Raw genomic sequence first — 72,089 nt, 5'->3', positions numbered from 1 at the left:
CACACACAGACATATACATATATACACATGCACATAATTCATACTGTCTGCCCAAATTCATTCCCGTCGCCACCCCGTCACACATGAAATAACAACCCCCTCCCCCCGCATGTATGCGAGGTAGCGCTAGGAAAAGACAACAAAGGCCACATTCGTTCACACTCACTCTCTAGCTGTCATATATAATGCACCGAAACCAAAGCTCCCTTTCCACATCCAGGCCCCACAAAATTTTCCATGGTTCACCCGAGACGCTTCACATGCCCTGGTTCAATCCATTGACAGCACGTCGACCCCGGTATACAACATCGTTCCAATTCACTCTATTCTTTGCACGCCTTTCACCCTACTACATGTTCAGGCCCCGATCACTCAAAATCTTTTTCACTCCATCTTTCCACCTTCATTTTGGTCTCCCACTTCTCCTCGTTCCCTCTACCTCTGACACATATATCCTCTTGGTAAATCTTTCCTCACTCATTCTGTCCATGTGACCAAACCATTTCAAAACACCCTCTTCTGCTCTCTCAACCACACCCTTTTTATTACCACACATCTCTCTTACCCTTTCATTACTTACTCGATCAAACCACCTCACACCACATATTGTCCTCAAACATCTCATTTCCAGCACATCCACCCTCCTGCGCACAACTCTATCTATAGCCCACGCTTCGCAACCATATATCATTGTTGGAACCACTATTCCTTCAAACATACACATTTTTGATTTTCAAGATAACGTTCTCGACTTCCGCACATTCTTCAACGCTCCCAGATCTTTCGCCCCCTCCCCCACCCTATGATTCACTTCCGCTTCCATAGTTCCATCCGCTGCCAAATCCACCCTCAGATATCTAAAACACTTCACCTTCTCCAGTTTTTCTCCATTCAAACTTACCTCCGAATTGACTTGTCCTTCAACCCTACTGCACCTAATAACCTTGCTCTTATTCACATTTACTCTCAGCTTCCTTCTTTCACACACTTTAACAAACTCATTCACCAGGTTCTGCAGTTTCTCACCCGAATCAGCCACCAGCGCTGTAACATCAGAGAACAACAACTGACTCACTTCTCAAGCTCTCTCATCCACAACAGACTGCATACTTGCCCGTCTTTCCAAAACTCTTGCATTCACCTCCCAAACAACCCATCCATAAACAAATTAAACAACCATGGAGACATCACGCACCCCTGCCGCAAACCAACATTTACTGAGAACCAATCACTTTCCTCTCTTCCTACATGTATACATGCTTTACAACCTCGATAAAAGCTTTTCACTGCTTCTAACAACTTGCCTCCCACACCATATACTCTTAATACCTTTCACAGAGCATCTCTATCAACTCTATCACATGCCTTCTCCAGATCCATAAATGCTTCATACAAATCCATTTGCTTTTCTAAGTATTTCTCCCATACATTCTCCAAAGCATACACCTGATCCACACATTCTCTAACACTTCTGAAACCACACTGCTCTTCCCCAATCTGATGCTCTGTACATGCCTTCAGCCTCTCAATCAATACCCTCCCATATAATTTCCCAGAAAAACTCAACAAACTTATACTGTAATTTGACCACTCACTTTTATCCCGTTTGCCTCTGTACAATGGCACTATACAAGCATTCCGCCAATCCTCAGGCACCTCACCATGAATCATACATACATTAAATAATCTTACCAACCAGTCAATAGTACAGTCACCCACTTCTTTAATAAATTCCACTGCAATACCATCCAAACCTGCTGCCTTGCCGGCTTTCATCTTCCGCAAAGCTTTTACTACCACTTCTCTGTTTACCAAAGCATTCTCCCTAACTCTCTCACTTTGCACACCACCTCGACCAAAACACCCTATATCTGCCACTCTATCATCAAATACATTCAACAAACCTTCAAAACACTCACTCCATTTCCTTCTCACATCACCGCTACTCGTTATCACCTCCCCATTTGCCCCCTTCACTAATGTTCCAATTTGTTCCCTTGTCTTACGCATTTTATTTACCTCCTTCCAAAACATCTCTTTATTCTCCCTAAAATTTAATGATACTCTCTCACCCCAACTCTCATATTCCCTCTTTTTCACCTCTTGCATCTTTCTCTTGACCTCCTGCCTCTTTCTTTTATACATCTCCCAGTCATTTGCATTATTTCCCTGCAAAAATCGTCCAAATGCCTCTCTCTTCTCTTTCACTAATAATTTTACTTCTTCATCCCACCACTCGCTACCCTTTCTAATCTGCTCACCTCCCACGCTTCCCATGCCACAAGCATCTTTTGCACAAGCCATCATTGCTTACCTAAATACATCCCATTCCTCCCCCATTCCCCTTACGTCCTTTGTTCTCACCTTTTTCCATTCTGCATTCAGTCTCTCCTGGTACTTCCTCACACAAGTCCCCTTCCCAAGCTCACTTACTCTCACCACTCTCTTCACCCCAGTATTCTCTCTTCTTTTCTGGAAACCTCTACAAATCTTCACTTTCGTCTCCACAAGATAATGATCAGACATCCCTCCAGTTGCACCTCTTAGGGCATTAACATCCAAAAGTCTCTCTTTCGCGCGCCTATCAATTGACACGTAATCCAATAACGCTCTCTGGCTATCTCTCCTACTTACATACGTATACTTGTATATATCTCTCTTTTCAAACCAGTTATTCCCTACCACCAGTCCTTTTTCAGCACATAAATCTATAAGCTCTTCACCATTTCCATTTACAACACTGAACAGCCCATGTACACCAATTATTCCCTCAACTGCCACATTACTCACCTTTGCATTCAAATCACCCATCACTATAACCCGGTCTCGTGCATCAAAACTACTAACACACTCACTCAACTGCTCCCAAAACACTTGCCTCGCATGATCTTTTTTCTCATGCCCGGGTGCAAATGCACCAATAATCACTCATCCCTCTCCATCCACTTTCAGTTTTACCCATATCAATCTAGAATTTACTTTTTTACACTCTATCACATACTCCCACCACTCCTGTTTCAGGAGTAGTGCTACTCCTTCCCTTGCTCTTGTCCTCTCACTGACCGCTGACTTTACTCCCAAGACATTCCCAAACCACTCTTCCCCTTTACCCTTGGGCTTAGATTCACTCAAAGCTACAATATCCAGGCTCTTTTCCTCAAACGTACTACCTATCTCTCCTTCTTTCTCATCTTGGTTACATCCACACACATTTAGACACCGTAATCTGAGCCTTCGAGGAGGATGAGCACTCGTCGCATGACTCCTTCTGTTTCCCCTTTTAGAAAGTTAGAATACAAGGAGGGGAGGATTTTTAGCCCCCCACGCTCCCGTCCCTTTTACACACACATATATATATATATATATATATATATATATATATATATATATATATATATATATATATATATATATATATATATATATGTATATATATATATATATATATATATATATATATATATATATATATATATATATATATATATATATATATATATATATATATATTTTTTTTGTCGCTGTCTCCCGCGTTTACGAGGTAGCGCAAGGAAACAGACGAAAGAAATGGCCCAACCCACCCCCATACACACGTATATACATACACGTATATATATATATATATATATATATATATATATATATATATATATATATATATATATATATATATATATATATATATTTTTTTTTACCCAAAAGATAGAACAGACAAGGGGGCCAGGTGAGGATATTCCCTCAAAGGCCCAGTCCTCTGTTCTTAACGCCACCTCGCTAATGCGGGAAATGGCGAATAGTATGAAAAAAAAAATAAATGTATCTGGAGAAAGTATATGATAGAGTTGATAGAGATGCTTTGTGGAGGGTATTAAGAATATATGGTGTGGGAGGCAAGTTGTTAGAAGCAGTGAAAAGTATTTATCGAGGATGCAAGGCATGTGTACGTGTAGGAAAAGAGGAAAGTGATTTGTTCTTAGTGAATGTTGGTTTGCGGCAGTGGTGTGTGATGTCTCCATGGAAGTTTAATTTGTTTGTGGATGGGACTGTTAGGGAGGTGAATGCAAGAGTTTTGGAAAAAGGGGCAAGTATGCAGCCTGTTGTCGATGATAGGGCTTGGGAAGTGAGTCAGTTGTTGTTCGCTGATGATACAGCGCTGGTGGCTGATTCGTGTGAGAAACTGCAGAACCTGGTGACTGAGTTTGGTAAAGTGTGTGAAAGAAGAAAGTTGAGAGTAAAGGTGAATAAGAGCAAGGTAACAGTAGGTTTGAGGGACAAGTCAATTGGGAGGCAAGTTTGAATGGAGAAAAACTGGAGGAAGTGAAGTGCTTTAGATATCTGGGAGTGGATTTGGCAGCGAATGGAACCATGGAAGCGGAAGTGATTCATAGGGTGCGGGAGGGGGCGAAAGTTCTGGGAGCGTTGTAGAATGTGTGGAAGGCGAGACCATTATCTCGAAAGCAAAAATGGGTACGTTTGAAGGAATAATGGTTCCAACAATGTTATATGGTTGCGAGGCATGGGTTATAGATAGAGTTGTGCGGAGGAGGGTGGATGTGCTGGAAATAGATGTTTGAGGACAATATGTGGTGTGAGGTGGTTTGATCGAGTAAGTGATAATAGGTAAGAGAGATGCGTGGTAATAGAAAGAGTGTGGTTGAGAGAGCAGAACAGGGTGTGTTGAAATGGTTTGGTCACATGGAGAGAATGAGTGAGGAAACATTGACCAAGAGGATATATGTATCAGAGGTGGAGGGAACGACGAGGAGTGGGAGACCAAATTGGAGGTGGAAAGATGGATGAAAAAGATTTTGAGTGATCGGGGCTTGAACATGCAGAAGGGTGAAAGGCGTGCAAGGAATAGAGTGCATTGGAACGATGTGGTATACTGGGGTCGACGTGATGTTAATGGATTGAACCAGGAAATGTGAAGCGTCTAGGGTAAACCATGGAAAGTTCTGTGGGGCCTGGATGTGGAAAGGGAGCTGTGGTTTCGGTGCATTATACGTGACAGCTAGAGACTGAGTGTGAACGAATGTGGCCTTTGTTGTCTTTTCCTAGGGCTACCTCGCGCACATGCCGAGGGAGGGGGTTGTTAATTTAATGGCCATGAGTAGTGCATTCAGTCGACCAAGTCGTCTCAGCTAAAAAAGAGAAAAACTCAAGCGACAGGGATTTCCTCACAGCTCCGACGAATAACTGAATTCTATTTCCACTCGTCATTTCATTTAATTTCTGTCCGTAAGGATCTGAAAATTCATTTATGTATTTCTGTCTCACTGGCTTGAACAGAGTTGAGCCTCGTTGTGTTGAAGCTTCTCAATCTCTGAAGTTGGCAATACAGGGACTGGTTGGTACTACGTAAATTCTAGTGAACTTAATCATCAACAGACGGACAAGATTGGTCACCCTGGCCAGATATTTAAGTAATATGAAAAAAAGAAATGAAAGAGGGAAAATGATATGAGAATTTCAGAGTGTATGGAAAATCTGTCTGATCTGTTGGGTAAGACAGATGAGGATAAACAGTTCCAAAGCTTAACGGTGTAAGGAAAGACGCAAACGTTACACCATCTCCAAAAGGAATAGTGTATGAATGATCATACTGATTGTATACGAACGTTTACTTCTCACTGATCCACAACATGGTGACTTACAGCACAAAACACGAGCCACTATCGTACAATATCATCAACACAGATAGGTGGCGGTGAGGTAAGTTCAGTTGACCTGAGCACCACTGACCAATCCTGCATCATCTCTCCCCGAAATACACCTCAGCCGTTGTATTGTGCGAACTCAGCCCATCTTGGAGAGGACGAAGTCGTTTATAACCCCCCCTGCTATAACTAAGGCAGCAGTTATGGCCGTTGCTAGTTCTTATATTTAGAAAAATCATTGCTTGACCTAACCGGCCAAAGACCAGGATTGATCATGTTCCCCGTCGACGCCACATCCGGCAACACCATGAATAAAGACTCTGACGTGTATATAGCCACTGGCTCTACGTCACCCTGACGTTAATGAAGCAGTTACTATATCTGGCTGCCTTACGGGGGGTGAATCCTTTGAGCAACATGGTACGAACGACCCCTGACCACGACACGATAGTACGACGTTGGGTCTGGCTGATGTGACTTTTAACTTCATCCTTTAAAGGGTGAAGTCAGAAATCAGTTCAAAGGTCAGGTCGTCATACGCAAAGGTCGTGCCGTCATACTCAAGTGTTATACCATTATGTTCAAGGGTCGTACTGCTGTGTTCAAGGGTCGTACTGCTGTGCTCAAGGAATGTGCCGTTGGCTCAAGGGTTGTACCATTGTGCTCAAATGTCCTACTGCCGTATTCAAGGGTCGCACCGTCGATATAAAGGGTCGTACCGTCGTGTTCAAGGGTTGTACCATCGTGCCTAACGGTCACACCGTCGTGCTCAGGAAGATAAACCAAATCAAGATTATCTTCACCAGATCTTCAGACGTTCCATTTGAAGCAACGTCCAATCTTAACTCGAACAAGGTTAACCACAACGACTGTAAATGAAAATGAATTCGCAGCTTAGTAAGATTAAGTCAACTTGGGAGATGAGGCATCTGGGTGTTATGGTTCGATCCTTGGCGCGGGTAGACTCGCTCACAGATCACCCGGCTGTTCATCCTTCCTCTGGTTGGTGGAGAAACAGTAAACCACTTCGGCCTAGCTCAGCCCACAGCTCGTGTTAACCCAAGCGGTGTCCATGAATGGGAAGATGGCCCTGACTGTCTGTCTGTTGATGACAGCGGGAGTTAACAAAATATCGTCCCTCCACCTCTCCATTTTCTCTTCAAGAGCCAATATTCACTGGTGGGCTAGTTTGTCTCACAGTGAAGGGCTTCCTCGCCTTTAAGTCTCGTTTACACTTGTACCTTGACCATTTCTCTCAACTCACGGAGTAAACATGGCCGATGGCAACACTATTGTAGCTTACGTAATTCAAGGTTGTGTTATGTGATGGCTACGCTGTTCACGTCCTCTCCCGTTATGGTAATGTTACTAACTGGACGGAATCATGCTGATAAAAACATTCACGGTTGAAAAAAATATATTAATGCATAACTTAACATATTTTACAAAGTGTAAATGGTACACTTATATGAATAACTGATCCGTAAATAAATGCTCCATTTTCTTTAGGAGGGTTCGGTGTTAGGGGAAGGAGGGTGTTGGCGACGTACGTCGAGAGGAGAGCGAGGAGTTGCTTCCTATTTCCTTACCTGAGGCTGCTCCACCCGCACGGTGTAGCGGTTACAGTGTTTGACAGGGGTCGAGACCTCATAAGCTCGAATTCTGATCGCAACGTTCGACACGCAGTCACCACAGCTAATCATCCACTCTTAGGGTTTGGTTGACAAAGTAATTACCTGGCTTAGGCTAGGATATATATATATATATATATATATATATATATATATATATATATATATATATATATATATATATATATCCCTGGGGATAGGGGAGAAAGAATACTTCCCACGTATTCCCTGCGTGTCGTAGAAGGCGACTAAAAGGGAAGGGAGCGGGGGGCTGGAAATCCTCCCCTCTCGTTTTTTTTTTTTTTTTTTTTTTTTTTTTTTTTTTTTTTTTTTTTTTTAATTTTCCAAAAGATGGAACAGAGAAGGGGGCCAGGTGAGGGTATTCCCTCAAAGGCCCAGTCCTCTGTTCTTAACGCTACCTCGCTATCGCGGGAAATGGCGAATAGTATGAAAAAAAAAAAAAAAAAAAAAAAAAATATATATATATATATATATACATATATATATATATATATATATATATATATATATATATATATATATATATATATATATATATATATATTATATTTATTTATTATACTTTGTCGCTGTCTCCCGCGTTTGCGAGGTAGCGCAAGGAAACAGACGAAAGAAATGGCCCAACCCCCCCCCATACACATGTATATACATACGTCCACACACGCAAATATACATACCTACACAGCTTTCCATGGTTTACCCCAGACGCTTCACATGCCTTGCTTCAATCCACTGACAGCACGTCAACCCCGGTATACCACATCGCTCCAATTCACTCTATCCCTTGCCCTCCTTTCACCCTCCTGCATGTTCAGGCCCCGATCACACAAAATCTTTTTCACTCCATCTTTCCACCTCCAATTTGGTCTCCCTCTTCTCCTTGTTCCCTCCACCTCCGACACATATATCCTCTTGGTCAATCTTTCCTCACTCATCCTCTCCATGTGCCCAAACCACTTCAAAACACCCTCTTCTGCTCTCTCAACCACGCTCTTTTTATTTCCACACATCTCTCTTACCCTTACGTTACTCACTCGATCAAACCACCTCACACAACACATTGTCCTCAAACATCTCATTTCCAGCACATCCATCCTCCTGCGCACAACTCTATCCATAGCCCACGCCTCGCAACCATACAACATTGTTGGAACCACTATTCCTTCAAACATACCCATTTTTGCTTTCCGAGATAATGTTCTCGACTTCCACACATTCTTCAAGGCCCCCAGGATTTTCGCCCCCTCCCCCACCCAATGATCCACTTCCGCTTCCATGGTTCCATCCGCTACCAGATCCACTCCCAGATATCTAAAACACTTCACTTCCTCCAGTTTTTCTCCATTCAAACTCACCTCCCAATTGACTTGACCCTCAACCCTACTGTACCTAATAACCTTGCTCTTATTCACATTTACTCTTAACTTTCTTCTTCCACACACTTTTCCAAACTCAGTCACCAGCTTCTGCAGTTTCTCACATGAATCAGCCACCAGCGCTGTATCATCAGCGAACAACAACTGACTCACTTCCCAAGCTCTCTCATCCCCAACAGACTTCATACTTGCCCCTCTTTCCAAAACTCTTGCATTTACCTCCCTAACAACCCCCTCCATAAACAAATTAAACAACCATGGAGACATCACACACCCCTGCCGCAAACCTACATTCACTGAGAACCAATCACTTTCCTCTCTTCCTACACGTACACATGCCTTACATCCTCGATAAAAACTTTTCACTGCTTCTAACAACTTGCCTCCCACACCATATATTCTTAATACCTTCCACAGAGCATCTCTATCAACTCTATCATATGCCTTCTCCAGATCCATAAATGCTACATACAAATCCATTTGCTTTTCTAAGTATATCTCACATACATTCTTCAAAGCAAACACCTGATCCACACATCCTCTACCATTTCTGAAACCACACTGCTCTTCCCCAATCTGATGCTCTGTACATGCCTTCACCCTCTCAATCAATACCCTCCCATATAATTTACCAGGAATACTCAACAAACTTATACCTCTGTAATTTGAGCACTCACTCTTATCCCCCTTGCCTTTGTACAATGGCACTATGCACGCATTCCGCCAATCCTCAGGCACCTCACCATGAGTCATACATACATTAAATAACCTTACCAACCAGTCAACAATACAGTCACCCCCTTTTTTAATAAATTCCACTGCAATACCATCCAAACCTGCTGCCTTGCCGGCAGTGGTGATGTGATGTGAGAAGGAGATGGAGTGAGTATTTTGAAGGTTTGTTGAATGTGTTTGATGATAGAGTGGCAGAGATAGGGTGTTTTGGTCGAGGTGGTGTGCAAAGTGAGAGGGTTAGGGAAAATGATTTGGTAAACAGAGAAGAGGTAGTGAAAGCTTTGCGGAAGATATATATATATATATATATATATATATATATATATATATATATATATATATATATATATATATATATATATATATATATAATATATCTATGAGTAAATGTGAATAAGAGCAAGGTTATTAGGTACAGTAGGGTTGAGGGTCAAGTCAATTGGGAGGTAAGTTTGAATGGAGAAAAACTGGAGGAAGTAAAGTGTTTTAGATATCTGGGAGTGGATCTGGCAGCGGATGGAACCATGGAAGCGGAAGTGGATCATAGGGTGGGGGAGGGGGCGAAAATTCTGGGAGCCTTGAAGAATGTGTGGAAGTCGAGAACATTATCTCGGAAAGCAAAAATGGGTATGTTTGAAGGAATAGTGGTTCCAACAATGTTGTATGGTTGCGAGGCGTGGGCTATGGATAGAGTTGTGCGCAGGAGGATGGATGTGCTGGAAATGAGATGTTTGAGGACAATGTGTGGTGTGAGGTGGTTTGATCGAGTAAGTAACGTAAGGGTAAGAGAGATGTGTGGAAATAAAAAGAGCGTGGTTGAGAGAGCAGAAGAGGGTGTTTTGAAATGGATTGGGCACATGGAGAGAATGAGTGAGGAAAGATTGACCAAGAGGATATATGTGTCGGAGGTGGAGGGAACGAGGAGAAGTGGGAGACCAAATTAGAGGTGGAAAGATGGAGTGAAAAAGATTTTGTGTGATCGGGGCCTGAACATGCAGGAGGGTGAAAGGAGGGCAAGGAATAGAGTGAATTGGATCGATGTACCAGGTATACCGGGGTTGACGTGCTGTCAGTGGATTGAATCAGGGCATGTGAAGCGTCTGGGGTAAACCATGGAAAGCTGTGTAGGTATGTATATTTGCGTGCGTGGACATATGTATATACATGTGTATGGGGGTGGGTTGGGCCATTTCTTTCGTCTGTTTCCTTGCGCTACCTCGCAAACGCGGGAGACAGCGACAAAGCAAAAAAAAAAAAAAAAAAAAAAAAATATATATATATATATATATATATATATATATATATATATATATATATATTCTATTTTGTTGCTATCATTATACTTGATCGCCGTTTCCTGCGTCAGCGAGGTAGCACCAGGAAACAAACGAAGAAAGATCCCATCCTCTCATATACACACGTGTATACACACACGCACATACATGTACATACACATACAAATACATATATATTCATGCGTATACATACACATACATATATATACACATGTACATATTCATACTTGCGTGTCTTCATCCATTTCCGACGCTACCCCGCCATACTGGAAATAGCATCGCTACCCCCAACTTCAGCGAGGTAGTGCCAGGAAAACAGACAAAAAGGCAACATTCGTTCACACACAGTCTCTAGCTGTCATGAGTAATGCACCGAAACCACAACTCGCTATCCACATCCAGGCCCCACAAACCTTTCCACGGCTCACCCCAGACGTTTCACGTGCCCTGGTTCAGTCCATTGACAGCACGTCAACCTCGGTATACCACATCATTCCAATTTACTCTATTCCTTGCACGCCTTTCATCCTCCTGCTTGTTCAGGCCCCGATTGCTCAAAATCTTTTTCACTTCATCCTTCCACCTGCAATTTGGTCTTTTGCTTCTCTTTGTTCAATCTACTTCTGACACCTATACCCTCTTTGTCAACCTTTTCTCACTCATTCGTTCCATATGTCCAAACCACTTCAATACACCCTCTTTTGCTCTCTCAACCAAACTCTTTTTCTTTTTTTACCACACATCTCTCTTACCCTTACATTACTTACTCGATCAAACCACCTCACACCACATACTATCCTCAAACATTTTATCTCCATCACATCCACCCTCCTCCTTACAACTATGTATAGCCCATAACTTGCAACCATATGATATTTTTGGATCTGCTATTCCTTCAAGCATACCCATTTCTGATGTCCACGATAAGGTTCTTTCTTTCCACATATTCTTCATCGCTCCCCCACCCTATGAATCACTTTCACTTCCAGTGTTCTATTCGCTGCCAAATCCTCCTCCAGATATCTAAAACACATCACTTCTTCCAATTCTCTCCATTTAGATTTGCATCTCAGCTTGTTCCTCAACCCTGCTAAACCTAATAGCCTTGCGCTTATTCAAATTTACTCTCAACTTTCTCCTTTCACACACTTCTATAAACTCAGACACCAACTTCAGCAGTTTCTAACTCGAATCAGCCACCAGTGCTGTATCACCTGCAAACAAGAAATAACTCACTTCCCAAGCCCTCTCATCCACAACAGACTCCATACTTGCCCCTTTGTCCAAAACTCTTGCATTCACCTCCCTGATAACCCCATCCATAAACAAATTAAACAACCATGGAGACATATCACACCCCTGCCGCAAACCGACTTTCATTGGGAACCAATCACTCTCCTTTCCTGCTCGTACACATGCGTTACACCCTTGATAAAAACTCACTGCTTTTAGCAGCTTACCTCCCACACCATATATATATATGGAGTCAGAAGTTAAACGAGAAAGTATTGTGAAGTTCCAAGAGCAGATGCAGCAGTTGATTGTGAAGCAGATGGGGAAATGAGTAAGATAGTATTCCTCACAAAAATTTGGAAAAAAATCTCGGCTTTCCCTGGATAGGCTGCTTGCACCAAGTCAGAGATACTTTCATAAATATAAGATGAATATCGTGTGTGAGAATTTATCTCGTGTGCATGTTTGCATAATGAGAATATTTAGTTATGGTATACAATGAAAATTTTGTTCCATAATTTTGGGAGCGGTGGGCTGGAAATCCTCCTCTCTCGTCTTGTTTTCTTTTTTTTTCCAAAAGGAACAGAGAGGGGGGCCGGGTGAGGATATTCCCTTAAAGGCCTAGCCCTCTGTTCTCAACGCTACCTCGCTAATGCGGGAAATGGCGAATAGTATGAAAGAAAAAGAAAAGATATATATACATAATATATATATATATATATATATATATATATATATATATATATATATATATATATATATATATATAAATATATATATATATATATATATATATATATATATATATATATATATATATATATATATATATATATATATATGTATATATATATATATATGTCGAATGTTTACCAAATGGCGTCCTAGCTTCGTCTCTTCAATGCATATCAACTGACTGTAATATTTCTCTCTTGTGTCTCCCCTGATGATGTAATTTTTACACGAAAGTGCACTTGGGAAATTATCGTGTTTCATATATATATATATATATATATATATATATATATATATATATATATATATATATATTTTTTTTTTTTTTTTTGCTTTGTCGCTGTCTCCCGCGTTTGCGAGGTAGCGCAAGGAAACAGACGAAAGAAATGGCCCAACCCACCCCCATACACATGTATATACATACGTCCACACACGCAAATATACATACCCACACAGCTTTCCATGGTTTACCCCAGACGCTTCACATGCCCTGATTCAATCCACTGACAGCACGACGACCCCGGTATACCACATCGATCCAATTCACTCTATTCCTTGCACGCCCTTCACCCTCATGCATGTTCAGGCCCCGATCTCTCAAAATCTTTTTCACTCCATCTTTCCACCTCCAATTTGGTCTCCCACTTCTCCTCGTTCCCTCCACCTCCGACACATATATCCTCTTGGTCAATCTTTCCTCACTCATTCTCTCCATGTGCCCAAACCATTTCAAAACACCCTCTTCTGCTCTCTCAATCACGCTCTTTTTATTTCCACACATCTCTCTTACCCTTACATTACTTGCTCGATCAAACCACCTCACACCACATATTGTCCTCAAACATCTCATTTCCAGCACATCCATCCTCCTAGGCACAACTCTATCCATAGACCACGCCTCACAACCATACAACATTGTTGGAACCACTATTCCTTCAAACATACCCATTTTTGCTTTCGGAGATAATGTTCTCGACTTCCACACATTCTTCAAGGCTCCCAGGATTTTCGCCCCCGCCCCCACCCTATGATTCACTTCCGCTTCCATGTATCCATCCACTGCCAGATCCACTCCCAATTGACCGGGGTTGACGTGCTGTCAGTGGATTGAATCAGGGCATGTGAAGCGTCTGGGGTAAACCATGGAAAGCTGTGTAGCTATGTATATTTGCGTGTGTGGACGTATGTATATACATGTGTATGGAGGTGGGTTGGCCATTTCTTTCGTCTGTTTCCTTGCGCTACCTCGCAAACGCGGGAGACAGCGACAAAGCAAAAAAAAAAAAAAAAGATATATATATATATATATATATATATATATATATATATATATATATATATATGCGGCAGGGGTGCGTGATGTCTCCATGGTTGTTTAATTTGTTTATGGATGGGGTTGTTAGGGAGCTGAATGCAAGAGTTTTGGAGAGAGGGGCAAGTATGCAGTTTGTTGTGGATGAGAGTGCTTGGGAAGTGAGTCAGTTGTTGTTCGCTGATGATACAGCGTTGGTGGCTGATTCGGGTGAGAAACTGCAGAAGCTGGTGACTGAGTTTGGTAAAGTGTGTGAAAGAAGAAAGTTGAGGGTAAATGCGAATAAGAGCAAGTTTATAAGGTACAGTAGGGTTGAGGGACAAGTCAATTGGGAGGCAAGTTTTAATGGAGAAAAGCTGGAGGAAGTGAAGTGTTTTAGATATTTGGGAGTGGATTAGGCAGCGGACAGAACCATGGAAGCTGAAGTGACTCATAGGTTGGGGCAGGGGGCGAAAGTTCTGGGAGCGTTGAAAAATGTGAGGATGGCGAGAACATTATCTCGGAAAGCAAATATGGGTAGCTTTGAAGGAATAGTGGTTCCGACAATGTTACATGGTTGCGAGGCATTTGCTATAGATAGAGTTGTGAGGAGGAGGGTGGATATGCTGGAAATGAGATGTTTGAGGACAATTTGTGGTGTGAGGTGGTTTGACCGAGTAAGTAATGAAAGGGTAAGGGAGATGTGTCGTAATAAAGAGATTGTGGTTGAGAGAGCAGAAGAGGGTGTTTTGAAATGGTTTGGTCACATGGAGGTAATGAGCGGGGAAAGATTGACAAAGAGGGTATATGTGTCAGGGGTGGAGGGAACGAGAAGTGGGAGACCAAAGTGGAGGTGGAAGGATGGAATGAAAAAGATTTTGAGTGGTCGGGGCCTGAACATGCAGGAGGATGAAAGGTGTACAAGGAATAGAGTGAATTCGAACGATGTGGTATACCGGGGTCGACCTGCTATCAATGGATTAAGCCAGGGCATATGAAGCGCCTGGGGTAAACCATGGAAAGTTTTGTGGGGCCTGGATGTGGAAAGGGAGCTGTGGTTTCGGTGCATTATACATGACAGGTAGATACTGAGTGTGAACGAATGTGGCCTTTGTTGTCTTTTCCTAGCACTATCTCGTGCACATGCGGGGGGAGGAGGCTGTCATTTCATGTGTGGCGGGGTGGCAACAGGAATGAATAAGGGCAGGCTGTATGAGTTATGTACATGTGTATACGTATATGTATATGTCTGTGTGTGTATATATATATACGTATACGTTGAGATGTATAGGTATATATATGTGCGTGTGTGGACGCGTATGTATATACATGTGTATGTGGGTGGGTTGGGCCATTCTTTCGTCTGTTTCCTTGCGTTACCTCGCTAACGCGGGAGACAGTATATGAGATGACCTTGAAATAGGAGATTCTGTTGGCCATGCCGTCTCAACTGGGATAAAATCTTTTCATAACTCGTCTGGTGGGACACAAAACCAACTAGCATCACGTATGACAACATCGCCATAGCCCTGCCCTACCCAGCTCAACATGCGAGGTTATTGTTCACTAAGAGTCAAATGTGAACAGTGATGTGAACGCCCACATCTGCGGGTCTGGGTGTTTCAACATTCATTCAAAACATTAATTCACTTATCATGACGTGCAGGTCCTTGAACATGACGTTCTGACCAATGAACATGACGTTACGATGTTTGAACATGACGTCCTTACCAATGAACATGACGTTACGATGCTTGAACATGACGTTCTTACCAATGAACGTGACGTTCTGACCAATGAACATGGCGTTACGACCCTTGATCATGACGTTATGACCCTCAAGCATGACATTAAGACCCCTGATCATGATGTTACGACTCTTGAACATGACGTTACGACACTTTGACCACGACCTTACGATTCTTTGAACATGACGTTACGACCCTCAACATAACTTTACAACCCTTGGGCATGACCTTACAACCTTTACACGTGATGTTATGACCCTTCTGCGCGACGGTACGACCTTCAGATATAACGGCCCGATAACACAACGTGTCATACCTGCGCGTCCAATGGTCGTGCGCAGATGTGGTCAAACACCGGCGGTGAACAGCTCCGGTCAAGTACAATGTTTGACCTCCAAGACACTTGCCTGTTCCGCTGTGTCGTCTAGGCTTGGCTGGCGTTCCTCAGAGCCTGACCAGACGATGTCAAAGTGGACTTTTCCCTGGCCACTCCGTTTCCCACATCTCTAGGAGGGTAGGGAGTTAGCTAGGACGAGGCCGACTCGCCCTATATAGCATCAAGAACTCACTGACATTATCTCTAGAAAACGAATGAGAAGAGACATGAAAAAGGCTCGCCAGAAGACTCGCTCCCTCAAATATTTTTCTATATTAGCTTTTGGTTAGGCTAGGTTAGGTTAGGTTAGGTTAGTTTAGGCTAAGCTAGGCTAGGCTAGGTTATGTTATGTTCGGTTAGGTTAGGTTGTTAGATTAGGTTAGGTTAGGTTAGGTTAGGTAAGATTAGGGTTGGTGAGGTTAGGTTAGGTTAGGTTAGATTAGGTTAGGTTAGATTAGGTTAGATTAGGTTAGATTAGGTTAGGTTAATTTAGATTAGATTAGATTAGGTTAGGTAGGTTAAGTTAGGTTAGATTAGGCTAGGTTAGATTAGGTAAGAGGGTAGGTTAGGTTAGGTTAGGTTAGGTTAGGTTAGGTTAGGTTAGGGTTGGTAAAGTTAGACAGGGGTGCAATCCCATCCCAACCTAACGAAGACTATCATAGCTTAGAAAAACACTGAAGCGTGGTTAAGTTTTCGGGTTATCTTAAGAAAACGGCAGAGAAAACGACGTGAAAAGACTGGAAGAAAGTTAGTGTGTGAGAAGCCACCAAGTGAGGATTATTCTTCAGGACCAGCAGACCTTAATGACCTGTCTTCCACGATGTCAACAGTTATTGATGGCCACATCAGTCGGCCACTTCCGACACAAATGCGTTGTTTTTGTCTTTCTTCTGCAGCGTAAAAACGTGGTTCGCTGTCATAGGTGACTTAGCGAGAGGAAATGTATTGAGGGAAAATATCTACACTGGCGGAGGCGGAGATCTCTCACTTTATCTGGCACTTGTGGTGTCCGGTGAGGTGACGCTGGCAACACTGGTGGTCGGGTTGTGTGCCTCACTCACTCACATCCCTGACCCCCCCCACCTCTCACACTTCACCGCTTCCCCTAACTGAGCCCCTTCAAAGCCTCCCCTCACTCAGCCTCTTCAAAGCCTCCCCTCATTCAACCTACCACCCCTTCACCGCCCTCCCCTCATTCAACCCCCCTCCCCACCACCTTCCCTCACCATCCCCATCACCACCTCGCCTTACCCACTCCCTTACCTTATCCAGTCATTCCCGTGCCTTCCTCACCCTTCTCCAAGGAAGCCCTCCCATCTGCATCCTCCCTCGTCTTCCCGACACCCTCCCCCTCTCTGTAATCCCCAGGTACACATTACCTCCCCTTCACCCCTTCTTTACCTCACCCCCTCCCTCATTTCATCCTCGCTCCTTCCCCATCCCACCTACATCCTCATCTACGACCGTACCTCGCTGTACCTGCCTCATCTCCTCCCACCCTGTACCACCACCACCCGCTCTCTTCACCAACCCAATCCTCCTGCTCTCACCTGCCCCATCCCCATCTTCTTCCCTCCCCCGACATGTACTTCCCCCTGCTCCCCTTCTCTAATCTCCCCTGACATACACTTCCCCTCTGCTCTCCCCTGTACTGTGTTCTCACCCCACCTATGCCTTCCCCCTAGCGTCCTGTGCCTGAAGTATGGGTGTGAGGTGTCTCCCAGGCCCTCCAACCCCCCGGGCTGAGGTGGGAAAAACACCTCGCCAGGCTGGCTGACTGACTGGTGTGGAGTGCTCGAGTGGTGCCTGGGGCGTCAGACAGTCGGCTTAGGGTAGCCAGACGTGTGGGGTGGGTGGTGGTGGGAGAGACAGGAGACGATTACCTTACACACCTCACAGGGAGGAGAGAGAGAGAGAGAGAGAGAGAGAGAGAGAGAGAGAGAGAGAGAGAGAGAGAGAGAGAGAGAGAGAGAGAGAGAGAGAGATGGCTAGACAAATTTCAATATACACTAAGACCCTGCTGGCACCCGCCTTGTGAGATGAGAATTCATAGACAAAAAACGAAACATAATTCAATTGGTTGTGAGGATCTGGGAAGCCTTTTTCTCCTTTTTCATCAACATATATTGAAGAATGATTTATCTGTGAACAAAATGAACTGAAGAATTATTTATCTGTGAATAAAATGAACTGAAAAAAAAGGACTTCGAGAGCTGAACTCTTTGAGCATGTATGTAGGTCCAGTGCACATATTCTCAATAAGTTCCCAGGCTTAAGTCCTTCGAAACAAAAAAATCCGATTAACTACAAATTTTCAGCAAATGCCTCATAGAAACAACGCAACATTTGCCCAAAGGTAATTCAATAACCTTTTTTTTTTCCTGTCCTGATGAAAAATGCTGTTTCAGCCACGGTAAAAATAATGTCCGCACGTGCCAGGCTCCACGTAACCCCCCCTCCTCAATCATGGTGTTCGGCTAATCAAGACTGATTGACTGGGTTGTGATTCCTTTGTTGTCGATGACGTGGGATCAACCCTTAGCGATGTATATGGCCGATGTATATCATGCCACAGTACCACTGGGATCTCTTTGTCCCTCTGCCCACCGCCGACCTGAGGAAAGTGACGGTGTCAAACTTGAAGAAAGTGACAGTGAAAGAACCAGGGGAAAGCCCCAAAGAACTGAGGAGAGTGACAGTGACAGAACTGGGGAAAGTGACAGTGACAGAGCTGGGGAAAACGACAGTGACAGAGCTGGTGAAAGTGACAGTGACAGAGGTGGTGAAAGTGACAGTGACAGAACTGGGGAAAGTGACAGTGACATTATTTGAAAGCAAAATTTTCTTTTTCAGTTATAATCTGAGACGCAGGCAAAGGGCAGGTCGGTGAACCCTGGCAATAAAACTGTCCACTTCCGTATCAATCCCTTGAACACGACGGTACGACCACTGACGCTACCACTGTCTAACACGACGGCACGCCCACTGACGGTGCGACTGTCTAACACAACGGCACGACCACTGACGGCGCGACTGTCTAACACGACGGCACGACCACTGACGCTATCACTGTCTAACACGACGGTACGACCACTAACGCTACGACTGTCTAACACGACGGTACGACCACTGACGCTACCACTGTCTAACACGACGGTACGACCAATGACGCTACCACTGTCTAACACGACGGTACGACCACTGACCCTACCACTGTCTAACACAACGGCACGACCACTGACGGTACGATTGTCTAACACGACGGCACGACCACTGACGGTGCGACCAGTGAGCATGATGATGCAATCCACAATCAGTTCGGTACGATGCTCGAGTATACGATAGCCTGGCCTAAAACCCCCAGGGTTATCTGACCTACGAGGGGAACATGTAGCAGGTGAAGAACCAATGGAAGCCCACAAGGTCGCTCTTCTGAACAGCTAAACGAGAAAACCATCATGTAATCCCCAGGCGAAGTGTCGTCTCACAAGGAAACTCACCCCAAAGAAACAGACGAAGTCAGACAACGAGACACGGCCTAACCGAACTTAAAATCAAGTTTTTCGCGCCACACCGCACAAGGCGTGTGTGTGTGTGTGTGTGTGTGTGTGTGTGTGTGTGTGTGTGTGTGTGTGTGCGTGTGTCTATGTGTGTGTGTGTGTGTGTGTGTGTGTGTGTGTGTGTGTGTGTGTGTGCGTGTGTCTATGTGTGTGTGTGTATGTGTGTGTGTGTGTGTGTGTGTGTGTGTTGGGGGGGGAGGTAAATGATTAAATCGTTTTGCCTATTTTTTCCTTAACGGTGTAACCCAAAGCCTCGTTTAACACCTGTCTTTCCCTAACCAATCCTGAAATTAGCCGTAGAGGATAGGTGGGTGGTTGGTTCTTTGGCCATTAAGTCTATTAACTGCCAGGGTCATTAAGGCCAGTCATCGTCAAGCCACGTTATCAACCAACCGAAAAAAAACATCTCTAAAACCTCCTTCTTCAGTACGACATACACAGTGTGTTACGTGGCCCCAGTGACTCACCGGGACACTAGCCACTCTCTCGTGAAAGATAGTAACCAACTACTGAACACCCTTGGATCATTCTGCATAACGTATCTTGATCTTACACAAAAACCAACGTGACATCTTGTATATCAAGTTTGGTTTGCAGTGTAGGTTTCGTCCCACTAAGACAAGCGTATCATATCCCGCGACCATTGCTGTGGCAAGGTTATAATTTGCTGTTGGTCTGGACCCATCCTCAAACATTGGACTTCAAGAGGTCAGTTGCAGCTCTCAAGAGATGCATCATTCGGTGGCAACTCCAGCTGCTGAAGTGGATCCTGGGGGATTAGACCATTGATCTGGCGATACTCGTCACGTATGATTAGTAAACATGCTAAGTTAATCTCTTGTGTAAAAGTAAATAGATTAATCAGTAACTGTTAACAGCGATGTTTGATGTTTAGATGGAATCTGAGGTCATGTTGTCGTCTACTGAATTAGTGAGGGTTGGTCCACCTCGAGTGCGCACTCTCTGGTAAATTCCCTTTATATACATATATATATATATATATATATATATATATATATATATATATATATATATATATATATATATATATATATATATTTTTTTTTTTTTTTTTTTTTATACTTTGTCGCTGTCTCCCGCGTTTGCGAGGTAGCGCAAGGAAACAGACGAAAGAAATGGCCCAACCCCCCCCCCCCCCCATACACATGTACATACACACGTCCACACACGCAAATATACATACCTACACAGCTTTCCATGGTTTACCCCAGACGCTTCACATGCCTTGATTCAATCCACTGACAGCACGTCAACCCCTGTATACCACATCGCTCCATTTCACTCTATTCCTTGCCCTCCTTTCACCCTCCTGCATGTTCAGGCCCCGATCACACAAAATCTTTTTCACTCCATCTTTCCACCTCCAATTTGGTCTCCCTCTTCTCCTCGTTCCCTCCACCTCCGACACATATATCCTCTTGGTCAATCTTTCCTCACTCATTCTCTCCATGTGCCCAAACCATTTCAAAACACCCTCTTCTGCTCTCTCAACCACGCTCTTTTTATTTCCACACATCTCTCTTACCCTTACGTTACTTACTCGATCAAACCACCTCACACCACACATTGTCCTCAAACATCTCATTTCCAGCACATCCATCCTCCTGCGCACAACTCTATCCATAGCCCACGCCTCGCAACCATACAGCATTGTTGGAACCACTATTCCTTCAAACATACCCATTTTTGCTTTCCGAGATAATGTTCTCGACTTCCACACATTTTTCAAGGCTCCCAAAATTTTCGCCCCCTCCCCCACCCTATGATCCACTTCCGCTTCCATGGTTCCATCCGCTGACAGATCCACTCCCAGATATCTAAAACACTTCACTTCCTCCAGTTTTTCTCCATTCAAACTCACCTCCCAATTGACTTGACCCTCAACCCTACTGTACCTAATAACCTTGCTCTTATTCACATTTACTCTTAACTTTCTTCTTCCACACACTTTACCAAACTCAGTCACCAGCTTCTGCAGTTTCTCACATGAATCAGCCACCAGCGCTGTATCATCAGCGAACAACAACTGACTCACTTCCCAAGCTCTCTCATCCCCAACAGACTTCATACTTGCCCCTCTTTCCAGGACTCTTGCATTTACCTCCCTAACAACCCCATCCATAAACAAATTAAACAACCATGGAGACATCACACACCCCTGCCGCAAACCTACATTCACTGAGAACCAATCACTTTCCTCTCTTCCTACACGTACACATGCCTTACATCCTCGATAAAAACTTTTCACTGCTTCTAACAACTTGCCTCCCACACCATATATTCTTAATACCTTCCACAGAGCATCTCTATCAACTCTATCATATGCCTTCTCCAGATCCATAAATGCTACATACAAATCCATTTGCTTTTCTAAGTATTTCTCACATACATTCTTCAAAGCAAACACCTGATCCACACATCCTCTACCACTTCTGAAACCGCACTGCTCTTCCCCAATCTGATGCTCTGTACATGCCTTCACCCTCTCAATCAATACCCTCCCATATAATTTACCAGGAATACTCAACAAACTTATACCTCTGTAATTTGAGCACTCACTCTTATCCCCTTTGCCTTTGTACAATGGCACTATGCACGCATTCCGCCAATCCTCAGGCACCTCACCATGAGTCATACATACATTAAATAACCTTACCAACCAGTCAACAATACAGTCACCCCCTTTTTTAATAAATTCCACTGCAATACCATCCAATCCTGCTGCCTTGCCGGCTTTCATCTTCCGCAAAGCTTTTACTACCTCTTCTCTGTTTACCAAATCATTTTCCCTAACCCTCTCACTTTGCACACCACCTCGACCAAAACACCCTATATCTGCCACTCTGTCATCAGACACATTCAACAAACCTTCAAAATACTCATTCCATCTCCTTCTCACATCACCACTACTTGTTATCACCTCCCCATTTACGCCCTTCACTGAAGTTCCCATTTGCTCCCTTGTCTTACGCACCCTATTTACCTCCTTCCAGAACATCTTTTTATTCTCCCTAAAATTTACTGATAGTCTCTCACCCCAACTCTCATTTGCCCTTTTTTTCACCTCTTGCACCTTTCTCTTGACCTCCTGTCTCTTTCTTTTATACTTCTCCCACTCAATTGCATTTTTCCCTGCAAAAATATATATATATATATATATAAATATATATATATATATATATATATATATTTTCTTTCACACTATTCGCCATTTCCCGCATTAGCAAGGTAGCGTTAAGAACAGAGAACTGGGCCTTAGAGGGAATATCCTCACCTGACCTCCTTCTCTGTTCCTTCTTTTGGAAAATTAAAAAAAAACAAGAGAGGGGAGGATTTCCAGCCTCCCGCTCCCTCCCCTTTTAGTCGCCTTCTACGACACGCAGGGAATACGTGGGAAGTATTCTTTCTCCCCTATCCCCAGGGATAATATATATATATATATATATATATATATATATATATATATATATATATATATATATATATATATATATATATATATATATATATATTATACATAATTGCTATTTCCCGCATCAACTAGGAAGTGCCAGGAAACAGACGAAGAATGGCGCATCCACTCATATACACACACATATATATATATATATATATACATAAATGCCCACATGTGCACATATACATACATATACATATCAACATATACATACTTATACATACACATATGCAGACATTACATACTCACACATGTACATATTCATACTTGCTTGCCTTCATCCATTCTCGTCGCTACCTCGCCCCACAGGAAAACAGCATCACTATCCCCTGCTTCAGCAAGGCAGTGCCAGGAAAACAGACAAAAAGGCCACATTCTCTCACACTCAGTGTCTAGCTGTTATGTGTAATGCACCGAAACCACAGCTCCCTGTCCACATCCATGCCCCACAGACCTTTCCATGGTTTACCCCAGAAACTTCACATGCCCTGATTGAGTACATTGACAGCACTTACAACTCTAAATTCCTTATCTAACGGGCTTCTTTCTGTTCTAGGAAGGACATGGCAACAAACAGGCAACAAACTTTGGCTGTGTTGGATATTATTGTAATCTAGCTGGCACAGGATGTCTCTGGAGTAAGAGTTATTAGTGTGTTGGATGATTCTGCTAGCTCAGCGATGGAAACCCGACCACGCTGTTTGATGAATTTTGCGACTCCCTCAAGTTCTTGTTTGCTGATGTATATGAATTTTCCTCGGTCGTCAATCACACCAGTCAGTGTCCCTTCTTTTTGTAATTCTGTCACTTTGTTGATAATTTCCTGAGTCTTCAATTTAAATCTGGCAGCCAAATCCTCCAGTACCGCAACCTTTTCTCCCTTTTTATAATTAACAAACTCTGGGGTAAACCATGGAAAGTTGTGTGGGGCCTGGATGTGGAAAGAGAGCTGTGGTTTCGGTGCATTATTACATGACAGCTAGAGACTGAGTGTGAACGAATGGGGACTTTGGTGTTTTTCCTAGCGCTACCTCGCACACATGAGGGGGGAGGGGGTTGTTATTCCATGTGTGGCGAGGTGGCGATGGGAACAAATAAAGGCAGACAGTATGAATTATGTACATGTGTATATATGTATATGTCTGTGTGTGTATATATGTGTACATTGAGATGTATAGGTATGTATATTTGCGTGTGTGGACGTGTATGTATATACATGTGTATGTGGGTCTGTTGGGCCATTCTTTCGTCTGTTTCCTTGCGCTGCCTCGCTAACGCGGGAGACAGCGACAAAGCAAAATAAATAGATAAATAAATATTATATATATATAGTGCCATTGTACAAAGGCAAAGGTGAAAAAGGGGAGTGCTTAAATTACAGAGGTATAAGTTTGTTGAGTATTCCTGTGAGATTATATGGGAGGGTATTGATAGAGAGGGTGAAGGCATGTACAGAATATCAGATTGCGGAAGAGCAGTGTCAGTGTGGTTTCAGAAGTGGTAGAGGATGTGTGGATCAGGTGCTTGCTTTGAAGAATGAATGTGAGAAATACTTTGAAAAGCAAATGGATTTGTGTGAAGCATTTATGGATTTGGAGAAGGCATATGATAAGAGTTGATAGAGATGCTCTGTAGAAGGTATTAAGAATATATGGTGAGCGAGGCAAGTTGTTAGAAGCAGTGAAAAGTTTTCGTCGAGGATGTAAGGCATATGTACGAGCAGGAAGAGAGGAAAGTGATTGGTTCTAACTGAATGTCGGTTTGCGGCAGGGGTGCGTGATGTCTCCATGGTTTTTTAATTTGTTTATGAATGGGGTTGTTAGGGAGGTAAATGCAAGAGTTTTGGAGAGGGGCAAGTATGCAGTCTGTTGTGGATGAGAGAACTTGGGAAGTGAGTCAGTTGTTGTTTGCTGATGATACAGCGTTAGTGGCTGATTCATGTAAGAAACTGCAGAAGCTGGTGACTGAGTTTGGTAAAGTGTGTGAAAGAAGAAAGCTGAAAGTAAATATGAATATGAGCGAAGTTATTAGGTACAGTAAGGTTGAGGGACAAGTCAATTGGGAGGTAAGTTTGAATGGAGAAAAGCTGAGGGAAGTGAAGTGTTTTGGATATCTGGGAGTGGATTTGGCAGTGGATGGAACCGTGGAAGCGGAAGTGAATCATAGGGTGGGGGAGGGGGCGAAAGTTCTGGGAGCGTTGAAAAATGTGTGGAAGGCAAGAACGTTATCTTGGAAAGCAAAAATGGGTATGTTTGAAGGAATAGTGGTTTCGAAAATGTTATATGGCAGCTAGGCGTATGCTATAGATAGAGTTGTGCGGAGGAGGGTGGATGTGCTAGAAATGAGATGTTTGAGGACAATATGTGGCGTGAGTTGGTTCGATCGAGTAAGTAATGAAAGCGTAAGAGAGATGTGTGGTAATAAAAAGAGTGTGATTGAGAGAGCAGAAGAGGGTGTTTTGAAATGGTTTGGTCACATGGAGAAAATGAGTGAGGAAAGATTGACCAAGAGGATGTATGTGTCAGAGGTGGAGGGAACGAGAAGTGGGAGACCAAATTGGAGGTGGGAAGATGCAGTGAAAAAGATTTTGCGTGATCGGGGCCTGAACACGCAGGAGGGTGAAAGGTGTGCAAGGAATAGAGTGAATTGGAACGATATGGTATACCGGGGTCGACGTGCTGTCAATGGATTGAACCAGGGCATGTGAAGCGTCTCGGGTAAACCATGGAAAGTTTTGTGGGGCCTGGATGTGGAAAGGTAGCTGTGGTTTCGGTGCATTATACATGACTAAGCGTGAACGAATGTGGCCTTTGTTGTCTTTTCCTAGTGTTACCTCGCGCACATGCGGGGGGAGGGGGCTGTTATTTCATGTGTGGCGAGGTGGCGATGGGAATGAATAAGGGCAGACAGTATGAATTATGTACATGTGTATATATGTATATGCCTCTGTGTGTGTATATATATGTATACGTTGAGATGTATAAGCATGTATATCTGCGTGTGTGGACGTGTATCTATATACATGTGTATGTGGGTGGGTTGGGCCATTCTTTCGTCTGTATCCTTGCGCTACCTCGCTAACGCGGGAGACAGTGAGAAAGTATAACAGATAAGTAAATAAATGAATAGATGCATAAATAGATAAATATATATAAACGCCCATACACGCACATATGCATAAACATATCAACATATACACATATGCATAAATATACATACACATACAAAGACATATACATATATACACATGTACATACATATTTGCTTGCCTTCATCCATTCTCAGCGCTACCCCGCCGCAAAGAAAACAGCATCGCTACCCCGTCTCAACGAGGTAGCGCCAGGAGTACAGACAAAAAATGCCACATTCGTTCACTCTCTCTCTCTCTCTCTCTCTCTCTCTCTCTCTCTCTGTATACACACATAGTGAAAGGGCAGGAGTAAGGGAAGGAGTAGCACTACTCCTGAAACAGGAATGGTGGGAGTATGTGATAGAGTGTAAGAGAGTAAACTCTAGATTGATATGGGTAAAATTGAAAATTGATGGAGAGAGATGGGTGATTACTGGTGCATATGCACCTGGGCATGAGAAGAAAGATCATGAGAGGCAAGTGTTTTGGGAGCAGCTGAATGAGTGTGTTAGTGGTTTTGATGCACGAGACCGGGTTATAATGATGGGTGATTTGAATGCAAAGGTGAGTTATGTTGCAGTTGAGGGAATAATTGGTATACATGGTGTGTTCAGTGTTGTAAATGGAAATGGTGAAGAGCTTGTAGATTTGTGTGCTGAAAAAGGACTGGTGATTGGGAATACCTGGTTTAAAAAGAGAGATATACATAAGTATATGTATTTAAGTAGGAAAGATGGCCAGAGAGCGTTATTGGATTACGTGTTAATTGATAGGCGAGTGAAAGAGAGACTTTTGGATGTTAATGTGCTGAGAGGTGCAACTGGAGGGATGTCTGATCATTATCTTGTGGAGGCGAAGGTGAAGATTTGTAGAGGTTTTCAGAAAAGAAGAGAGAATATTGGGGTGAAGAGAGTGGTGAGAGTAAGTGAGCTTGGGAAGGAGACTTGTGTGAGGAAGTACCAGGAAAGACTGAGTACAGAATGGAAAGAGGTGAGAACAAAGGACGTAAGGGGAGTGGGGGAGGAATGGGATGTATTTAGGGAAGCAGTGATGGCTTGCGGAAAAGATGCTTGTGGCATGAGAAGCGTGGGAGGTAGGCAGATTAGAAAGGGTAGTGAGTTGTGGGATGAAGAAGTAAGATTATTAGTGAAAGAGAAGAGAGAGGCATTTGGACGATTTTTGCAGGGAAATAATGCAAATGAGTGGGATATGTATAAAAGAAAGAGGCAGGAAATCAAGAGAAAGGTGCAAGGGGTGAAAAAGAGGGCAAATGAGAGTTGGGGTGAGAGAGTATCATTAAATTTCAGGGAGAATAAAAAGATGTTTTGGAAGGAGGTAAATAAAGTGCGTAAGACAAGGAAACGAATGTGAACTTCAGTGAAGGGGGCTAATGGGGAGGTGATAACAAGTAGTGGTGATGTGAGAAAGAGATGGAGTGAGTATTTTGAAGGATTGTTGAATGTGTTTGATGACAGAGAGGCAGATATAGGGTGTTTTGGTCGAGGTGGTGTGCAAAGTGAGAGGGTTAGGGAAAATGATTTGGTAAACAGAGAAGAGGCAGTGAAAGCTTTGCGGAAGATGAAAGCCAGCAAGGCAGCGGGTTTGGATGGTATTGCAGTGGAATTTATTAAAAAAGGGGGTGACTGTAATGTTGACTGGTTGGTAAGGTTATCTAATGTATGTATGATTCATGGTGAGGTGCCTGAGGATTGGCAGAATGCTTGCATAGTGCCATTGTACAAAGGCAAAGGGGATAAGAGTGAGTGCTCAAATTACAGAGGTATAAGTTTGTTGAGTATTCCTGGTAAGTTATATGGGAGGGCATTGATTGAGAGGGTGAAGGCATGTACAGAGTATGAAGTTGGGGAAGAGCAGTGTGGTTTCAGAAGTGGTAGAGGATGTGTGGATCAGGTGTTGCTTTGAAGAATGTATATGAGAAATACTTAGAAAAGCAAATGGATTTGTATGTAACATTTATGGATCTGGAGAAGGCATATGATAGAGTTGATAGAGATGCTCTGTGGAAGGTATTAAGAATATATGGTGTGGGAGGCAAATTGTTAGAAGCAGTGAAAAGCTTTTATCGAGGATGTAAGGCATGTGTACGTGTAAGAAGAGAGGAAAGTGATTGGTTTTCAGTGAATGTATGTCTGCGGCAGGGGTGTGTGATGTCTCCATGGTTGTTTAATTTGTTTATGGATGGGGTTGTTAGGGAGGTAAATGCAAGAGTTTTGGAAAGAGGGGCAAGTATGCAGTCTGTTGTGGATGAGAGAGCGTGGGAAGCGAGTCAGTTGTTTTCGCTGAAAGTACAGCGCTGGTGGCTGATTCATGTGAGAAACTGCAGAAGCTGGTGACGGAGTTTGGTAAAGTATGTGAAAGAAAAAAATTGAGAGTAAATGTGAATAAGAGCAAGGTTTTTAGGTACAGTAGGGCTGAGGGTCAAGTTAATTGGGAGGTAAGTTTGAATGGAGATAAACTGTAGGAAGTGAAGTGTTTTAGATATCTGGGAGTGGATTTGGCAGCGGATGGATCAATGGAAGCGGAAGTAAATCACAGGGTGGGGGAGGGGGCGACAGTGTGAATTATGTACATGTGCATATATGTATATGTCTGTGTGTGTATATATATGTATACATTGAGATGTATAGGTATGTATATTTAGCGTGTGTGGACGTGTATGTGTATATATGTGTATGTGGCTGGGTTGGGCCATTCTTTCGTCTGTTTCCTTGCGCTACCTCGCTTACGCGGGAGACAGCGACAAAGCAAAATAAATAAATAAATAAATAAATAAATAAATAAATAAATAAATAAATATATATATATATATATATATATATATATATATATATATATATATATATATATATATATATATATATATACATATATATATATATATATATATATGTACATATATATATATATATATATATATATATATATATATATATATATATATATAACACGCATGTTAAAGGCAGGAGTAGCCAGCCATGCCGTATATATTTCGCAGACCGGGGGCTAATAGGATGTCGTCATGCAATCTTATCACTAGATTATCGTGAGCCAAATGAAAAATGCCCATCACAAACTTGGTGGAATAACCGTAAAGACAGGGTAAGCTAAAGCATTATGTTATGTTTCGTGTATTTTCTGAGCCTGCCAAAGTGCTCTAATGACGGTAGCCTTTCTGAAATGACTCCCTTGCAGGAGAAAAACAATGCTGATATTGTTAATGATATTAATCATAATAAAGATACAGTTTCTCATCAATTTAGAAAAGTAAATACATAGCCATATACTTTTTTTCTATTTTCTACATTCTACGTACACAGGAGATCTTCGTTGTCGGATCATACAAAACTATAATCCTGTCGACTATTTTTAATCAAGATTTCCCTTTGAAATCAGGAGCACCTTTCCCTGTGCTACAACTAAATTCTCTTAACAAAACTGGTAAGTGATTCACGTCAGAGAAAATGTAATCTGCTGAAATAACAAGCTTTGCTCGGTATTTCGCACACTGTAAAATGTAATCATTTTTTTTTCATAAATATGATAAAGAAAAAAAATAATCCTATAATGAATCTTTATACTATGTGGTTAAATCTTGTAGAAGCACAATATGCCGGGTAGGGAATCTGAATGTGAAAAAATGTGGCAGTCTCGAGGATTAGAAAAATGTTTATTTTTTTCTTTACGAGACTCACGTTTATCGTACGGTACATATTGGCCAGGCTACAGCTACCAGGCAGACACCTTGGCGGTGTTGTGAGGGTGCGAAACTTTTATGCCCTCCGCACACTCATCTACCCGCTCCTGTAGGGGGCTACCACACCCACCCACACCACCACCATGTCTAACCAACCCTCCCTCCCCATCCATCCCTCCTTGGATACCACACCCTGAACAGCTAAAAACATTGTCCAGTGATTCCAAGCACTAATTCCACCTTTTTCCCCTCTTCATACCCTCCAAAACCTTCTCGCTCAGATAAGAAATATTTTATCCTAGCAGCCACAAGGAAATGGATAAACCATAGGTAACTATGGATCTGGGTGGGGGGGGGGGGGGGGGTGTTGTTGTCGTGCGTCCGGCAACTTCCTGTGAATGGGGGTTAGTCATCGTGCGTCTGGGCACTTCCTCTACGTATGTACAGAAGACGGCCAGACAGACAGGAGTTCCTTTTTGAAATATAGAGAAAGGTAGTTTTGTATTCCAGGGACTCTAAGATGAAGCAGTTGGGTAGATATTTTGATATCAATTTCTAGAAGGAAACAACTTTATGTGTGTAGTTTTGTCCCAACAGATGATTCTTAAGGTTCTTTAGGTGAGGCGAGATAAGCTATCCTTAAGAAAACAAAGAAGATGTCACAGTAACAAGCTGGATTTGAGAATACAGACATCATGTCTTAGGAATAAAGAGTAAGGTGGTAAGAACCCATTTTCTATGTCTAGCAACAATAGGAAACCAAACTTCGCTTACGGTCTCGTAGAAATGGTCATGGCCATTATGAGTATGTGGACGTCTGGCCAGTTCTTCAAGGCCCTCTGAGAGAACGCCCTGAGGTGTGGCCTGTTCAGTATATCAGAGGTTAACAGCACAAAACTCTTTGCTCGTTTTGTAGAATAAAGAATTTCCGGCTAAAGTGGAGAAAATACTGACCTCACTAGAATTGCCAGAGTATATTAACCTAACATGTTAGTCAAGAATACATTTTTCTTTTCTCAGCATATCATGTAAAACACTTACTTGATCATGGGTGTTGGTTCACTGTTTATCATCTTTGACTGTTTGTAGAGGTTGACTGTAGACAGTGACAGGCGCAATCTACACCAGTTTAAAACGTCACGTCCAGTCACTTTTCATCAGGGAGATAAACTATTGACAGGCTCTTCGAAACAATGACCAGAGTCTGGCAGGTTACACTGACTGCTTGTAGCTCTTCATAACAATGACTACAGTCTGGCAGGTTACACTGACTGCTTGTAGCTCTTCATAACAATGACTACAGTCTGGCAGGTTATACTAACTGCCTGTGGCTCTTCACAACAAGCAGTTTACACTGACTGCTTGTGGCATCCAGCAGCAGACCTGGCTTGCTGTGCGCGACACCATCCACTGTGAGCACAACAGAACTGGCTCGACACACTCGTCACAGCTGCTCTGGTGCAGCTGTAGAACCGCTGCCACTGCCTGGCATTCTTACTCTGGATGCAACAACAGACACGAACTAGCTTCCCTACGCGTCCCCGTAATACAGACAACCCGCTTATATCACTGGCGGGTGCAATTCTTGGCATCTTAAAAGCGTGGCTATAAGGGAGCCACATCGCAAAGCACGCATAAACTATGGATATGCTACGTAACGGTGCTCCTCCCTCCCAAGATGATGGTCGACCCAGCAAATTATCAATTAGCTACATCAATCACAGAATATCACATCCTGAATATACAGGAAAAGGAATAATTAGCATAAACAGTAACTCATCATTGCATGATGAAATCTCTGTTGTACCACCAGAGGATTCTCTCGTTCATGGCCTTCTCGTCTGCGGTCGCCAGCGTCTCAGCCCGGCGGCGTGTCCGTCCTGCCACAGCAGGAGACGACACCTTCCTCATGACTCGAATTCGAGCCTAATCATTCCTGGGCGTCGTTGTCTGATGTCCTGGTTATAACCACCAGACCAGGCTGGGTCTGGGACGTGTATAACCTCTATGGATCATTTTGATTGAAGTTTCTTCCTTGTTCACCTCTTCCTCTTGTCCGATACAAGCTCTTCTTCCGGTCAGAAAAAAGACTCGCTTGTGATTTACGTCTTTCAGTATCATACTTCATTAACCACTTCAGATGCCATACATTTTCCTGTTAAATCCATCAGTGTTGACGCGTCGACCTTTATTCTTCGAGTTATCTCAAAAATCTTCCTCCAGCCAATAACATTGATCCTATATACTCTGTCGTGTTTTCCCCCCTTGTATTCACTAAACCATGAATCTCCCTAATTGCTCTGCCTGTACGAGAGCAGATTAGTCTCCCTACAGTTTCACCGGAACTCTTATATCCCTCTGTCTCAGTGTCCATACGTCTCTTTTTAAACTGGGTCTCAGTCTTTATCCTCCGGTTCTGCTAGACGGTCCTAGAAGCTACTCCCGCTTCTCCCGACCCACTAGTGTTGATATTGTCTGTATCGTGTTTTCAGAGCATTCGCCGCGGAACATTCTCAAGGACATACAGTCAAAACCGTTTTGGCCACTTGAACTCCTCAGTCACTGCTTCTTCTTTCCTCTGGCTTCTCTTTAATTCTCTCAGCTGAACTGATGCTGTGTTCACGCTCTCTCAGTGATAAACACTTCAGAACTCTAATTTCCTCTCCCTGTCTCATGATACTTTTTTCAGGTTCTTTTGAGTTGATTTCTCCATTTCTTTATTCCCTCCTCCAACTAAGTTAACCTTTGAGCCGCTTTCTCGATGATTGCAGTTAATTCCTTCAACGTTCGGGTCTTTATTGACTTATCCTTTCTATCCTCCCCTATTCTTCCACTCCTTGGGAAGAGTCAAAACTAATTGTTCATGGTCCCTTCCCTCGTCTGAATCCATTTCTGTTCCAGAAATCAAATCAGATAAATGCGCAGTGTGGCTGTGTGTGTGTGTGTGTGTGTGTGTGTGTGTGTGTGTGTGTGTGTTTATGTGCTGTGTGTGTGTGTGTGTGTGTGTGTGTGTGTGTGTGTGTGTGTGTGTGTGTGTGTGTGTGTGTGTGTGCCTGATAACAGGATTAGCCTAACCTGGACTGATTGGTTGATCTAAATTTTCTTGCCATGGCTCAAGGTCTCGTATTTGGTTGTTTCATGTAGTGCTAAAGGTCGCTAGTTGGTCCCCAAGTCTGACAGAAATAACAATTGGTTGTCCAATTGGCCCAAAAACATTTCTTTTTTCTTCATTTAGTTCATTAAACTTAGGAATAAGCCTCGTAATCATGTTTACTGCTCAATATGCCACACGTTAAGTGATGTTCCGAGAATTAACAGCTGGTTCTCTTCTTGGGCCCAGAGCAGGATCTAACCAGACAAGACGTTCCCTGGACCACCTGGCTGGTCACATCAGGTGGGAGAATCGTCAATTAGAAATAACTATGATTTATTCTTTCATTTACTGTTGCAACCTCCTCTTTGGATTTTCTTTCATAAACTTCCTTACCCACCTTATGCTAGTGAACTATAAGTTCCTTTGTTTTGATATAATTTTACATTAACACCTGAAAGTCGATTTAATGCCTCTAATCTTGCCTCCCTCACTGTTGTTTTGCTGTTGAGCATCACGTCGAATAGTTATACGTGAAGGGATGTTTCATTTCCTGGTTCCCTCCACAGATCACTCCCTCCACCTGTTGTACAGGAAACAGGCCTGTACTGTTGTAGTATCTCTGAGTTTTGGCTAAAAAAACGCAGGTGTCTATACCTGTACGAGTGTGAGTGTGTGTGTGTGTATGTGTGTGTGTGTGTGTGTGTGTGTGTGTGTGTGTGTGTGTGTGTGTGTGTGTGTGTGTGTGTTACGGAGACAGTTTTACACTCGTGTTGCCCAGTCTCTTAACCTTGTATATATGTACTTGTATATATGTACCATGTCTTTATTCTTATGTACACACACACACACACACAAAGTGTAGCCTAAGCCAGGTGCCCATTTATCGACCAAGCCACGAGGGCAGGACGAGCAGCTGGGCGGCTGGATGAGGCTTTCCTGATGCTGTTACGCCCGAGACCAGGTGAGGCGACCGTGTACTATGGCAGCACTGGCGTTGGCATCCCTGAGGCCAGGCGGCGGGAAGGTAATTAATTTTTGTAATGACCTGTTTGTACAGCATGGGGAGGGAGGTTTACACTCGTGTGGACCCCTCATCTCTTGAGCATTTTCTACCACACAGCGTTCTATATGTCTGTATGATGTCAGCATTGAATATGTCCACAGTCAATCTCTTTCATTCCTCCACCAATCTTTTGTTATAAGAATATTTCTGTACATCTTTCATAACAAGTTTCTGGTCTAATATCAAGGTATGTCGTCTGGTTGTTCTATCCCTACGACCAAGTCATCAAATCTTAAAAAGTTATAGGTTGTGATCAGGTCACCCATCGCTCACCTCTCTTCCAAGAAAGGTAAAATCTAAGGCTTCCAGCCCCGCCCTGTAATTGGTACCATGTTTGTTGCCCTCCTCTGGACCTTCTCTATTAGCTCTTTGTGCTTCTGTAGGTGCGGTGACCAGACTTGAGAAACACATTCTAGTGTTGGTCTTATACACGACGTGAACATCTTGAACGATGAGGGTCAACTGTGACTACAGCTGAGGCGGGATGCGGGCCTGATATTTTCCAGTTAGCTCCCGTGGTGTAGCGGTCAGCATTCCTGACCAAGACGCATTCACGGGCCGCCCAGGGTCGAGCTCAGAGATTCGAATCCTGGTCGCGGCAGTCTGTCCACAGTTAACCCAGCTGTTCATTCATTACGAGGGTTTGGTCGGTAATATGGGCCCCTGGGTCAGGCTAGGGTATGTATATATATATATATATATATATATATATATATATATATATATATATATATATATATATATATATATATATATATATATATATATATATATATACATATTCTTTCTTTTCTTTCATACTATTTGCCATTTCCCGCGTTAGCGAGGTAGCGTTAAGAACAGAGGACTGGGCCTTTGAGGGAATATCTTCACCTGGCCCCCTTCTCTGTTCCTTCTTTTGGAAAAAAAAAAAAAAAAACGAGAGGGGAGGATTTCCAGCCAACCGCTCCCTCCCCTTTTAGTTGCCTTCTACGACACGCAGGGAATACGTGGGAAGTATTCTTTCTCCCCTATCCCCGGGGATATATATATATATATATATATATACATATATATATATATATATATATATATATATATATATATATATATATATATATATAAATATATATATATATATATTATTTTTTTTTTATTATACTTTGTCGCTGTCTCCCGCGTTTGCGAGGTAGCGCGAGGAAACAGACGAAAGAAATGGCCCAACCCCCCCCCATACACATGTATATACATACGTCCACACACGCAAATATACATACCTACACAGCTTTCCATGGTTTACCCCAGACGCTTCACATGCCCTGCTTCAATCCACTGACAGCACGTCAACCCCGGTATACCACATAGCTCCAATTCACTCTATTCCTTGCCCTCCTTTCACCCTCCTGCATGCTCAGGCCCCGATCACACAAAATCTTTTTCACTCCATCTTTCCACCTCCAATTTGGTCTCCCTCTTCTCCTTGTTCCCTCCACCTCCGACGCATATATCCTCTTGGTCAATCTTTCCTCACTCATCCTCTCCATGTGCCCAAACCACTTCAAAACACCCTCTTCTGCTCTCTCAACCACGCTCTTTTTATTTCCACACATCTCTCTTACCCTTACGTTACTCACTCGATCAAACCACCTCACACCACACATTGTCCTCAAACATCTCATTTCCAGCACATCCATCCTCCTGCGCACAACTCTATCCATAGCCCACGCCTCGCAACCATACAACATTGTTGGAACCACTATTCCTTCAAACATACCCATTTTTGCTTTCCGAGATAATGTTCTCGACTTCCACACATTCTTCAAGGCCCCCAGGATTTTCGCCCCCTCCCCCACCCTATGATCCACTTCCGCTTCCATGGTTCCATCCGCTGCCAGATCCACTCCCAGATATCTAAAACACTTCACTTCCTCAAGTTTTTCTCCATTCAAACTCACCTCCCAACTGACTTGACCCTCAACCCTACTGTACCTAATAACCTTGCTCTTATTCACATTTACTCTTAACTTTCTTCTTCCACACACTTTTCCAAACTCAGTCACCAGCTTCTGCAGTTTCTCACATGAATCAGCCACCAGCGCTGTATCATCAGCGAACAACAACTGACTCACTTCCCAAGCTCTCTCATCCCCAACAGACTTCATACTTGCCCCTCTTTCCAAAACTCTTGCATTTACCTCCCTAACAACCCCATCCATAAACAAATTAAACAACCATGGAGACATCACACACCCCTGCCGCAAACCTACATTCACTGAGAACCAATCACTTTCCTCTCTTCCTACACGTGCACATGCCTTACATCCTCGATAAAAACTTTTCACTGCTTCTAACAACTTTCCTCCCACACCATATATTCTTAATACCTTCCACAGAGCATCTCTATCAACTCTATCATATGCCTTCTCCAGATCCATAAATGCTACATACAAATCCATTTGCTTTTCTAAGTATTTCTCACATACATTCTTCAAAGCAAACACCTGATCCACACATCCTCTACCACTTCTGAAACCACACTGCTCTTCCCCAATCTGATGCTCTGTACATGCCTTCACCCTCTCAATCAATACCCTCCCATATAATTTACCAGGAATACTCAACAAACTTATACCTCTGTAATTTGAGCACTCACTCTTATCCCCTTTGCCTTTGTACAATGGCACTATGCACGCATTCCGCCAATCCTCAGGCACCTCACCATGAGTCATACATACATTAAATAACCTTACCAACCAGTCAACAATACAATATCTGGGGACAGGGGAGAAAGAATACTTCCCACGCATTCCTCACATGTCGTAGAAGGCGACTAAAGGGGCTAGAACCCCGCCCCTCCATGTATTTCAACTTTCTAAAAGGGGAAACTGAAGAAGGAGTCACGTGGGGAGTACTCATCCTCCTCGAAGGCTCAGATTGGGGTGTCTAAATGTGTGTGGATGTAACCAAGATGAAAAAAAAAAGAGAAATAGGTAGTATGCTTGAGGAAAGGAACCTGGATGTTCTGGCTCTGACTGAAACGAAGCTCAAGGGTAAAGGGGAAGAGTGGTTTGGGAATGTCTTGGGAGTAAAGTCAGGGGTTGGTGAGAGGACAAGAGCAAGGGAAGGAGTGGCACTACTCCTAGAACAGGAGTGGTGGGAGTATATGATAGAGTGTAAGAAAGTAAACTCTAGGTTGATATGGGCAAAACTGAAAGTGGATGGTGATAGATGGGTGATTATTGGTGCATATGCACCTGGGCATGAGAAGAAAGATCATGAGAGGCAAGTGTTTTGGGAGCAGCTGAGTGAGTGTGTTGGTAGTTTTGATGCACGAGACCGGGTTATAGTGATGGGTGATTTTAATGCAAAGGTGAGTAATGTAGCAGTTGAGGGAATAATTGGTGTACATGGGGTGTTCAGTGTTGTAAATGGAAATGGTGAAGAGCTTGTAGATTTGTGCAATGAAAAAGGACTGATGATTGGTTTGAAAAGAGAAGTATACTTAAGTGTACGTGTGTAAGTAGTAGAGATGGCCAGAGAGCGTTATTAGATTACATGTTAATTGATAGGCACGTGAGGGAGAGACTTTTGGGTTTTAATGTGCTAAGAGGTTCAACTGGAGGGATGTCTGATCATTATCTTGTGGAGCCGAAGGTGAAGATTTGTAGAGGTTTTCAGAAAAGAAGAGAGAATGTTGGGGTAAAGAGAGTGGTGAGGGTAAGTGAGCTTGGGAAGGAGACTTGTGTGAGGAAGTGCCTGGAGAGACTGAGTACAGAATGGAAAAAGGTGAGAACAAAGGAGGTAAGGGGAGTTGGGGAGGAATGGGATGTATTTAGGGAAGCATTGATGGCTTGCGCAAAAGATGCTTGTGGCATGAAAAGCGTGGGAGGTGGGCAGATTAGAAAGGGAAGTGAGTGGTGGGATGAAGAAGTAAGATTATCAGTGAAAGAGAAGAGAGAGGCATTTGGACGATTTTTGCAAGGAAATAATGCAAATGAGTGGGAGATGTATAAAAGAAAGAGGCAGGAGGTCAAGAGAAAGGTGCAAGAAGTGAAAAAGAGGGCAAATGAGGGTTGGGGTGAGAGAGTATCATTAAATTTTAGGGAGAATAAAAAGATGTTTTGGAAGGAGGGAAATAAAGTGCGTAAGACAAGGGAGCAAATGGCAACTTCAGTGAAGGGGGCTAATGGGGAGGTGATAACAAGTAGTGGTGATGTGAGAAGGATGGAGTGAGTATTTTGAAGGCTTGTTGAATGTGTTTGATGATAGAGTAGCAGAAATAGGGTGTTTTGGTGGAGGTGGTGTGCAAAGTGAGAGGGTTAGGGAGAATAATTTGGTAAACAGAGAAGAGGTAGTAAAAGCTTTGTGGAAGATGAAAGCCGGCAAGGCAGCGGGTTTAGATGGTATCGCAGTGGAATATATTGAAAAAGGGGGTGACTGTGTTGTTGACTGATTGGTAAGGTTATTTAATGTATGTATGACTCATGGTGAGGTGCCTGAGGATTGGCGGAATGCTTGCAAAGTGCCATTGTGCAAAGGCAAAGGGGATAAAAGTGAGTGCTCAAATTACAGCGGTATAAGTTTGTTGGGTATTCCTGGTAAATTATATGGGAGGGTATTGATTGAGAGGGTGAAGGCATGTACAGACAGAGCATCAGATTGGGGAAGAGCAGTGTGGTTTCAGAAGTGGTAGAGGATATGTGGATCAGGTGTTTGCTTTGAAGAATGTATGTGAGAAATACTTAGAAAAACAAATGGATTTGTATGTAGCATTTATGGATCTGGAGAAGTCATATGATAGAGCTGATAGAGATGCTCTGTGGAAGGAAGGTATTAAGAATATATGGTGTGGGAGGCAAATTGTTAGAAGCAGTGAAAAGTTTTTATCGAGGATGTAAGGCATGTGTACGAGTAGGAAGAGAGGAAAGTGATTGGTTCTCAGTGAATGTAGGTTTGCGGCAGGGGTGCGTTATGTCTCCATGTTTGTTTAATTTGTTTATGGATGGTGTTGCTAGGGAGGTGAATGCAAGAGTTTTGGAGAGAGGGGCAAGTATGCAGTCTGTTCTGGATGAGAGAGCTTGGGAAGTGAGTCAGTTGTTGTTCGCTGATGATACAGCGCTGTTGGCTGATTCGGGTGAGAAACTGCAAACTGGTGACTGAGTTTGGTAAAGTGTGTGAAACAAGAAAGTTGAGAGTGAATGTGAATAAAAGCAAGGTTATTAGGTACAGTAGGGTTGAGGGACAAGTCAACTGGGAGGTACGTTTGAATGGAGAAAAACTGGAGGAAGTAAAGTGTTTTAGATATCTGGGAGTGGATTTGGCAGCGGATGGAACCATGGAAGCGGAAATGAGTCATAGGGTTGGGGGAGGGGGCGAAAGTTCTGTGAGTGTTGAAAAATGTGTGGAAGGCGAGAATGTTATCTCGGAAATCAAAAATGGGTATGTTTGAAGGAATAGTGGTTCCGACAATATTATATGGTTGTGAGGCGTAGGCTATAGATACAGTTGTGCGGAGGAGGGTGGATGTGTTGGAAATGAGATGTCTGAGGACAGTATCGGGTGTGAGGTGGTCTGATTAAGTAATAAAAGGGTAAGAGAGATGTGAGGTAATAAAAAGAGTGGTTGAGAGAGCAGAAGAGGTTGTTTTGAAATGGTTTGGTCACATGGAAAGAATGAGTGAGGAAAGATTGACAAAGAGGATATATGTGTCAGAGGTGGAGGGAACGAGGAGAAGTGGGAGACCAAATTGGAGGTGGAAAGATGGAGTGAAAAGGATTTTGAGTGATCGGGGCCTGAACATGCAGGAGGGTGAAAGGCGTGCAAGGAATAGAGTGAATTGGAACGATGTGGTATACCGGGTCGACGTGCTGTCAATGGATTGAACCGGAGCATGTGAAGCGTCTGGGGTAAACCATGGAAAGTTTTGTGGGGCCTGGATGTGGAAAGGGAGCTGTGGTCTCGGTGCATTATACATGACAGCTAGAGACTGGGTGTAAACGAATGTGGCCCTTGTTGTCTTTTCCTAGTGCTACCTTACGCACATGCGGGGGGAGGACGTTGTCATTTCATGTGTGGCGGGGCGGCGACGGGAAAGAATAAGGACAGACAGGATGAATTATGTACATGTGTATATATGTATATGTCTGTGTGTCTATATATATGTATACGTTGAGATGTATAGGTATGTATATGAGCGTGCGTGGACGTGTATGTATATACATGTGTATGTGGGTGGGTTTGGCCATTCTTTCGTCTGTTTCCTTGCGTTACCTCGCTAACGCGGGAGACAGCGACAAAGCAGAAAAAAAATATATATATATTATATATTATATATCATCATAATTTGGCGGTGTCTCCCGCGTTAGCTAAGCAGCGCAAGGCCCAACCCACCCACATAAACATGTATATACATACGCGTCCACACACGCACATATACATACCTACACATTTCAACGTATACATACATATGTATACATAGACATATACATATATACGCATATACACATTCATATTTGCTGTATACATACATATATATATATATATATATATATATATATATATATATATATATATATATATATATATATATATATATATTCTTTTTTTTTTTTTTGCCGCTGTCTTCCGCGTTTGCGAGGTAGCGCAAGGAAACAGACGAAAGAAATGGCCCAACCCACCCCCATACACATGTATATACATACACGTCCACACACGCAAATATACATACCTACACAGCTTTCCATGGTTTACCCCAGACGCTTCACATGCCCTGATTCAATACACTGACAGCACGTCAACCGCGGTATACCACATCGATCCAATTCACTCTATTTCTTGCACGCCTTTCACCCTCCTGCATGTTCAGGCCCCGATCACACAAAATCTTTTACACTCCATCTTTCCACCTCCAATTTGGTCTCCCACTTCTCCTCGTTCCCTCCACATCCGACACATATATCCTCTTGGTCAATCTTTCCTCACTCATTCTCTCCATGTGCCCAAACCATTTCAAAACACCCTCTTCTGCTCTCTCAACCACGCTCTTTTTATTCCACACATCTCTCTTACCCTTACGTTAGTTACTCGATCAAACCACCTCACACCACACATTGTCCTCAAACATCTGATTTCCAGCACATCCACCCTCCTGCGCACAACTCTATCCATAGCCCACGCCTCGCAACCATACAACATTGTTGGAACCACTATTCCTTCAAACATACTCATTTTTGCTTTCCGAGATAATGTTCTCGACTTCCACACATTCTTCAAGGCTCCCAGGATTTTCGCCCCCTCCCCCACCCTATGATTCACTTCCGCTTCCATGGATCCATCCGCTGCCAGATCCACTCTCAGATATCTAAAACACTTTACTTCCTCCAGTTTTTCTCCATTCAAACTTACCTCCCAATTGACTTGACCCTCAACCCTACTGTACCTAATAACCTTGCTCTTATTCACATTTACTCTTAACTTTCTTCTTTCACACACTTTACCAAACTCAGTCACCAGCTTCTGCAGTTTCTCACATGAATCAGCCACCAGCGCTGTATCATCAGCGAACAACAACTGACTCACTTCCCAAGCGCTCTCATCCACAACAGACTTCATACTTGCCCCTCTTTCCAAAACTCTTGCATTCACCTCCCTAACAACCCCATCCATAAACAAATTAAACAACCATGGTGACTTCACACACCCCTGCCGCAAACCTACATTCACTGAGAACCAATCACTTTCCTCTCTTCCTACACGTACACATGCCTTACATCCTCGATAAAAACTTTTCACTGCTTCTAACAACTTGCCTCCCACACCATATATTCTTAATACCTTCCACAGAGCATCTCTATCAACTCTATCATATGCCTTCTCCAGATCCATAAATGCTACATAGAAATCCATTTGTTTTTCTAAGTATTTCTCACATACATTCTTCAAAGCAAACACCTGATCCACACATCCTCTACCACTTCTGATACCACACTGCTCTTCCCCAATCTGATGCTCTGTACATGCCTTCACCCTCTCAATCAATACCCTCCCATATAATTTACCAGGAATACTCAACAGACTTATACGTCTGAAATTTGAGCACTCACGCTTATCCCCTTTGCCTTTGTACAATGGCACTATGCACGCATTCCGCCAATCCTCAGGCACCTCACCATGAGTCATACATACATTAAATAACCTTACCAACCAGTCAATAATACAGTCACCCCCTTTTTTAATAAATTCCACTGCAATACCATCCAAACCTGCTGCCTTGCCGGCTTTCATCTTCCGCAAAGCTTTTACTACCTCTTCTCTGTTTACCAAATCATTTTCCCTAACCCTCTCACTTTGCACACCACCTCGACCAAAACACCCTATATCTGCCACTCTATCATCAAACACATTCAACAAACCTTCAAAATACTCACTCCATCTCCTTCTCACATCATCACTACTTGTTATCACCTCCCCATTTGCGCCCTTCACTGAAGTTCCCATTTGCTCCCTTGTCTTACGCACTTTATTTACCTCCTTCCAGAACATCTTTTTATTCTCCCTAAAATTTAATGATACTCTCTCACCCCAACTCTCATTTGCCCTCTTTTTCACCTCTTGCACCTTTCTCTTGACCTCCTGCCTCTTTCTTTTATACATCTCCCACTCAATATATATATATATATATATATATATATATATATATATATATATATATATATATATATATATATATACTTTTTTTTTAATTTTCCAAAAGAGAAGGGGAACAGAGAAGGGGCCCAGGTGAGGATATTCCCTCAAGGGCCCAGTCCTCTGTTCTCAACGCTACCTCGCTGGTGCGGGAAGTGGCGAGTAGTATGAAAGAAAGAAAGAAGATATATATATATATATATATATATATATATATATATATATATATATATATATATGTATATCTTTAACGGGATAGTCTTGATTAGGGCTTCAGTCGCCTGTGCTGTCTCATCTATCATAAAGGAAGCACTGGTGAGACTCACTGGGTGACCACAGTGAAGCCTGGGAGCTGCCCCACCGTTAGTGGAGCAAATAAGCCAGACCTGTGGATAGACCAGGTCAGCCCAGCTCTCGCCTGGCTAAACGCACAGTCCATTATTTCTTCCCCACTATCATCAAAACTCACTTCAGTTTCAAAATGCCACTACGATTTTGATGGTCACGAAAGGCCATATTTGTGGCAATACGTTAAAATACTGTTATTCTTTAGTGTCATAACGAGCACGGGGTTCGTTATAGTAATTGCATTCACTCACACACGCAAAAAAGGATCCACTCTCGGCTCTGTATGATGATGAAACATTTTAAAGTCGCACGTCAAGGTTTATTCATGATCATCACCACAGCAGTCTTGGCCGGAACTGTTGCCAGCTCTCTGGTTTTACTCATGCATTTTACCTACGGCATTTGAGAGCGAAAGCGAAAATGTCGTTTTAGACAACCGTTGCGTGTATGATAGAGGTTGTTGGACGATATATTTTGACACATGGAAAAGTACATCTGATGAGTCTCTCTCTCTCTCTCTCTCTCTCTCTCTCTCTCTCTCTCTCTCTCTCTCTCTCTCTCTCTCTCTCTCACACACACACAGATTGGTGCAAGTATTTGCTGGTAACAATGCGGAGAAATGGGACGCAAGAGGTCCCGGAGCACATCTGTGCATCAAAGAGCACCAGTTTTGTAACTCTCTCATCAACAGAGATATCGTCGAATCATCTTCTTGCACACACACACACACACACACACACACACAGACTTGCACTACGAATGATAGAGAAGCTCCGTATCATCTGGACAGCTCTGTCATGGGCAAAATTTGTAAACAGCTTAATTTGCTTTGACCGAGTAATAAAATTTCATGGCAGGTCCGGTGACGAACTCTGTGACCAGGAACCACACGCATGTCACCGGTAATGACACTTCTACTCTTTCCATACATACATGTGTGCATATATATATATATATATATATATATATATATATATATATATATATATATATATATATATATATACATTTTTTTTTTTTGCTTTGCCGCTGTCTCCCGCTTTTGCGAGGTAGCGCAAGGAAACAGACGAAAGAAATGGCCCAACCCACCCCCATACACATGTATATACATACACTTCCACACACGCAAATATACATACCTACACAGCTTTCCATGGTTTACCCCAGACGCTTCACATGCCCTGATTCAATCCACTGACAGCACGTCAACCCCGGTATACTACATCGATCCAATTCACTCTATTCCTTGCCCTCCTTTCACCCTCCTGCATGTTCAGGCCCCGATCACACAAAATCTTTTTCACTCCATCTTTCCACCTCCAATTTGGTCTCCCACTTCTCCTCGTTCCCTCCACCTCCGACACATATATCCTCTTGGTCGATCTTTCTTCACTCATTCTCTCCATGTGCCCAAACCATTTCAAAACACCCTCTTCTGCTCTCTCAACCACGCTCTTTTTATTTCCACACATCTCTCTTACCCTTACATTACTTACTCGATCAAACCACCTCACACCACACATTGTCCTCAAACATCTCATTTCCAGCACATCCATCCTCTTGCGCACAACTCTATCCATAGCCCACGCATATATATATATATATATATATATATATATATATATATATATATATATATATATATATATATATATATATATATATATATATATATATACAGTCAGTTGATATACAACGAAGAGACGTAGCTAGGACGCCATTTGGTAAACAGGTCACTTGCTTACCAAATGGCGTCCGAGCTACGTCTCTTCGTTGTATATCAACTGACTGTTATATATCTCTTTTGTATCTCCTCTGATAATGTGATTATTACACGAAAGTTCTCTTCAGAACTTATTGTGTTTCAATTTCCCTGTTTCCCAGTGGTAAGAAAGGAATTCAGTTGATTACACGCTCAATTGTGATCTCTTCCAATATATATTCATATTCATATTTTCTATTGTACATGACCACTGTTTCCCGCGACAGCGAGATATCACCAGAAAACAGACGAATAATGGCTATCCACTCATACACACACACACACACACACACACACACACACACACACACATATATATATATATATATATATATATATATATATATATATATATATATATATATATATATATATATATATATATTGGGAGGTGAGTTTGAATGGAGAAAAACTGGAGGAAGTGAAGTGTTTTAGATATCTGGGAGTGGATCTGGCAGCGGATGGAACCATGGAAGCGGAAGTGGATCATAGGGTGGGGGAGGGGGCGAAAATTCTGGGGGCCTTGAAGAATGTGTGGAAGTCGAGAACATTATCTCGGAAAGCAAAAATGGGTATGTTTGAAGGAATAGTGGTTCCAACAATGTTGTATGGTTGCGAGGCGTGGGCTATGGATAGAGTTGTGCGCAGGAGGATGGATGTGCTGGAAATGAGATGTTTGAGGACAATGTGTGGTGTGAGGTGGTTTGATCGAGTGAGTAACGTAAGGGTAAGAGAGATGTGTGGAAATAAAAAGAGCGTGGTTGAGAGAGCAGAAGAGGGTGTTTTGAAGTGGTTTGGGCACATGGAGAGGATGAGTGAGGAAAGATTGACCAAGAGGATATATGTGTCGGAGGTGGAGGGAACGAGGAGAAGAGGGAGACCAAATTGGAGGTGGAAAGATGGAGTGAAAAAGATTTTGTGTGATCGGGGCCTGAACATGCAGGAGGGTGAAAGGAGGGCAAGGAATAGAGTGAATTGGAGCGATGTGGTATACCGGGGTTGACGTGCTGTCAGTGGATTGAATCAAGGCATGTGAAGCGTCTGGGGAAAACCATGGAAAGCTGTGTAGGTATGTATATTTGCGTGTGTGGACGTATGTATATACATGTGTATCGGGGGGGGGTTGGGCCATTTCTTTCGTCTGTTTCCTTGCGCTACCTCGCAAACGCGGGAGACAGCGACAAAGTATAAAAAAAAAAAAATATATATATATATATATATATATATATATATATATATATATATATATATATATATATATATATATATATATATATATATATATTCTTTTTCCAACTATTCGCCATTTACCGCGTTAGCGAGGTAGCGTTAAGAACAGAGGACTGGGCCTTTGAGGGAATATCTTCACCTGGCCCCCTTCTCTGTTCCCTCTTTTGGAAAATTAAAAAATAAATGATGAGAGGGGAGGATTTCCAGCCCCCCGCTCCCTCCCTTTTTAGTCGCCTTCTACGACACGCAGGGAACACGTGGGAAGTATTCTTTCTCCCCTATCCCCAGGGATAATATATATATATACATATATATGTATATATATATATATATATATATATATATATATATATATATATATATATATATATATATATATATATATATATTTTTTTTTTTTTGTTATACTTTGTCGCTGTCTCCCGCGTTTGCGAGGTAGCGCAAGGAAACAGACGAAAGAAATGGCCCAACCCCCCCCATACACATGTATATACATACGTCCACACACGCAAATATACATACCTACACAGCTTTCCATGGCTTACCCAAGACGCTTCACATGCCTTGATTCAATCCACTGACAGCACGTCAACCCCGGTATACCACATCGCTCCAATTCACTCTATTCCTTGCCCTCCTTTCACCCTCCTGCATGTTCAGGCCCCGATCACACAAAATCTTTTTCACTCCATCTTTCCACCTCCGATTTGGTCTCCCTCTTCTCCTTGTTCCCTCCACCTCCGACACATATATCCTCTTGGTCAATCTTTCCTCACTCATCCTCTTCATGTGCCCAAACCACTTCAAAACACCCTCTTCTGCTCTCTCAACCACGCTCTTTTTATTTCCACACATCTCTCTTACCCTTACGTTACTCACTCGATCAAACCACCTCAAACCACACATTGTCCTCAAACATCTCATTTCCAGCACATCCATCCTCCTGCGCACAACTCTATCCATAGCCCACGCCTCGCAACCATACAACATTGTTGGAACCACTATTCCTTCAAACATACCCATTTTTGCTTTCCGAGATAATGTTCTCGACTTCCACACATTCTTCAAGGCCCCCAGAATTTTCGCCCCCTCCCCCACCCTATGATCCACTTCCGCTTCCATGGTTCCATCCGCTGCCAGATCCACTCCCAGATATCTAAAACACTTCACTTCCTCCAGTTTTTCTCCATTCAAACTCACCTCCCAATTGACTTGACCCTCAATCCTACTGTACCTGATAACCTTGCTCTTATTCACATTTACTCTTAACTTTCTTCTTCCACACACTTTACCAAACTCATTCACCAGCTTCTGCAGTTTCTCACATGAATCAGCCACCAGCGCTGTATCATCAGCGAACAACAACTGACTCACTTCCCAAGCTCTCTCATCCCCAACAGACTTCATACTTGCCCCTCTTTCCAAAACTCTTGCATTTACCTCCCTAACAACCCCATCCATAAACAAATTAAACAACCATGGAGACATCACACACCCCTGCCGCAAACCTACATTCACTGAGAACCAATCACTTTCCTCTCTTCCTACACGTACACATGCCTTACATCCTCGATAAAAACTTTTCACTGCTTCTAACAACTTTCCTCCCACACCATATATTCTTAATACCTTCCACAGAGCATCTCTATCAACTCTATCATATGCCTTCTCCAGATCCATAAATGCTACATACAAATCCATTTGCTTTTCTAAGTATTTCTCGCATACATTCTTCAAAGCAAACACCTGATCCACACATCCTCTACCACTTCTGAAACCACACTGCTCTTCCCCAATCTGATGCTCTGTACATGCCTTCACCCTCTCAATCAATACCCTCCCATATAATTTACCAGGAATACTCAACAAACTTATACCTCTGTAATTTGAGCACTCACTCTTATCCCCTTTGCCTTTGTACAAAGGCACTATGCACGCATTCCGCCACTCCTCAGGCACCTCACCATGAGTCATACATACATTAAATAACCTTACCAACCAGTCAACAATACAGTCACCCCCTTTTTTAATAAATTCCACTGCAATACCATCCAAACCTGCTGCCTTGCCGGCTTTCATCTTCCGCAAAGCTTTCACTACCTCTTCTCTGTTTACCAAATCATTTTCCCTAACCCTCTCACTTTGCACACCACCTCGACCAAAACACCCTATATCTGCCACTCTATCATCAAACACATTCAACAAACCTTCAAAATACTCACTCCATCTCCTTCTCACATCACCACTACTTGTTATCACCTCCCCATTTGCGCCCTTCACTGAAGTTCCCATTTGCTCCCTTGTCTTACGCACTTTATTTACTTCCTTCCAGAACATCTTTTTATTCTCCCTAAAATTTAATGATACTCTCTCACCCCAACTCTCATTTGCCCTTTTTTTCACCTCTTGCACCTTTCTCTTGACCTCCTGTCTCTTTCTTTTATACATCTCCCACTCAATTGCATTTTTTCCCTGCAAAAATCGTCCAAATGCCTCTCTCTTCTCTTTCACTAATACTCTTACTTCTTCATCCCACCACTCATTACCCTTTCTAATCAACCCACCTCCCACTCTTCTCATGCCACAAGCATCTTTTGCGCAATCCATCTCTGATTCCCTAAATACATCCCATTCCTCCCCCACTCCCCTTACTTCCATTGTTCTCACCTTTTTCCATTCTGTACTCAGTCTCTCCTGGTACTTCCTCACACAGGTCTCCTTCTCAAGCTCACTTACTCTCACCACCCTCTTCACCCCAACATTCACTCTTCTTTTCTGAAAACCCATACAAATCTTCACCTTAGCCTCCACAAGATAATGATCAGACATCCCTCCAGTTGCACCTCTCAGCACATTAACATCCAAATATATATATATATATATATATATATATATATATATATATATATATATATATATATTGATGAGAACTACTATTGACTTTTCTGTAAATAAATTAAACATTTCCTTTTTCGATAGCCAGAGGTTGAACCATTATGTGACATTCATTTTTTTTCTTTTCATTTCAAGCTAGAAGTTTCAGTTTTCTAAATTGTTTCTTACATTTTTCATATGTATATATATGTATGTGTGTGTGTGTGTATATGTGCGTGTGTGTGTGTATGTGTGTGTATGTGTATATATATATGTATATTATTCCTGGGGAGAGGGGTGAAAGAATACTTCCCACGCATTCCTCGCGTGTCGTAGAAAGCGACTAGAGGGGACGGGAGCGGGGGGCCAGAAATCCTCCCCTCCTTGTATCTTTTTAACTTTCTAAAATGGGAAACAGAAGAAGGAGTCACGCGGGGAGTGCTCATACTCCTCGAAGGCTCAGATTGGGGTGCCTAAATGTGTGTGGATGTAACCAAGATGTGAAAAAAGGAGAGATAGTTAGTATGTTTGAGGAAAGGAACCTGGATGTTTTGGCTCTGAGTGAAACGAAGCTCAAGGGTGAAGGGGAAGAGTGGTTTGGGAATGTCTTGGGAGTAAAGTCAGGGGTTAGTGAGAGGACAAGAGCAAGGGAAGGAGTAGCAGTACTCCTGAAACAGGAGTTGTGGGAGTACGTGCTAGAATGTAAGAAAGTAAATTCTCGATTAATATGGGTAAAACTGAAAGTTGATGGAGAGAGATGGGTGATTATTGGTGCATATGCACCTGGGCATGAGAAGAAAGATCATGAGAGGCAAGTGTTTTGGGAGAAGCTGAATGAGTGTGTTAGTGGTTTTGATGCACGAGACCGGGTTATAGTGATGGGTGATTTGAATGCAAAGGTGAGTAATGTGGCAGTTGAGGGAATAATTGGTATACATGGGGTGTTCAGTGCTGTAAATGGAAATGGTGAAGAGCTTGTAGATTTATGTGCTGAAAAAGGACTGATGATTGGGAATACCGGGTTTAAAAAGCGAGATATACTTAAGTATACTTATGTAAGAAGGAGAGATGGCCAGAGAGCGTTATTGGATTACGTGTTAATTGACAGGCGCGCGAAAGAGAGACTTTTGGATGTTAATGTGCTGAGAGGTGCAACTGGAGGGATGTCTGATCATTATCTTGTGGAGGCTAAGGTGAAGATTTGTATGGGTTTTCAGAAAAAAATGAGTGAATGTTGGGTGAAGAGGGTGGTGAGAGTAAGTGAGCTTGGGAAGGAGACTTGTGTGAGGAAGTACCAGGAGAGACTGCGTACAGAATGGAAAAAGGTGAGAACAATGGAAGTAAGGGGAGGGGGGGAGGAATGGGATGTATTTAGGGAATCAGTGATGGATTGCGCAAAAGATGCTTGTGGCATGAGAAGAGTGGGAGGTGGGTAGATTAGAAAGGGTAGTGAGTGGTGGGATGAAGAAGTAAGAGTATTAGTGAAAGAGAAGAGAGAGGCATTTGGACGATTTTTGCAGGGAAAAAATGCAATTGAGTGGGAGACGTATAAAAGAAAGAGACAGGAGGTCAAGAGAAAGGTGCAAGAGGTGAAAAAGAGGGCAAATGAGAGTTGGGGTGAGAGAGTATCATTAAATTTTAGGGAGAATAAAAAGATGTTCTGGAAGGAGGTAAATAAAGTGCGTAAGACAAGGGAGCAAATGGGAACTTCAGTGAAGGGCGCAAATGGGGAGGTGATAACAAGTAGTGGTGATGTGAGAAGGAGATGGAGTGAGTATTTTGAAGGTTTGTTGAATGTGTTTGATGATAGAGTGGCAGATATAGGGTGTTTTGGTCGAGGTGGTGTGCAAAGTGAGAGGGTTAGGGAAAATGATTTGGTAAACAGAGAAGAGGTAGTAAAAGCTTTGCAGGAAGATGAAAGCCGGCAAGGCAGCAGGTTTGGATGGTATTGCAGTGGAATTTATTAAAAAAGGGGGTGACTGTATTGTTGACTGGTTGGTAAGGTTATTTAATGTATGTATGACTCATGGTGAGGTGCCTGAGGATTGGCGAATGCGTGCATAGTGCCATTGTACAAAGGCAAAGGGGATAAGAGTGAGTGCTCAAATTACAGCGGTATAAGTTTGTTGAGTATTCCTGGTAAATTATATGGGAGGGTATTGATTGAGAGGGTGAAGGCATGTACAGAGCATCAGATTGGGGAAGAGCAGTGTGGTTTCAGAAGTGGTAGAGGATGTGTGGATCAGGTGTTTGCTTTGAAGAATGTATGTGAGAAATACTTATAAAAGCAAATGGATTTGTATGTAGCATTTATGGATCTGGAGAAGGCATATGATAGAGTTGATAGAGATGCTCTGTGGAGAAGGTATTAAGAATATATGGTGTGGGAGGCAAGTTGTTAGAAGCAGTGAAAAGTTTTTATCGAGGATGTAAGGCATGTGTTCGTGTAGGAAGAGAGGAAAGTGATTGGTTCTCAGTGAATGTAGGTTTGCGGCAGGGGTGCGTTATGTCTCCATGGTTGTTTAATTTGTTTATGGATGGGGTTGCTATGGAGGTGAATGCAAGAGTTTTGGAGAGAGGGGCAAGTATGCAGTCTGTTGTGGATGAGAGAGCTTGGGAAGTGAGTCAGTTGTTGTTCGATGATGATACTGCGCTGGTGGCTGATTCGGGTGAGAAACTGCAACCTGGTGACTGAGTTTGGTAAAGTGTGTGAAAGAAGAAAGTTGAGAGTGAATGTGAATAAAAGCAAGGTTATTAGGTACAGTAGGGTTGAGGGTCAAGTCAACTGGGAGGTACGTTTGAATGGAGAAAAGCTGGAGGAAGTGAAGTGTTTTAGATATCTGGGAGTGGATCTGGCAGCGGATGGAACCATGGAAGCGGAAATGAGTCATAGGGTTGGGGGAGGGGGCGAAAGTTCTGGGAGTGTTGAAAAATATGTGGTAGGCGAGGATGTTATCTCGGAAATCAAAAATGGGTATGTTTGAAGGAATAGTGGTTCCGACAATGTTATATGGTTGTGAGGCATAGGCTATAGATACAGTTGTGCGGAGGAGGGTGGATGTGTTGGAAATGAGATGTCTGAGGACAGTATCTGGTGTGAGGTGGTTTGATTGAGTAAGTAATAAAAGGGTAAGAGAGATGTGTGGTAATAAAAAGAGTGGTTGAGAGAGCAGAAGAGGTTGTTTTGAAATGGTTTGGTCACATGGAAAGAATGAGTGAGGAAAGATTGACAAAGAGGATATATGTGTCAGAGGTGGGGGAAACGAGAAGTGGGAGACCAAATTGGAGGTGGAAAGATGGAGTGAAAAGGATTTTGAGTGATCGGGGCCTGAACATGCAGGAGGGTGAAAGGCGTGCAAGGAATAGAGTGAATTGGAACGATATGGTATACCGGGTCGACGTGCTGTCAATGGATTGAACCGGAGCATGTGAAGCGTCTGGGGTAAACCATGGAAAGTTTTGTGGGGCCTGGATGTGGAAAGGGAGCTGTGGTCTCGGTGCATTATACATGACAGCTAGAGACTGGGTGTGAACGAATGTGACCCTTGTTGTCTTTTCCTAGTGCTACCTTGCGCACATACGGGGGGAGGACGTTGTCATTTCATGTGTGGCGGGGCGGCGACGGGAAAGAATAAGGACAGACAGTATGAATTATGTACATGTGTATATATGTATATGTCTGTGTGTCTATATATATGTATACGTTGAGATGTATAGGTATGTATATTTGCGTGTGTGGACGTGTATGCATATACATGTGTATGTGGGTGGGTTTGGCCATTCTTTCGTCTGTTTCCTTACGTTACCTCGCTAACGCGGGAGACAGCGACAAAGCAGAAAAAAAAATATATATATATTATATATTATATATTATCATAATTTGGCGCTGTCTCCCGCGTTACCTAAGCAGCGCAAGGCCCAACCCACCCACATAAACATGTATATACATACGCGTCCACACACGCACATATACATACCTACACATTTCAACGTATACATACATATGTATACATAGACATATACATATATACGCATATACACATTAATATTTGCTGTATATATATATATATATATATATATATATATATATATATATATATATATATATATATATATATATATATATATATTCTTTTTTTTTTTTTGCCGCTGTCTCCCGCGTTTGCGAGGTAGCGCAAGGAAACAGACGAAAGAAATGGCCCAACCCACCCCCATACACATGTATATACATACACGTCCACACACGCAAATATACATACCTACACAGCTTTCCATGGTTTACCCCAGACGCTTCACATGCCCTGATTCAATCCACTGACAGCACGTCAACCCCGGTATACCACATCGATCCAATTCACTCTATTCCTTGCCCTCCTTTCACCCTCCTGCATGTTCAGGCCCCGATCACACAAAATCTTTTTCACTACATCTTTCCACCTCCAATTTGGTCTCCCACTTCTCCTCGTTCCCTCCACCTCCGACACATATGTCCTCTTGGTCAATCTTTCCTCACTCATTCTCTCCATGTGCCCAAACCATTTCAAAACACCCTCTTCTGCTCTCTCAACCACGCTCTTTTTATTCCACACATCTCTCTTACCCTTACGTTACTTACTCGATCAAACCACCTCACACCACACATTGTCCTCAAACATCTGATTTCCAGCACATCCACCCTCCTGCGCACAACTCTATCCATAGCCCACGCCTCGCAACCATACAACATTGTTGGAACCACTATTCCTTCAAACATACCCATTTTTGCTTTCCGAGATAATGTTCTCGACTTCCACACATTCTTCAAGGCTCCCAGGATTTTCGCCCCCTCCCCCACCCTATGATTCACTTCCACTTCCATGGATCCATCCGCTGCCAGATCCACTCCCAGATATCTAAAACACTTTACTTCCTCCAGTTTTCCTCCATTCAAACTTACCTCCCAATTGACTTGACCCTCAACCCCACTGTACCTAATAACCTTGCTCTTATTCACATTTACTCTTAACTTTCTTCTTTCACACACTTTACCAAACTCAGTCACCAGCTTCTGCAGTTTCTCACATGAATCAGCCACCAGCGCTGTATCATCAGCGAACAACAACTGACTCACTTCCCAAGCGCTCTCATCCACAACAGACTTCATACTTGCCACTCTTTCCAAAACTCTTGCATTCACCTCCCTAACAACCCCATCCATAAACAAATTAAACAACCATGGAGACTTCACACACCCCTGCCGCAAACCTACATTCACTGAGAACCAATCACTTTCCTCTCTTCCTACACGTACACATGCCTTACATCCTCGATAGAAACTTTTCACTGCTTTTAACAACTTGCCTCCCACACCATATATTCTTAATACCTTCCACAGAGCATCTCTATCAACTCTATCATATGCCTTCTCCAGATCCATAAATGCTACATACAAATCCATTTGTTTTTCTAAGTATTTCTCACATACATTCTTCAAAGCAAACACCTGATCCACACATCCTCTACCACTTCTGATACCACACTGCTCTTCCCCAATCTGATGCTCTGTACATGCCTTCACCCTCTCAATCAATACCCTCCCATATAATTTACCAGGAATACTCAACAGACTTATACGTCTGAAATTTGAGCACTCACGCTTATCCCCTTTGCCTTTGTACAATGGCACTATGCACGCATTCCGCCAATCCTCAGGCACCTCACCATGAGTCATACATATATTAAATAACCTTACCAACCAGTCAATAATACAGTCATCCCCTTTTTTAATAAATTCCACTGCAATACCATCCAAACCTGCTGCCTTGCCGGCTTTCATCTTCCGCAAAGCTTTTACTACCTCTTCTCTGTTTACCAAATCATTTTCCCTAACCCTCTCACTTTGCACACCACCTCGACCAAAACACCCTATATCTGCCACTCTATCATCAAACACATTCAACAAACCTTCAAAATACTCACTCCATCTCCTTCTCACATCATCACTACTTGTTATCACCTCCCCATTTGCGCCCTTCACTGAAGTTCCCATTTGCTCCCTTGTCTTACGCACTTTATTTACCTCCTTCCAGAACATCTTTTTATTCTCCCTAAAATTTAATGATACTCTCTCACCCCAACTCTCATTTGCCCTCTTTTTCACCTCTTGCACCTTTCTCTTGACCTCCTGCCTCTTTGTTTTATACATGTCCCACTCAATATATATATATATATATATATATATATATATATATATATATATTATATATATATATATATATATATATATATATATATTATATATGTATATCGTTAACGGGATAGTCTTGATTAGGGCCTCAGTCGCCTGTGCTGTCTCATCTATCATAAAGGAAGCACTGGTGAGACTCACTGGGTGACCACAGTGAAGCCTGGGAGCTGCCCCACCGTTAGTGGAGCAAATAAGCCAGACCTGTAGATAGACCAGGTCAGCCCAGCTCTCGCCTGGCTAAACGCACAGTCCATTATTTCTTCCCCACTATCATCAAAACTCACTTCAGTTTCAAAATGCCACTACGATTTTGATGGTCACGAAAGGCCATATTTGTGGCAATACGTTAAAATACTGTTATTCTTTAGTGTCATAACGAGCACGGGGTTCGTTATAGTAATTGCATTCACTCACACACGCAAAAAAGGATCCACTCTCGGCTCTGTATGATGATGAAACATTTTAAAGTCGCACGTCAAGGTTTATTCATGATCATCACCACAGCAGTCTTGGCCGGAACTGTTGCCAGCTCTCTGGTTTTACTCATGCATTTTACCTACGGCATTTGAGAGCCAAAGCGAAAATGTCGTTTTAGACAACCGTTGCGTGTATCATAGAGGTTGTTGGACGATACATTTTGACACATGGAAAAGTACATCTGATGAGTCTCTCTCTCTCTCTCTCTCTCTCTCTCTCTCTCTCTCTCTCTCTCTCTCTCTCTCTCTCTCTCTCTCTCACACACACACAGATTGGTGCAAGTATTTGCTGGTAACAATGCGGAGAAATGGGACGCAAGAGGTCCCGGAGCACATCTGTGCATCAAAGAGCACCAGTTTTGTAACTCTCTCATCAACAGAGATATCGTCGAATCATCTTCTTGCACACACACACACACACACACACACACACACACACACAGACTTGCACAACGAATGATAGTGAAGTTCCGTATCATCTGGACAGCTCTGTCATGGGCAAAATTTGTAAACAGCTTAATTTGCTTTGACCGAGTAATAAAATTTCATGGCAGGTCCGGTGACGAACTCTGTGACCAGGAACCACACGCATGTCACCGGTAATGACACTTCTACTCTTTCCATACATACATGTGTGCATATATATATATATATATATATATATATATATATATATATATATATATATATATATATATATATTTTTTTTTTTTGCTTTGACGCTGTCTCCCGCGTTTCCGAGGTAGCGCAAGGAAACAGACGAAAGAAATGGCCCAACCCACCCCCATACACATGTATATACATACACTTCCACACACGCAAATATACATACCTACACAGCTTTCCATGGTTTACCCCAGACGCTTCACATGCCCTGATTCAATCCACTGACAGCACGTCAACCCCGGTATACCACATCGATCCAATTCACTCTATTCCTTGCCCACCTTTCACCCTCCTGCATGTTCAGGCCCCGATCACACAAAATCTTTTTCACTCCATCTTTCCACCTCCAATTTGGTCTCCCACTTCTCGTTCCCTCCACCTCCGACACATATATCCTCTTGGTCGATCTTTCTTCACTCATTCTCTCCATGTGCCCAAACCATTTCAAAACACCCTCTTCTGCTCTCTCAACCACGCTCTTTTTATTTCCACACATCTCTCTTACCCTTACATTACTTACTCGATCAAACCACCTCACACCACACATTGTCCTCAAACATCTCATTTCCAGCACATCCATCCTCTTGCGCACAACTCTATCCATAGCCCACGCATATATATATATATATATATATATATATATATATATATATATATATATATATATATATATATATATATACAGTCAGTTGTTATACAACGAAGAGACGTAGCTAGGACGCCATTTGGTAAACAGGTCACTTGCTTACCAAATGGCGTCCGAGCTACGTCTCTTCGTTGTATATCAACTGACTGTTATATATCTCTTTTGTATCTCCTCTGATAATGTGATTATTACACGAAAGTTCTCTTCAGAACTTATTGTGTTTCAATTTCCCTGTTTCCCAGTGGTAAGAAAGGAATTCAGTTGATTACACGCTCAATTGTGATCTCTTCCAATATATATTCATATTCATATTTTCTATTGTACATGACCACTGTTTCCCGCGACAGCGAGATATCACCAGAAAACAGACGAATAATGGCTATCCACTCATACACACACACACACACACACACACACACACACACACACACATATATATATATATATATATATATATATATATATATATATATATATATATATATATATATATATATATATATATTGGGAGGTGAGTTTGAATGGAGAAAAACTGGAGGAAGTGAAGTGTTTTAGATATCTGGGAGTGGATCTGGCAGCGGATGGAACCATGGAAGCGGAAGTGGATCATAGGGTGGGGGAGGGGGCGAAAATTCTGGGGGCCTTGAAGAATGTGTGGAAGTCGAGAACATTATCTCGGAAAGCAAAAATGGGTATGTTTGAAGGAATAGTGGTTCCAACAATGTTGTATGGTTGCGAGGCGTGGGCTATGGATAGAGTTGTGCGCAGGAGGATGGATGTGCTGGAAATGAGATGTTTGAGGACAATGTGTGGTGTGAGGTGGTTTGATCGAGTGAGTAACGTAAGGGTAAGAGAGATGTGTGGAAATAAAAAGAGCGTGGTTGAGAGAGCAGAAGAGGGTGTTTTGAAGTGGTTTGGGCACATGGAGAGGATGAGTGAGGAAAGATTGACCAAGAGGATATATGTGTCGGAGGTGGAGGGAACGAGGAGAAGAGGGAGACCAAATTGGAGGTGGAAAGATGGAGTGAAAAAGATTTTGTGTGATCGGGGCCTGAACATGCAGGAGGGTGAAAGGAGGGCAAGGAATAGAGTGAATTGGAGCGATGTGGTATACCGGGGTTGACGTGCTGTCAGTGGATTGAATCAAGGCATGTGAAGCGTCTGGGGAAAACCATGGAAAGCTGTGTAGGTATGTATATTTGCGTGTGTGGACGTATGTATATACATGTGTATCGGGGGGGGGTTGGGCCATTTCTTTCGTCTGTTTCCTTGCGCTACCTCGCAAACGCGGGAGACAGCGACAAAGTATAAAAAAAAAAAATATATATATATATATATATATATATATATATATATATATATATATATATATATATATATATATATATATATATATATATATATTCTTTTTCCAACTATTCGCCATTTACCGCGTTAGCGAGGTAGCGTTAAGAACAGAGGACTGGGCCTTTGAGGGAATATCTTCACCTGGCCCCCTTCTCTGTTCCCTCTTTTGGAAAATTAAAAAATAAATGATGAGAGGGGAGGATTTCCAGCCCCCCGCTCCCTCCCTTTTTAGTCGCCTTCTACGACACGCAGGGAACACGTGGGAAGTATTCTTTCTCCCCTATCCCCAGGGATAATATATATATATACATATATATGTATATATATATATATATATATATATATATATATATATATATATATATATATATATATATATATATATATATTTTTTTTTTTTTTGTTATACTTTGTCGCTGTCTCCCGCGTTTGCGAGGTAGCGCAAGGAAACAGACGAAAGAAATGGCCCAACCCCCCCCATACACATGTATATACATACGTCCACACACGCAAATATACATACCTACACAGCTTTCCATGGCTTACCCAAGACGCTTCACATGCCTTGATTCAATCCACTGACAGCACGTCAACCCCGGTATACCACATCGCTCCAATTCACTCTATTCCTTGCCCTCCTTTCACCCTCCTGCATGTTCAGGCCCCGATCACACAAAATCTTTTTCACTCCATCTTTCCACCTCCGATTTGGTCTCCCTCTTCTCCTTGTTCCCTCCACCTCCGACACATATATCCTCTTGGTCAATCTTTCCTCACTCATCCTCTTCCATGTGCCTAAACCACTTCAAAACACCCTCTTCTGCTCTCTCAACCACGCTCTTTTTATTTCCACATATCTCTCTTACCCTTACGTTACTCACTCGATCAAACCACCTCACACCACACATTGTCCTCAAACATCTCATTTCCAGCACATCCATCCTCCTGCGCACAACTCTATCCATAGCCCACGCCTCGCAACCATACAACATTGTTGGAACCACTATTCCTTCAAACATACCCATTTTTGCTTTCCGAGATAATGTTCTCGACTTCCACACATTCTTCAAGGGCCCCAGAATTTTCGCCCCCTCCCCCACCCTATGATCCACTTCCGCTTCCATGGTTCCATCCGCTGCCAGATCCACTCCCAGATATCTAAAACACTTCACTTCCTCCAGTTTTTCTCCATTCAAACTCACCTCCCAATTGACTTGACCCTCAATCCTACTGTACCTGATAACCTTGCTCTTATTCACATTTACTCTTAACTTTCTTCTTCCACACACTTTACCAAACTCAGTCACCAGCTTCTGCAGTTTCTCACATGAATCAGCCACCAGCGCTGTATCATCAGCGAACAAAAAACTGACTCACTTCCCAAGCTCTCTCATCCCCAACAGACTTCATACTTGCCCCTCTTTCCAAAACTCTTGCATTTACCTCCCTAACAACCCCATCCATAAACAAATTAAACAACCATGGAGACATAACACACCCCTGCCGCAAACCTACATTCACTGAGAACCAATCACTTTCCTCTCTTCCTACACGTACACATGCCTTACATCCTCGATAAAAACTTTTCACTGCTTCTAACAACTTTCCTCCCACACCATATATTCTTAATACCTTCCACAGAGCATCTCTATCAACTCTATCATATGCCTTCTCCAGATCCATAAATGCTACATACAAATCCATTTGCTTTTCTAAGTATTTCTCACATACATTCTTCAAAGCAAACACCTGATCCACACATCCTCTACCACTTCTGAAACCACACTGCTCTTCCCCAATCTGATGCTCTGTACATGCCTTCACCCTCTCAATCAATACCCTCCCATATAATTTGCCAGGAATACTCAACAAACTTATACCTCTGTAATTTGAGCACTCACTCTTATCCCCTTTGCCTTTGTACAATGGCACTATGCACGCATTCCGCCAATCCTCAGGCACCTTACCATGAGTCATACATACATTAAATAACCTTACCAACCAGTCAACAATACAGTCACCCCCTTTTTTAATAAATTCCTCTGCAATACCATCCAAACCTGCTGCCTTGCCGACTTTCATCTTCCGCAAAGCTTTCACTACCTCTTCTCTGTTTACCAAATCATTTTCCCTAACCCTCTCACTTTGCACACCACCTCGACCAAAACACCCTATATCTGCCACTCTATCATCAAACACATTCAACAAACCTTCAAAATACTCACTCCATCTCCTTCTCACATCACCACTACTTGTTATCACCTCCCCATTTGCGCCCTTCACTGAAGTTCCCATTTGCTCCCTTGTCTTACGCACTTTATTTACCTCCTTCCAGAACATCTTTTTATTCTCCCTAAAATTTAATGATACTCTCTCACCCCAACTCTCATTTGCCCTTTTTTTCACCTCTTGCACCTTTCTCTTGACCTCCTGTCTCTTTCTTTTATACATCTCCCACTCAATTGCATTTTTTCCCTGCAAAAATCGTCCAAATGCCTCTCTCTTCTCTTTCACTAATACTCTTACTTCTTCATCCCACCACTCATTACCCTTTCTAATCAACCCACCTCCCACTCTTCTCATGCCACAAGCATCTTTTGCGCAATCCATCTCTGATTCCCTAAATACATCCCATTCCTCCCCCACTCCCCTTACTTCCATTGTTCTCACCTTTTTCCATTCTGTACTCAGTCTCTCCTGGTACTTCCTCACACAGGTCTCCTTCTCAAGCTCACTTACTCTCACCACCCTCTTCACCCCAACATTCACTCTTCTTTTCTGAAAACCCATACAAATCTTCACCTTAGCCTCCACAAGATAATGATCAGACATCCCTCCAGTTGCACCTCTCAGCACATTAACATCCAAATATATATACATATATACATATATATATATATATATATATATATATATATATATATATATATATATATTGATGAGAACTACTATTGACTTTTGTGTAAATAAATTAAACATTTCCTTTTTCGATAGCCAGAGGTTGAACCATTATGTGACATTCATTTTTTTTCTTTTCATTTCAAGCTAGAAGTTTCAGTTTTCTAAATTGTTTCTTACATTTTTCATATGTATATATATGTATGTGTGTGTGTGTGTATATGTGCGTGTGTGTGTGTATGTGTGTGTATGTGTATATATATATATATGTATATTATTCCTGGGGAGAGGGGTGAAAGAATACTTCCCACGCATTCCTCGCGTGTCGTAGAAAGCGACTAGAGGGGACGGGAGCGGGGGGCCAGAAATCCTCCCCTCCTTGTATCTTTTTAACTTTCTAAAATGGGAAACAGAAGAAGGAGTCACGCGGGGAGTGCTCATACTCCTCGAAGGCTCAGATTGGGGTGCCTAAATGTGTGTGGATGTAACCAAGATGTGAAAAAAGGAGAGATAGGTAGTATGTTTGAGGAAAGGAACCTGGATGTTTTGGCTCTGAGTGAAACGAAGCTCAAGGGTGAAGGGGAAGAGTGGTTTGGGAATGTCTTGGGAGTAAAGTCAGGGGTTAGTGAGAGGACAAGAGCAAGGGAAGGAGTAGCAGTACTCCTGAAACAGGAGTTGTGGGAGTACGTGCTAGAATGTAAGAAAGTAAATTCTCGATTAATATGGGTAAAACTGAAAGTTGATGGAGAGAGATGGGTGATTATTGGTGCATATGCACCTGGGCATGAGAAGAAAGATCATGAGAGGCAAGTGTTTTGGGAGAAGCTGAATGAGTGTGTTAGTGGTTTTGATGCACGAGACCGGGTTATAGTGATGGGTGATTTGAATGCAAAGGTGAGTAATGTGGCAGTTGAGGGAATAATTGGTATACATGGGGTGTTCAGTGCTGTAAATGGAAATGGTGAAGAGCTTGTAGATTTATGTGCTGAAAAAGGACTGATGATTGGGAATACCGGGTTTAAAAAGCGAGATATACTTAAGTATACTTATGTAAGAAGGAGAGATGGCCAGAGAGCGTTATTGGATTACGTGTTAATTGACAGGCGCGCGAAAGAGAGACTTTTGGATGTTAATGTGCTGAGAGGTGCAACTGGAGGGATGTCTGATCATTATCTTGTGGAGGCTAAGGTGAAGATTTGTATGGGTTTTCAGAAAAGAGGAGTGAATGTTGGGTGAAGAGGGTGGTGAGAGTAAGTGAGCTTGGGAAGCAGACTTGTGTGAGGAAGTACCAGGAGAGACTGAGTACAGAATGGAAAAAGGTGAGAACAATGGAAGTAAGGGGAGGGGGGGAGGAATGGGATGTATTTAGGGAATCAGTGATGGATTGCGCAAAAGATGCTTGTGGCATGAGAAGAGTGGGAGGTGGGTTGATTAGAAAGGGTAGTGAGTGGTGGGATGAAGAAGTAAGAGTATTAGTGAAAGAGAAGAGAGAGGCATTTGGACGGTTTTTGCAGGGAAAAAATGCAGTTGAGTGGGAGACGTATAAAAGAAAGAGACAGGAGGTCAAGAGAAAGGTGCAAGAGGTGAAAAAAAGGGCAAATGAGAGTTGGGGTGAGAGAGTATCATTAAATTTTAGGGAGAATAAAAAGATGTTCTGGAAGGAGGTAAATAAAGTGCGTAAGACAAGGGAGCAAATGGGAACTTCAGTGAAGGGCGCAAATGGGGAGGTGATAACAAGTAGTGGTGATGTGAGAAGGAGATGGAGTGAGTATTTTGAAGGTTTGTTGAATGTGTTTGATGATAGAGTGGCAGATATAGGGAGTTTTGGTCGAGGTGGTGTGCAAAGTGAGAGGGTTAGGGAAAATGATTTGGTAAACAGAGAAGAGGTAGTAAAAGCTTTGCAGAAGATGAAAGCCGGCAAGGCAGCAGGTTTGGATGGTATTGCAGTGGAATTTATTAAAAAAGGGGGTGACTGTATTGTTGACTGGTTGGTAAGGTTATTTAATGTATGTATGACTCACGGTGAGGTGCCTGAGGATTGGCGGAATGCGTGCATAGTGCCATTGTACAAAGGCAAAGGGGATAAGAGTGAGTGCTCAAATTACAGAGGTATAAGTTTGTTGAGTATTCCTGGTAAATTATTGATTGAGAGGGTGAAGGCATGTACAGAGCATCAGATTGGGGAAGAGCAGTGTGGTTTCAGAAGTGGTAGAGGATGTGTGGATCAGGTGTTTGCTTTGAAGAATGTATGTGAGAAATACTTAGAAAAGCAAATGGATTTGTATGTAGCATTTATGGATCTGGAGAAGGCATATGATAGAGTTGATAGAGATGCTCTGTGGAAGGTATTAAGAATATATGGTGTGGGAGGCAAGTTGTTAGAAGCAGTGAAAAGTTTTTATCGAGGATGTAAGGCATGTGTACGTGTAGGAAGAGAGGAAAGTGATTGGTTCTCAGTGAATGTATATATATATATATATATATATATATATATATATATATATATATATATATATATATATATATATTTTTTTTTTTTTTGCTTTGTCGCTGTCACCCGCGTTTGTGAGGTAGCGCAAGGAAACAGACGAAAGAAATGGCCCAACCCACCCCCATACACATGTATATACATACGTCCACACACGCAAATATACATACCTACACAGCTTTTCATGGTTTACCCTAGACGCTTCACATGCCCTGATTCAATCCACTGACAGCACGTCAACCCCGGTATACCACATCGATCCAATTCACTCTATTCCTTGCCCTCCTTTCACCCTCCTGCATGTTCAGGCCCCGATCACACAAAATCTTTTTTACTACATCTTTCCACCTCCAATTTAGTCTCCCACTTCTCCTCGTTCCCTCCACCTCCGACACATATATCCTCTTGGTCAATCTTTCCTCACTCATTCTCTCATGTGCCCAAACCATTTCAAAACACCCTCTTCTGCTCTCTCAACCACGCTCTTTTTATTTCCACACATCTCTCTTACCCTTACGTTACTTACTCGATTAAACCACCTCACACCACACATTGTCCTCAAACATCTCATTTCCAGTACATCCATCCTCCTGCGCACAACGCTATCCATAGCCCACGCCTCGCAACCATACACCATTTTTGAACCACTATTCCTTCAAACATAGCCATTTTTGCTTTCCGAGATAATGTTCTCGACTTCCACACATTCTTCAAGGCTCCCAGGATTTTCGCCTCCTCCCCCACCCTATGATCCACTTCCGCTTCCATTGTTCCATCCGCTGCCAGATCCACTCCCAGATATCTAAAACACTTTACTTCCTCCAGTTTTTCTCCATTCAAACTTTCCTCCCAATTGACTTGACCCTCAACCCTACTGTACCTAATAACCTTGCTCTTATTCACATTTACTCTTAACTTTCTTCTTTCACACACTTTACCAAACTCAGTCACCAGCTTCTGCAGTTTCTCACATGAATCAGCCACCAGCGCTGTATCATCAGCGAACAACAACTGACTCACTTCCCAAGCTCTCTCATCCCCAACAGACTTCATACTTGCCCCTCTTTCCAAAACTCTTGCATTCACCTCCCTAACAACCCCATCCATAAACAAATTAAACAACCATGGAGACGTCACACACCCCTGCTGCAAACCTACATATATATATATATATATATATATATATATATATATATATATATATATATATATATATATATATATATATATATATATATATGTATACATGTATATTTTCATACTTGCTTTCCTTCATCCATTCCTGCCGCCACTCCATTTCACAGGAAACAGCATCGCTACCTCCGCTTCAGCGAGGCAGCGCCAGGAAAACAGACAAAAACAGACAAAAGAAAGGCCACATTCGTTCACACTCAGTTTTTAGCTTTCATGTGTAATGTACCGAAACCACAGCTCCCTATCCATATCTAGGACCCACAGACCTTTCATTTTAGCCTAGACGTTTCACATGTCCTGGTTCAGTCTATTGACAGCACGTCGACCCCGGTATACTACATCGTTCTAATTCACTTTATTCCTTGCTCGCCTCTCACCCTCTTGCAGGTTTAGGCCTTGATTGCTCAAAATCTTTTCACTCCATTCTTCCATCACCAATCTGGTCTCCTGCTTCCCCTTGTTCCCTCCACTTCTGACACATATCCTCTTTGTCAACCTTTCCTAACTCATTCTCTCCATATATCTAAACCGTTTCAACACACCTTCCAATGCTCTCTCAGTCACACTCTATATTCCTACACATCTCTCATACCCTTTCATCACTTACTCGATCAATCCTCCACGCACCTCATATTGTCCTGAAACATTTCATTTCCAACACATCCACCCTACTCCGTACAACCATATCTACAGCTTATGCCTCGCAGCCATATAATATTGTTGGAACTACTATTCCTTCAAACATACCTTTTTCGCTCTCCGAGATAACGTTCTCTCTCTCCAAACATTCTTCATCGCTCCCAGAATCTTCGTCCCCTCCCCCACACTATGACTCACTTCCACTTCCACGGTTCCATTCGCTGCTAAGTCCGCTCCCAGACATCTAAAATACTTCATTTCCTCCAATTTTTCTCCATTCAAACTCATATCCCATCTAACTTATCTCTCAACCCTACTGAACCTAAAACCCCAACTTTCTCCTTGCACAGACTTCCAAACTTAGTCACCATCTTCTGCAGTTTCTCACTCGAATCAGCCACCAGTGCTGTAACATCGGCGAACATCAAATGACTCACTTCTCAGGCCCTCTCATCCCCGACAGACTGCATACTCGCTCCTCTCACCATAACTCTTGCTTTTACCTCCTTAACCACACTATCCATACACAAATTAAAGAATCATGGGGACGTCACACATCCTTGCCCCAGACAGACCTACACTGGGAGCCAATCACTTTCCTCTCTTCCTACTCGTACACATGCCTTACACCCTTGATAAAAACTTCTCACTGCTTCTAGCAGCTTATCTCCAACCACGTATACTCTTACGACCTTCCACAAAGCATCTCTATTCACCCTGTTATATGCCTTCTCCAGATCCATAAATGCAACATACAAATCCATCTGTTTCTCCAAGTATTTCTCATACACATTCTTCAAAGCAAACAACTGGTCCACACATCCTCTACCACTTCTGAAACCACAGTGCTCCTCCCCAATCTGCTGCTCTGTACGTGCCTTCACCCTCTCAATCAATACCCTCCCATACAATTTTCTAGTAATACTCAACAAACTTATGTCTCTGTAACTTGAATGCTCACCTTTATCCCATTTGCCGTTATACATGCATTCCGCCAATCCTCATACACTTCACCATGAGTCATACATACACTGAATATCCTTACCAACCAGTCAACAACACAGTCACCCCATTTCTTAATAGATTCAACTGTAATATCATCCAAACCCACCTCCTTGCTTGTTTATCAACATCTGGAACCCGACCCAAGACACTTGCCTGAAGCCCACCTTGCCTGTCTATAGTCATGCAAGAGAGTCCTTATCCCTTCTTGTCTTGAGAGGGAGTTAAAATCCTTTCTTTGTCTTCGAAGAAAGTCGCTTTCCCCCGCTTTGTCTTCAAAGAGAATCCTTCCTCCCCAATCCTGGTCTCGGAACAGAGTCCATTTTTAATGATCGTCTTGGAACACAGTCCATATTCCTCCTCGTCTTAAAAGAGTCCATTTTTCTCTTCTTAGAACAAAGGCAATTTCCCTCCTTGTCTTTGGAAATACTCCATTTCCCGGCAAATTTATGGAACAGAACCCATATTCCTCCATGTCCTGGAACAGAGTCCACGTACCTCCTTGTACTGGAAGAGAGTTCGTTTCCCCATTTCAAAGTCAGCGCTCAAGGCCCCGAGGCTGATCGCTGACGCTTGAGGCTTCATCTTAATCCGAATTTGCACACATGAGCTGCAGTCTGACACCGTTCCACGAACGGGGTGGTATCCAATCCTCTATCTCAAGCAGAGTTTGGAATCGGTGTCTTTGTCGTGAATATATCGTAGATCTTCGATTCCAAGAGAAATATATGATCCAATTATTTGAGTCTCATAGATGATGGGATCAGTTCTTTCACTCGACCTGCAGTGCTGGATTAGTCTTTCTTCAGTGTAGAGTATTGAATCGAACCCTACGACAAACCTGGAATATTGAATCTCATCTCCTGTCTATAAAGCCACTGGAGGTGATCCTTTGCTCTATATACGGTTTTTGGATTATATCTTAAATTTAGGCTTAAACAATACATTTGATCCTCCATATACAGAAGCCTTGAACTAGACCCTCAGTACAAGAGTAGGCTTTGGTTAAAACCTCCCGTCTTACGCGTAGTATTGGATCCACTTCGCTCCAGCCAGGTCCAGATACTAGATAAATGAAATTCGGTCGTGCTAAGAACCACGCTCCTTTCCACTGGAAAGAGAAGAGGGGCGTCTGGGATGTCGAGTCTCGCTTACAAAACGCTGCACCTACCCTGCAGGTGCCTCCCTTATCAGGGTAATGGACGGCAAAGCTAAGTGTAATGCATTTCCAGTGGCAACCTCAAGTGCTAAATGTGGCTGGCATATACGATGTAAGTAAAGCAGAGGCAGCTTGTAGCTGCTTTTTTATCAACGTTTCTCTCTCGTCATGAACAGAGTATAACACATAGGTACTGAGAGATTGTCTTTGGACACATTCTCCTTCGGCTTGCCCAACCAACTGTGATCTGTTACAGAGCAGCAGCTGCTCTGCGAGGGTGGGACTTCAGGGCTGAGGGGTTGCCAACGGGGAAGCCAGGACGGCAGGTTACACTCACACGAACAGGTACTGTTTGTATTTGAGGGTTAGCTATGGTCTTGTATCTGTCCGGATCCTTGTAGCAGGTGGGGTATGGCACGAGATCATTTATACAACTGAATTCTAACGTCAACAGACCACTGGGTTCTAACGAGGCTGTCTGTAGAGTGGAGGACTGGAGAAACTCATGGATTTATATACACCCGATAAATATATTGTACACACCATTTGTTTTGAGACCAAGAGTTCATCCCTGCATGTAATTCAGAGGTTCAATAATGCTTTACGCCAGACCCGGATATAACACGTAATAAGGAGCGATGTATACGTGGCCATTGTGTGTGTGTGTGTGTGTGAGTGTGTGTGTGTGTGTGTGTTTACTGTCTTGTATCAGCACCATCATGGCTTCCCTGCACCACACCAACTACTGCTGCTTTCCTTTAGACTTGATGCTATGCTCTGTAGTGATGCAAAACATTGGAGGAAAAGATGAATGATCTTGTGGCAGAGTTCCATTTAAAAGTTGCGGTGACATTCTCTTCTCTATTTGTGGGGGACATTTCTGAGCGCGCGCGTGTGTGTGTGTGTGTGTGTGTGTGTGTGTGTCAGAGGGGTAAAGAAGACTATGGTGTGCGTGTCTGTGGGTGGAAATACTACTTTATATTGTGCATGGTAGTTTTGCATTGTGTGTGGTGGATTTCGGCTTTACTCTGTGTACTGTGGGTGGCAGCTGTACTCTGTGTACCGTGGATGGCAGCTGTACTCTGTGTACAGTGGGTGGCAGCTGTACTCTGTGTACAGTGGGTGGCAGCTGTACTCTGTGTACAGTGGGTGGCAGCTGTACTCTGTGTACAGTGGGTGGCAGCTGTACTCTGTGTACAGTGGGTGGCAGCTGTACTCTGTGTACAGTGGGTGACAGCTGTACTCTGTGTATAGTGGGTGGCAGCTGTACTCTGTGTACAGTGGGTGGCAGCTGTACTCTGTGTACCGTGGGTGGCAGCTGTACTCTGTGTACAGTGGGTGGCAGCTGTACTCTGTGTACAGTGGGTGGCAGCTGTACTCTGTGTACAGTGGGTGGCAGCTGTACTCTGTGTACAGTGGGTGGCAGCTGTACTCTGTGTACAGTGGGTGACAGCTGTACTCTGTGTATAGTGGGTGGCAGCTGTACTCTGTGTACAGTGGGTGGCAGCTGTACTCTGTGTACAGTGGGTGGCAGATGTACTCTGTGTACTGTGGGTGGCAGCTGTACTCTGTGTACAGTGGGTGACAGCTGTACTCTGTGTACTGTGGGTAGCAGATGTACTCTGTGTACTGTGGGTGGCAGATGTACTCTGTGTACAGTGGGTGGCAGCTGTACTCTGTGTACTGTGGGTGGCATGCCTGATTTGCATGAAGCTACACCCCCGTGTGTGGCGTATGGTTATAACACTCTACGTGTTCTACCTGATCGAATTCGTCTGCATCTCATGTGGGAGCCATCCTGTGTGCGTGGTTTTGGGCAGATGTGGGGTTATGCAACGTGGGGAAGCAACGTGGAAGCAGATATGAGAGCTGGCAGCTTTATCTTTCTATATGTGTGGTGTGTGTGCGTGTGTGTGTGGGATGGGGTGGGGTTGGGTTGGGTGGGGGGTTATAATGCGTACGTCGAAAAGCAGCTTTATTTTTTTTTTTTTTTTGTGTGTGTGTGTGTGTGGTACTTGGTGGCTTAGCTGCGTCTGGCTGGTGGCAGCTTTTGCTGCACTTGGTCCATGACAACGTTGATTGCTTTTGTGCTTCTAGCTTCCACTTAATGGATTGGTGTTTTAACTTTCTCTTGATGGGTGGCAGTTTTAGCTTCCTCTTGATGGGTTGCTGTTTTAACTTCCGCCCGATGGGTGGCAGTTTTATCTTCCACTCGATGGGTGGCAGTTTTATCTTCCACTCGATGGGTGGCAGTTTTATCTTCCACTCGATGGGTGGCAGTTTTATCTTCCACTTGATGGGTGGCAATTTTATCTTCCACTTGATGGGTGACAGTTTTATCTTCCACTTGATGGGTGACAGTTTTAGCTTCCACTCGATGGGTGGCAGTTTTAGCTTCCACTCGATGGGTGGCAGTTTTATCTTCCACTCGATGGGTGGCAGTTTTATCTTCCACTTGATGGGTGGCAGTTTTATCTTCCACTTGATGGGTGGCAGTTTTATCTTCCACTTGATGGGTGGCAGTTTCATCTTCCACTTGATGGGTGGCAGTTTTATCTTCCACTTGATGGGTGACAGTTTTATCTTCCACTTGATGGGTGGCAGTTTTATCTTCCACTTGATGGGTGGCAGTTTTATCTTCCACTTGATGGGTGGCAGTTTTATCTTCCACTTGATGGGTGGCAGTTTTATCTTCCACTTGATGGGTGGCAGTTTTATCTTCCACTCGATGGGTGGCAGTTTTATCTTCCACTTGATGGGTGGCAGTTTTATCTTCCACTTGATGGGTGGCAGTTTTATCTTCCACTTGATGGGTGGCAGTTTTAGCTTCCACTCGATGGGTGGCAGTTTTATCTTCCACTTGATGGGTGGCAGTTTTATCTTCCACTCGATGGGTGGCAGTTTTAGCTTCCACTCGATGGGTGGCAGTTTTAGCTTCCGCTTGATATTTGGTGGGTTTAGCTTCCCCTTGATGGGCGGCTGTACAGTCTGTGTGTCGTGGGTGGTGACTTTATGGATCGAGTGTGTTTCAAGATGGTAGTCATGTATATACTGCGTGGGGTTTCATGTATGTGGGTTGGATGATAGAGATGGGTGGGAGGATTAGTCTGCGCGCGCGCGCGCGCGTGTGTGTGTGTGTTTGTTTGTGTGTGTGTGTGTGTGTGTGTGAGTAGCCTCTAGTGGCAGGTCAAGTCTGTGTGTGTTAGAGGTAGCCTCAGTGTTGGTGTGATGTGGTGTAGCTTGACAGATGGCAAGTCTGGTATTTGTGTAACTTGTTGGCACATTAGTTCATTTAGTGACACGTTGCGACTTCTGTCCGTGCTTCATTAGAGGCGGGTTTGAGTCTGTATGTGATGGGTGATAGGGTTTTGTTTGTGTGCGATAAGTGATGGGGTTTTGATTGTGTGTGATGGGTGACAGGCACTGTCTTTGTGATGGGTGATTGGTTTAGCATTTGTCTGACTGAATCTTGTGAAAACGTAAGTGTTGTTGTGTTGCTGATGTGGTCATCGGCGTTAAGGAGACGACGATGAATAAATGTGGAAGCAGGCGTTTGTTATGGGATAGGGAGTTGGTATAGAGCCTTGCTGAGGGAAGTGAGAGCTGGTATAGAACCAAGCTGAGGGATAGGGATCTGATGCTGTGCCAGGCTGAGGGACAGGGGGCTGGTGCAGGGTCTGGCAGAGAGACGGGGAGCTGGTGAACAGCTTGGCTGAGAGAAGGGGGAGCTGGTGTAGACACAGGCTGAGGGACGGGAAGCTGGTGCAGGGCTTGGTTGGTGCAGGGCTTGGTTGAGGGACGGATATCTGGTGTAGCGCCTAGCTAAGGGATGGGGAGCCTGTGCAGAACAAGGCTGAGAGAAGGGAAACTGGTGCTGAGCCTGGCTGAGGGAAAGGGAAACTGGCGCTGAGCCAGGCTGAGGCATGGAGAGCTGGTATAGAGCCTGGCTGAGGAATGAGCAACGGGTATGGGGAGCTGGTGCAAAGCCATGCTTAATGACGGGGAGCTGGTGCAGAGCCTGGCTGAGGGATGGGGAAACTGGTGCTGAACAAGGCTGAGGAATGGGGAGCTAGTATAGAGCCTGGCTGAGGAACGAGCATCGGGTGTAGAGTCTGGCTCAGGTATGGGGAGCTGGTGCAGAGCCATGCTTAATGACGGGGAGCTGGCGCAGAGCCTGGCTGAGGGACGGGGAGTTGGTTCAGAGCCAGGCTGAAGGAAGGGAGAGCTGGTGCAGAGCCTGACTGAGGGACGGGCAACTGGAGTTAAGCCTAGCTGAGGGACGGGGAGCTGGTGCAGAGCCAGGCTCAAGGAAGGAAGAGCTGGTGCAGAGCA

General features: G+C 43.1%; 1 protein-coding gene across 1 annotated transcript; it reads right to left on the bottom strand.

Annotated features, from left to right (window-relative positions):
• Window positions 1-23,749: 23,749 nt before the first annotated feature.
• LOC139755183 (DDRGK domain-containing protein 1-like) lies at window positions 23,750-67,183 on the bottom strand. The gene is made up of 3 exons (XM_071673355.1): window positions 67,097-67,183; window positions 30,756-30,845; window positions 23,750-24,016 (listed from the first exon to the last, which is right to left on the bottom strand). Exons 1-3 carry the CDS (start codon window positions 67,181-67,183, stop codon window positions 23,750-23,752), a joined length of 444 nt encoding a protein of 147 aa, XP_071529456.1.
• Window positions 67,184-72,089: the final 4,906 nt, after the last annotated feature.

Source organism: Panulirus ornatus, chromosome 18 (assembly GCF_036320965.1).
Source record: "Panulirus ornatus isolate Po-2019 chromosome 18, ASM3632096v1, whole genome shotgun sequence".
NCBI classification, from domain to species: Eukaryota; Metazoa; Arthropoda; class Malacostraca; order Decapoda; family Palinuridae; genus Panulirus; species Panulirus ornatus.
The sequence above is the reverse complement of the archived record's forward strand: the minus strand, read 5'-3'. Positions and strand labels throughout refer to the sequence as shown.

Excerpts from the sequence above, each read along its gene's own strand:
- LOC139755183 (XM_071673355.1), bottom strand. The coding sequence starts at position 67,183 with ATGAAGCCTCAAGCGTCAGCGATCAGCCTCGGGGCCTTGAGCGCTGAC. Across the intron at positions 30,846-67,096 it reads CTCTCTTCCAGTACAAGGAG|GCCACACCTCAGGGCGTTCT; the intron begins GTACGTGGACTC and ends TATACTGAACAG. Across the intron at positions 24,017-30,755 it reads ATGACCATTTCTACGAGACC|GGAGAAAAGGTTGCGGTACT; the intron begins GTAAGCGAAGTT and ends AATTATAAAAAG.